The sequence below is a fragment of the Hakea prostrata genome, chromosome 5, assembly GCF_041222555.1.
Source record: "Hakea prostrata isolate BN-2017 chromosome 5, UWA_Hpros_2, whole genome shotgun sequence".
NCBI classification, from domain to species: domain Eukaryota; kingdom Viridiplantae; phylum Streptophyta; class Magnoliopsida; order Proteales; family Proteaceae; genus Hakea; species Hakea prostrata.
Window position 1 is genome coordinate 42,574,116 of NC_142604.1, and position 72,089 is coordinate 42,646,204.

The 72,089-nt window shown below is 37.0% G+C and overlaps 3 protein-coding genes, 1 long non-coding RNA gene and 1 other non-coding gene across 6 annotated transcripts; 2 read left to right on the plus strand and 3 right to left on the minus strand.

The window, feature by feature from the left end:
- The first annotated feature begins 6,680 nt into the window (after positions 1 to 6,680).
- Positions 6,681 to 6,787, plus strand: LOC149016009 (small nucleolar RNA R71). The gene has a single exon (XR_016173761.1). It is a non-coding gene; the product is annotated as a small nucleolar RNA R71 (small nucleolar RNA).
- Positions 6,788 to 13,017: 6,230 nt separating this feature from the next.
- LOC149016010 (uncharacterized) lies at positions 13,018 to 31,917 on the plus strand. 2 transcript variants are annotated; one of them, XR_016173692.1, is made up of 3 exons: positions 13,018 to 13,304; positions 17,838 to 18,030; positions 31,653 to 31,917. It is a non-coding gene; the product is annotated as an uncharacterized LOC149016010 (long non-coding RNA). The 2 variants fall into 2 exon arrangements; XR_016173693.1 differs by lacking the exon at positions 31,653 to 31,917 and adding an exon at positions 31,421 to 31,485.
- Positions 31,918 to 39,157: 7,240 nt separating this feature from the next.
- LOC149016011 (MLP-like protein 43) lies at positions 39,158 to 39,742 on the minus strand. Its single transcript, XM_089156649.1, has 2 exons — positions 39,526 to 39,742; positions 39,158 to 39,441 (listed from the first exon to the last, which is right to left on the minus strand). The coding sequence occupies exons 1-2, from the start codon at positions 39,710 to 39,712 to the stop codon at positions 39,158 to 39,160; spliced, it is 471 nt and encodes a 156-aa protein (XP_089012775.1). The 5' UTR covers positions 39,713 to 39,742.
- A 2,628-nt stretch (positions 39,743 to 42,370) lies between these two features.
- LOC149016012 (uncharacterized) lies at positions 42,371 to 42,754 on the minus strand. The gene has a single exon (XM_089156650.1). The coding sequence runs from the start codon at positions 42,752 to 42,754 to the stop codon at positions 42,371 to 42,373; it is 384 nt and encodes a 127-aa protein (XP_089012776.1).
- A 25,976-nt stretch (positions 42,755 to 68,730) lies between these two features.
- Positions 68,731 to 71,871, minus strand: LOC149016013 (S-locus lectin protein kinase family protein). Its single transcript, XM_089156000.1, has one exon. The coding sequence runs from the start codon at positions 71,704 to 71,706 to the stop codon at positions 69,091 to 69,093; it is 2,616 nt and encodes an 871-aa protein (XP_089012126.1). The 5' UTR covers positions 71,707 to 71,871; the 3' UTR covers positions 68,731 to 69,090.
- Positions 71,872 to 72,089: the final 218 nt, after the last annotated feature.

Consider the following 72,089-nt stretch of genomic DNA (forward strand, 5'->3'; position numbering starts at 1 on the left):
AATGATACTTTCCCTAATTTCCTACCTATCTTTATTATTGTGGGGAAGGTCTCATATTATTACCATGACCTTCCCTTGTGTCCTCATGATTGATGAGTTGATCCTTGTTTTTCTTTGGAACAATTGGCAACCCTTTTTATTTTCTATTAATTCATTGGACCCTCCCCAAAACCTTTCTTGATTGTAAATTCCTTGCCCTAAGGGTGAATCTTTATTCTCCTTAGTCTTTTCGTGGGATACACGGATTCTTGTTAGTAAATCCCTAATTGTATGATTTGAATTTGTTTCCCTTCACTTTAATTGAGAACCTTATTTTCTCTCATTAGTAGACCCTTTCTAATTCCATTCTTTATTTTGAAATACTAATGAGATTTTCCTTTATCTATCTTGGGTTGTTTTTGTGAGAATTAATTATGGGTAACTCTCATGAGAGGTAACCAACTCTTATGAGAGGTAACCATATATGAAACCCTATTGTTCTTTTATTTGTTGGAAACTTCCCAACACTTTTTCAGATTGTGCATTCTTTGTTTCTCTTTCCCATGGGTGAATCTTGATTCGTTGTTTCTCTTTCCCTTGGGTGATATTTGTGTTAACCTAAACTTGATCACTATATTTTCTTCATGATCCATGTTTAACCTAATTAGGATTTCTAATTATTCTTTCTTCGTTCTTGTTCTTTTTGAGATCAGGAAGAAGATGATGCATTCTTGCAACCATCTATTCCATGATCTCATTCTATTCTTTGAGATCTATGATCATCATCATGATCTTAACCCTAGCTAATAGATTCTTGAAACCTTAACCATAACCCTTGAATGATCTTTCTGAAACCTCTTGTAACCTTCAATGTGAGGGAAACCTCATGGGTAATGTTTCTGTTAACATAAACTAGATTTCCTATGATTTCTTGTTATTTTCTTGATAACAATCATTCCCTCTCTTTCCGTGATCATAACCTTTTCATGAGCCATATGTTATGATTAAACCCTAACCTCTTTGTTACAAACCTATTATGATTGATTTTTCGGACTATGATCTCCCCCATGTCTTCATTTGGGTTTGGTTGTACTTGGTCTTCAACCCCATGAGCAAAGCACCCTTGTATGGCAAATTTCATGGGGGCGGTTACTAGTGGCGGTCGCTTAACCTAAGCGACCGGCCCAAGCGACCGCCCGGTCTGCTTTCGGGGATTTTGCCCTATTTTGCCCCCAGACTTCTATAAAAGGCAACCTCCGTCTCATTAACGATTAATTTATTCGTTATTTCTTATTTGGGAGTTAAGACGGCTGCGGGGAAGATCCGAAAGAGTCTCTGGAGTACTGACAGTGGTTTGGAGGATCAGTTCTCTTCTTCTCTGGCTTTCTGGTGTGAGGTATTGAGCTAACCCTTCGTTCTCTACTCTCTTATCTCCGTTAGTTTGATTTTACCCTTTTTCCTCGTCACTGTGATTACCCCTTGGTTATTCTTTACCCTTTTTTTTATCTGCGTGAGATGGAATAACCATAAACAGAACCCTGCTTCTGTGAGATGGAAAATCCAATAAAGGAGAGGGTTAGGGATAATCCACTGATGATAGGGGATTGTTTTCTCTTACCCTTTTGGCTTAGGGAGTGTTTAATTCGAGACTTAGGATGAGATTACTCGAAAACCGGATTGAAATCGAGTAATCGAAGCCCGAGTTTCGAATTGAAGCTCATCTGTTTTGGGCGCGGGGTCACTAGTGGCGGTCGCTTAACCTAAGCGACCGGCACAAGCGACCGGCTGGTAAACAGTGACCAAATAGATTTCGGTTTTGATTCAATTTGGTTTATGTGACTTATATATTCTTGTAACCCTCTATATAGGTGTTCTCTGTTTCAAGTAGAAGTCTTATAATAGTTTCTGGAATTCAAGTTAGAGGAGTTTTACTAAATTACAGGTAAGGACATGTATTCTTATTTATATGCAATTACATATACATGATGATTCTGTTGTTCTATTTACTATTCTTTGATCATGTAACTTGTCAGTAATTGTATAAAGTATGTGAATCTTATTGTACACTTGCTGTTTGTGGTATTCCTTGATGTACTTCATCTTTCATGATATTGCACAACTGTTCATGGTATGATAAAGAGTGTTGTAGTGTGATTGTGATGGAAGGGGTATTCCATTGGGATATCTTGGCTTGGGATATCGAAGGTCGTGGAATGGGACACATGCCCGCTGATGTCTCCAAAGACTATCATGATTACTTGATGACATACTTAGGGAGTCTAGAATTGCATGGCTAGGTACCCCACATGCTATTACCCTTTCGGCAGGGGAATTGAAGCCGGGTGACCCGTGACAATGGTGACGTGACTATGTTTCATCCAACAGCGGTAACCAGTCCGTGCGGAGACTCAGTGGTCCACTATTGGTCATGTAATGGTAGGGTTGCATATGTTAGGGTTGGGCTCATGGACGTCCAAGGAGCGGACCGGGTGTCGCGAGGAGTCATGAGAGCATCCGCCCCAATAATATGTGGATGACCATAGGGTTAAGGAGTGGAGTCCAACAGAGGTAGCCGGTCCCGTGAGGATTCTTACTCCTAGGTTGCGAAGGATACTTGCCGAACCGAGTTGGTTGGTGCCATAGGGGAAGTATCTCGGACTTCATATAGTATGTTACCATTATGACCTTGCATTGGATTAGAAACCCCGACATGCGCCAGTACTCATTGCCAATGGTCGTGGTGAGAGAGTGTTGACTTAACCCCCAGCCACGGTTTTGAGAGCCAGGTGTGGACTTACCCCTTTGCCCAGGATCCCTACAGAGGTAACCAGTCCTTGCCGGATCAGAGTGATGAGACTTACCCAAAGGAGGGCTGGTGTATATCTTAAAGCATGTCATCTTATAGAGACTTGCATAGTTAGATCTTAGTAGCATTCATATTTCTGCATATCATCCATATCATTTCATATGTGCATTCGTGGATTGTGTTGACATATATATGAGAATTGCTTGTTCCTTACTGAGTTCGTTGGAACTCATTCCTTTCATTGTATGTATTATATAAACTGTATGTGATGGTTGCACAACGTCCGAAGTTGGAGATGATTCGTATGAAAGAGCCTTCTCGTTTGAAGCTGATGTGGCACGACATAAGGGTACATGGACTTGCAGAGCATGAGGCCTCCTGGAGATGAAGATTATTTAGTTACTTATTTTGCTTCCGCTGAACTCGATATTACTTTTGATTCTTGATCTTCCTTCTTTCGTTCGTTCTTGGATATTTATTGGAGTATTTGGACTCCTGTAACCTTTTTTTTGATTATTGTACTATTCTTGCTCTTGATTCATGTATTTGTATTTATTATTATTGATAGACTAAAACCATGGATCCTAAAAGGAACCACACCACCCCCCCCGGGGGGGGGGGGCCCCCCCCGCCCGCGGGGGGGGGGGAAAAAAGGAAAGGGAACCAAACAAAAAAAAAAAAAAAAAAAAAAAAAAAAAAAAGAGGGAAAAAATAATATATATAAAAACAAATTAACCAATTTCCCCCCACTTTTACATTTGCCTGCCCCCGAGCAAGCATCCGGATCAGACAAACTCTCATTTTGATTACATATTCAATCTTAGTCAAGTTCAACCATAATTCAAAGGAATGTATTAAATAAGCTAAATAAGAGATGAGTAGATAGATCACAAAATCAAAACTTTGACCCGTGCGTGTGTATACCTTAACCAATCAAGTGCATGCATGTTTGAGATCTCAAATTCAATCAACAACTCCATAGTTTCAAGGTCAATTCTTATATGTCCAGCCTATCATCCTCTCTCCACTAATGAAGAGCAATCACTTATCCAAGGTCAAGAGGACTTGTGAAGGTGGAAGAAATATAGACTAGAGCTGAAATACATATATGGAGATGATAACATTGAAGCACCAATTTTCTTTTCTTTTCTTCCTTTTGCCAAAAATTAGCAATTTCATACTTCTTCTTCTTCTTCTTCTTTTCAAGGTGATAACACATCTCCCAAAAAGCAGTCCAAGACATACCCTACACCCGTAACATGGCTCTCAAATAAGTATCTATCTAAGCGTTGCGGTGGCCTTTGTCCCTAAGCCCCAATTGTGCAATGTTAACCCAGTGAGAATCCAAAAGGCTCACTCAGTGGCATTAACTATGGAGACCCGCAACTACAAAGAAGATCTACTCACAATGCTTTTAACCCTCACCATGCTTTTAACAATCCATATCACCTTCGGTCTATTCAAGGGATCTCACGACTTGGGGGAGTCACCAATGAGATCTAACATATAAATCATATACATCTCCACAAAGTGAAACATGGTATAGTAGAAGTGGAACAGATTATAAGAGAATATATATATTTTCAAAAATTTAAATGAAAGAAGAATGTCCTCTATCATATCCCTAAACAAGTGGCACTCATGAATTTTGCCTCAAGAGGAAATCTTGGTGGATTCTAATATGTTGACTGACCAAGAAAATTACAGTCTCATTTGAAAATCCCTAAATGCAATAACTCAATTGCAGTCTCATTTGTTTTTAGTTCTCAAAGGAACCTTGATTATGCAGCGAAAAAATGAAAATATTAACATGCAATGGGAAAGAAATGTAACAAGATGTGAAGTAAGGTGAAGGAGACTCCCTTGATTCATAGCTTTAAGAGTGATGTAGTCCAAATCCGCCCTTCTTCTTTTCATTCTCCTAAAAAACAAATTATGGAAAAAGAAACAAAAAAAACATCGAATCTAAAAAAGTTAACAGTTGAAATTGAAAAATCAAAGAAGTAGTAAAGAAAAACTTTGGGTTGCCTCCCAAACAGCGCTTGCATCATAGTTCGCAGCCGAACTACACCCAACTTTAGATCAAAGATAAGAGTGACTTCTGGGGGTCGAAGCCATTTCCAAAGTAGTGATTAAGTTACTAGCCATGGTCCTCAGTAGGAAGTTTGTCAATAGATATAGGTGATAAAGCTTCTAACTGCATCTCACATTCGAAAATTCCTTTATTTTCTGCATTTGTCACATCTACCAAACAAGCCTCAACTGGATCAACTGGATAGCTTATTTGAAATACCTCCTTTGTACACCTCTCAATAGAATCAATTCTAAAGCAGTTATCTGATTCATTTGGAAACTTGATGGCCTTGAATACATTGAATGTGATCTTTTCATGTTGTACTCTCATAGTAAGTTCTCCTGTTTGAAGATCAATTAGGGTCCTCGCAGTCGCCAAGAATGGCCTACCAAGAATAATGGGTATGTCCTGATCTTTTTCTATATCCAATACTAAGAAATCTGCTGGAAATATAAACTTATCCACTTTAACCAAGACGTCTTCAATGATTCCCCTTGGATATTTAATCGACCTATCCGCCATTTGAAGTGACATTGTGGTAGGTTTAGCTTCTCCAAGGCCTAGTTTCCTGAAAATAGATAGAGACATTAAATTAACACTAACACCAATATCACATAAAGCCTTATTAAAATGAAAATTTCCTATAGTGCATGGTATTGTGAAACTCCCTGGATCCTTTAGCTTAGGTGGAAGCTTCATTTGCAGAATAGCACTGCATTCCTCTGTCAATGCGACAGTCTCATAATCTTCAAGTTTCCTCTTGTTAGAAAGAATGTCTTTCACAAACTTGACATAATTAGGCATTTGTTCTAAAGCATCTGCAAAAGGAATACTAATATGCAATTTTTTAAATAAATCAAGAAATTTAGAAAATTGCTTATCTAGTTTCTGCTACTTGAACCACTGAGGATATGGAATAGGTGGATTATAAGGTGGTGGATTGTCTGGAAACAATTTGGATTTTGGCTTCCCCTCCTCCTTAATGTATTCATCTACATCTTTTTGCTCATCATGAACCGCCTCAGAAGAGGGTTCAGTTACTACATTTTTCTTGAAAGGTTCCTCTAATACTTTTCCACTTCGAAGCTCAATAGCATTTGCATACTCTCTAGGATTTGTCTCGGTATTACTAGGCAGTAATCATTTTTGCCTTTGATTCATCCCATGGGCGATTTGCCCCATTTGTACTTCCAAGTTTTTAATGGATGCAATAAGATTCTAATTGGAGGTCTCTTGCTTCTGCATAAATTGTGAAGAAACTGTAGCCATTTTCTCAATAGCATCTTCCCATGGAGCTTTCTCCTGAAATGATTGAGCTTGTTGATTTTCAGGTTGTCTTTCAGTATCTTGATTGTTTTTCCATCCAAAATTTTGATGGTTTCTCCACCTTGGATTGTATGTGTTAGAATATGGATTGCTCTGTCGGTTAAAGTTCCCCACATATTGTTTGCTCTAACTGATTTTGCTCAAAAGGATTAGCCATCTGACATTCATTGCTATAATGTGTTCCCTCATAATAGTTGCATATCACAGCTGGAGGTTTGGTGCCTTGAGTTGCTAACAACCCTATTTGCTTTGTTAATGCTTCAAGTTGGATGGCTATGGCTGTCATGGGATCAATTTCATTCCTCTACAAAACTCTTCTTGGGGCAACTCTATCCCTTGGCCTTTGATATGCATTTGAGGCCATAACATCCAAAAGATCAAAAATTTATGTTGAATCCTTGTTCATGATTGATCCTCCTGCTGCAGCATCTACTAATGTTCTTGTAGAATTAGATAGACCATCATAAAAAAAGTTGAACTTGCTTCCATTGCTATATTCTGTGGTGTGGACATTTCCTTAGCAAGTCTTTGAATCTTTCCCATGCCTCAAATAGTGTTTCCGAATCATACTGCAAAAAAATAGAAATATCTGTTAATAAACTAGTAGTCTTAGATGGTGGAAAGAATTTTACCAAAATTTTTTGAGCCATTTGATCCCAAGTAGTGATGGATCCTGGTTGTAGAGAATGCAACCAACTCTTAGCGTTGTCCCTTAATGAGAAAGGGAACATTCTCAATCTTATGGCATCATCAGTAACACCATTGCTCTTGAATGTGTCGCAAATGTCCAAGAACCCATCAATGTGAAGATTTGGGTCTTCACTAGGCAATCCAGAATATTGATTATTTTGCACCATTGTAATGATAGCAGGCTTGATTTCAAAATTGTTAGCTGCTACACGTGGATGCTTTATAGCTGTCCTATTATCTCTCACAGTTGGTGCAACATACTCTCCTAAAGTCTTGCGCCTTGATGCTTCAACTTCAAGAGGTGGTTGATTATTATCAAGATCCATTGCTCCAGAAGTGGAAGATGAATTTGTTCTATCTTTCTTTGCTTTTGAGTTCCTTCGACAAGTTGCTTTAATTTCAGGATCAAAAGGAAGTAAATTATCGTTTCCTCTCCTTCTCAAGCAAAATCAGTAGGACCTAAAAGAACTCCAATTGACAACCAGAAATAAAATAAAATAATATAAAAGAATAAAAAGAAAAATAAAATAATTCAAATTAAAACTAGCAGTAATTGATATTGATATTAATCTAATAGTCCCCGGCAACAACGCCAAAAACTTGTTGTGAAAAATAACAATGCAAGTGTACGCTGTCGTAACAAGTAATATAATGATAAAAGATCGATCCCTCGAAGACTATAGATTAAGTACCAAATTAATTATTCCAATCTTATTTGAACAAATAATAAGGAAGATAATTATTCTAGACTATAATGCAAATTGAAATTTAAATTGAGATTTATTAATAACTAAAAACCTAGGGGTCAGATTTTACCATAACTAAGCATTCCCACCCTTTTATCCCTCTTTATAATTTGAGAAATATTTTCCTGATTGATAGTCGAGATTCCCTTCCCTATCTACTAGTCTCTCTCGAGTACTAATAGAAATTCCCTCAATTGCTAACCCACTATATTTCTATGTGGGTTACAACAACTGAGAAATCATTAAATCCTATGGATTCCCATTTAACAACTACACAAACCATGTAAGTATATCTCTATCCTACATGTAATTCATGGCTTTTACTCCAATGAACTAAACACATAAATCCCCTCTAAGTTCATTATGATTAACAAATTAGTTGATTAGTGGCCAACTAATCAAAAGCATCAAGAATAGAAGTAAAAACTCAATCAAAGGAAACAATATTCAAAATTATATTGATGAGTTCAAGAGTGGGAATTCAAAGATAGGCTACATCTGATCCCTAGAAAAACTAAATTAGTTCATACTCGAAATTAAAAACATTACAGAAGAGTTCAAGAACATTGAAAGAAGATGAAGAACTTATTCCCAAAGTTCAGATCTCCAAAGCCAACCAATGTCTCCTGGTTCGACCTCTCCACTCCTCCAAAGCTCCAAGAAGGTTCTTTATGCTCTTCCAAAGCTCCCAAAAACGTCATCCTTCTCTTCTTGGAGTTTGCTATCCTTTTATAGATTAATTAAACTCCGAGTTTGAATCAAACTCAGAGTTCTTATCTGACTTAACCAAGGAGTGTTTTGACGTATAAATCGAACTAACTTAGAGATCTCCAATGCATAATACCACCGTTGGATTTGAAGACCAAGAAGTCGTGAAGCTCTCCTCCAAAATTTGGCTTGACCGGACACCAGATGACCATCCGATGAAGATCTTGATCAAAACTGGATAGAGACATTCAAAAACGGGATTCTTCTGTCTTTCTTATTTGAATTGGATTCTTCTCCCTCTTTTCCCTTCTTTGATCAAATCCTAAATAGGAAATAAGACATAGAAGCATGCAAGGACTCATTCTCTCTATGTTTTTGACTTGAGGTAGGACTCTTGCTATAATTCCCAGATTTGATTGATAATTTCCTACACGTAAAAGTAATAAATCTTAATTAGAATTTGTTAGGAAATATATAAAATCACCAAAATTATAGAAAAAAGGGTGCAACATATTCATTTTCATATCATATTAGGGTAAATTGATATAAAACAATTGTAAATACATGAAAATATAGTAAATTAATCATATAAAATAATATGCATGAAATCAACTTATCAATGACACTGCATAAACTTTTCCATGTCCTGGATCTAGCCTTTTTCCTTATCCTAGGATCAAAAACACTAGTCTTGGGAAAGTATTTTGCCTTCAAAGTTGATGCCCAGAGTGTTGAAGGTTCAATGATCAATCCCCACCCCTACTTAAGAAGAAGAGATGAATTGATGTCCTCAATTTACACATTCCCAAACCCCCTGCACTCTTAGGTTGGCAGCACTTATCCCAGAAGATAAGGGTTAACTGTCTACTTTTATTAGGATCGCCAAACCAGAATTTCTAACGAAGGGAATCCAAACTCTTGCAGAAGGTACTCGGGAACTTGAAGGTCTGCATATGATAGAGGGATAGTGGTTGTAAAAGTGATTTAATAAGGACTTCTCTCCTTGCAAAGGATAAAGTACTTGCTTTCTAGGATGCAAACCGTGCTTTGAATTTCCTTACCAAGAATGCCAGGTTTTTAGTTTTGACCTCCCGTGCAAGAGGTTGGTGCCCAAGTACATGGCATCCTCATTTAATTCAGAAATGCGCAACATGGACAGGATTTGGGTACAATGTTGTGACCCAACATTTCTACAAAAAATAGCCCATTTTTTTCAAAATTAATTTCTTGCCCCGTGATATCAGAGAAAAGTTCCAAAACATATTTAATAGCAAGGATATCATCATTCTCCGCTCTAGAGAATAAGAAAGTGTCATCTGCAGAAAATAATGAGAAATTTCCAGTGCATTTCTCGCAATTTTGATCGCCTTGAAAAAAAAATTCAAGTTTCTATACTCATTAAGCAATTTGGATAGAATTTCCATGATCAGAAAAAAAAGGTAGGAGCTAAGGGGGTAACCTTGCCTCTAACTATTTTCCATGCCCACAAAATAGTTGTAGACAAAGAGCTTTAGCAAGAAGGAAGGTTGAGGAGTTGTTTTTCATTTTTATTTTTTTAATATTTAAAGAAAGACGTATAAATAATATATATAGCTTCTTTTTTCTTTTTTTGGATTTTTAATAATAAATTAATTGAAGGTGATTTAGGTTTTAACTGAGGGTAATTTAGGATTTAAATTAAAACATGTTTTTAACCAAGGTAGTTTGGGGTTTTAGAAATTATTTAACTGAAAATGTTAAGGGAGGGCGTTGTTTGATATATTTTCCAGGTAAGAGGGGAGGTAAGTGATATTATTCAACTAAGAGGGGATTCAATTGCTATTTGAACAACTAAAAAGGAATGTAAGTGATATTTACCTTTTATATTTTGTGTAAGAGGGGGTTCAAATGCTATTTTGATTACTTACGGCTTAATGATCAAAATCACCATCCAACTTATTGCTATCATGTAGGTTTTCTTATGGTTTAATGATCAAAATCACCATCCAACTTATTGCTATCAGGTAGGTTTTCTTATGGTTTAATGATCAAAATCACCATCCAACTTTTTGCTGCTTCACAACAGGCACATTCATCTTAAGATTCTTCAAACAATCCTTCTATCCCAATAAAGGATCTCACTCTCAACAGGGATATTCATCTCCAGCTTCGCAATCGATCTGCATCTTTTCTAAATCAGCCTTTCTCTCTTGCCATATCTATAATCAAGCTGGTCATCTTGCCTGTCATTGTCTGTGGCATTTCAATCAAGAATTTCATCTTCGTTTTTGGCTTCTTGATTTCAGTTCCAGAAGTCATCTAACAACAGACATCAGTAACCTTACAACCAATTTACTGTACACTGGTAATGACCAGATTATTGTGGGAAATGGTCTAGGCTTATTGATTTTTGGTTATTCTTCATGTTCCATATATTCATCGCAACTCACTTTCAGTTAAGAAATTCACAACAAACCATAATGTTTTTCAAGAATTTTACCCACTTGACAATGCAGTCCTTATACCATAGCGTGAGGCCTTCAGCCTTCAGTGATAATGCATGGGCTCTATGAAATTACCCTTGTCTTTCTGTTCATCGGCCTCACCGTTTTCTCTTGTTTACATACCTATTCTGGATTGACATTGCAGCTGTGGGCATCTCTCCTTAGAAGTTGTTATTCATTAGAACCATTACTGTCGGTCAATATAGTCTTCCTACTTGACAGCTTACACATACATCATGTGGTTCTCGTTAGTGTTCTGTGAATCATGAACTTCCATTTACGATATCCCCTACTTCAGTAAGTTCTGATCCTCCGGAACTGTTACACCACGATGTTTCTGTCGACAAATTTTGATATATATCATGTACTCTTCGTTGATGATTGTAGCAAATACAGTTGGCTCTATTCTAGGATTCATAAGTCTGATGTCTACCCTACTTTGCTTCCTCTCAAAGGAACTTTTTGAGAAATATTTTTCATGTCTAATCAAGCTTTTTTTTTATTGGGTGGAGGGGATGAGTTTCAGAAGTATTGGTTTTATGTGCTTCTTAATTATGGCTGTTTATCTTATAAACTGTCTTCCTCTCTCATTGGTAGTCAAAGTCCATTGGCTCTTCAATGCTGATACAGGGTACCCTTCCTTGTGCATCTTTAGTGTCTGTTATCCATCTCTCTGTCAAACTTGTGTTTTGAGGTAGAAACCCCCAATCTCATCCAATTATCTTCTTGGGTTATTATTTTACACTCAAGATAGAAGTGCTTAGATCCATTTTGCCATTCTCTTCTTCTCCCTATTCTTGGGATTCCTCTACTAGTCCCTAGGTTGATCCATGGCTCCACTACTACTTCATTGCCCTGCTCCAAATACCCCATTTTTCCATTTCTACCTCAATTGGCCAGCCTATATTATATTTTTGAGTAAATTACCGATTCCACTCTTTAGTGAGGCTTAAACTCTAGGTTACACGCTTTAGTCTCCTAAATTATACATTGCACACTCTCAAAATTATAAGTTGCATGCTTATCACTTTCTATCTAAGATTGTATTAAGTTAGGAGTGAAATATTCATATTACCCTCATTATGGTGTAATGATCAATCTACCTCCATTTAAATTCTCTCAAACCAACCCTTAGGTGGATGAGGAGATTCTCCCTTCACCCATCCTCTATCTACACCTTGCCGGAAACAGTCCCCTTCACTGGAAAACCATCCCACCATCCCTTGCCCGAAAATTTCTCCGCCACCGTTCCCTGTTGGAAAACAGCCCACCTTCACTGGAAACCATCCTCTCTCTCTCTCTCTCTCTCTCTCTCTCTCTCTCTCTATATATATATATATATATATATATATATATATATATATATATATATATATATATATATATATATATATATATATATATATATTTTTTTTTTTTTTTGCAAACAATCACAATTTTCAGCCTCTTTACGAACAACATCAAGAACATAATCGTTCAATTTGGCTACGTCAATATAATGGCTCTTGGCCTAATTATTTCCAACACTAGATTGTCATTTTCCATAAGAACAGCTCGAGGCACATATCGTCCTCAAGAAGCCTCATTGTAATAAACATTGATCGAGAAATCCACCACTAAAAGTTCCTGTAGAACCAATGCCATGTCTAGCACAAATTACTTCCCAAAACATGGCTCCGATCTGGTTTCCACATTGTTCACCTTGATCGTGAAGGATTTCTCTCATGGCTTCTTGATTGTTAGCAAATTGTAAGAAGAGAGAGAGAGAACGAGGGATTTTCCGGTAGGGACGGTGAGGCAGTGGTCGCCGGCACGGGAGGGTTGAGGTGGTTTCAAGCAGTGGTGGTCCGCTGAGGTCCGCTGAGGTATCCCTATCACCCACCTAGGGGTTGGGTGTGAGAGAGTTTAAATGAGGGTAGATTGGTCATTATACCATAATGAGGGCAATGTAGACATTTCACTCCTAACTTAACAAGATCTTGGATGGAAAGTGATAAGCATGCAACTTGTAAATTTGAGAGCAATCTATAATTTAGACACTAAAGCATGCAACATAGAGTTTACGCCGCATTAAAGTGTGCAACCTGTAATTTACTCTATATTTTTTCTAAAAATATTTCTTAATACAATCCTACTCCTTCCCAAGGCCCTCTCCAACTAGTCCTACCTTCCAAGTATCATTGGGCCTCCACCTATTATGGAGAAAGAAGCTTGCTCAAAGTCCCAGAATAGGGGTGGCTCCCCTGTTGACTTAGTAAAGTGGATCAGTTGATTTGCTTCTTCTGGTCTGCCCATATTGTGTCCTCAATTATACCTTCAGACCTACCTGTCTTTCATATTTCAAACCATCAGAGCCGCCGTGCTCTCTTCCCCTGTGTCTAGGGTTATCCTTCGATAGGGTTTTTACCTCCACTGTGAGGGATTTTTCCAGAGGTGCTGGATAGACTTTCTCCCCGTCCATCGTTGATCGGAGGTCACCGGATTGCTCGCAGGTATGTGCGGCTGTGGTTTCCTTCCCCCGTAATTGCTTTGTCTTCCCATCTATTTCGAGGTATACCCTCCCGTGAGGGGTTTTTTCTTGTTCTTTTGTCTCCCATCCCCATGGTTTCCGCCTTACATTATCTATGATCTTTTCATCTGTTTGTCTTCTCTAGTGGTTTTACCTTTTTACAGAATATGTTTTCAGCAGTTAATATACCTTAATTTTTGCTTCTCCTTTCCCACCCTTATTATTATAATTTTGTTTCTCCCTCCCCCATTAGCTTCTCCATCATCCTCTATCTTATATGCTTTTTGTTTGTTAAAACCCCATTATCCTCTGTTGCTGGCGGTTACACCGTTGCAGACTTCTTCTTTTATTTTATCTTTTTTCTTCTATCCGCACCCCCAAATCATGAATCGGTATGCGAATGAATTCTTCTCCTTTCCCCATAATCTCATTTCTATTTTATTCTGCAAGTCTTTGAAATATTCCCTGATTTCAGTTTCTAAAATTAAAAAATTAAAAGTTCAAAATTGAAAAAATATTCGCCCTTCTTAGTTGCAGGTGGCTTAACCGTAGAAGGCTTCTTTTAATTTTTTCTTTCATATTAGAATTCTATATGTGAATCATCTGAATCGTTTGAATTGATTGCACTTTTATATTCCTTTGATCGTTGTTCTTCTTTTCCTTTCCTTGAGCCATCATCATAGTTTCATATATGGTTTGTAGATTTCTCCTGTGCATATTTCAGTTCCGTTTCTTCTCTTTGTTTTTTTTCAAATTTTCAATATTAGCCATTATCACCGTATTAGATAGCTTAATTTTGTCTTTGGATGGTGAATCTTCTTGTACATATATATGTTTCTTTATCTTTCATTATCAATCAATGTCACATCCAATTTGAAAAGCATTGTCACTTGGGTATTTCCAAAAAATGGGTCCAAATAACTCCTTAGGGTGAGGCGGACTGCCCTTAATCATCCCCCAAGGGGGTCATGAATGTTTTATCCTGGAACTGCCAGGGGCTCGGTCCACCCTTGACTCAGCAATATTTGCGAAAAGTATGCAAGAAAGGGAGGCCCAGCATGGTGTTTCTTACGGAGATAAAACAAGACAATGCTATGATACATTGTGTGGCAAGAACTTTAAGGTTTAATGGCTTTTTCTCTGTTAATCCCATTGGTTTGTCAGGTGGCATTCGTGTCTTATGGAATGGTATTGTTTCAGTCAATATTGTTTCATCTTCTTCAAATATTGTAGATTTGCAAGTTATCATTTCATCATCTGGTGCAGTGTGTCGAACCACTTTGGTATATGGCCACCCCTAGGTTGAGCATCAATAGCGGATCTGGTATGAATTGTCATAGTTGGGTTCCTTTGTAAGTTCCCCTTGGCTTGTACTTGGTGATTTTAATGAAATATTGTCAAATGATGATAAATTTGGTGGCATCCCTAGACCCCAATCACAATTAGATGCTTTTAGAATGACCATTGATAGTTGCCACCTCTTTGAGGTTAAGTGCACTGGACCTAAGTTTTCTTGGTCTAATAAGCGTCAAGGGAGGGATTTGATAAAGGAATGTCTCAATAGGGCTTTTGTAAATATTGAGTTTCTTGATCTGTATGGGAGTGTTCAAGGCTCATAGACACGCCATGGTGAGTTCTGATCATAACCCCTTGGAAATCTCCCTACACCCTGCAAACAAACGCCCTATGAGATTTCATTATGAGACCCAATGGGAAGATCATCTTGACCTTACTTCTCAAATTTCTATTGGCTGGAATTCACCTAACCTTGGTTCTCCTGCATACAAATTATATCAAAAGATCAAGAATTGCACAAGATCTTTAAGGTTATGGAGTAAAACTACTTTCCGTAATGCCTCAAAGGAAATTTCTAGGTTATCCCAACTGTTGGAAGAGTGTCAGACCAAATCTGTTTCTGAGAGTTATGCTGAATTTGAGCTGAAAGGAGAAATTGAGAAACAATTATTAGTAGAAGAAAATTTTGGTGCCAGAGATCTAGAGTTCAATGGTTACAAGAATGTGATAGAAATACAAAGTTCTTTTATGCTTCCACTGCACAAAGGAGGCAAGAAAATTCTATCACAAAAATTAAAGACCATCTGGGTAACTGGTTATCTGAGGACTCTCAAATCAGTTTTGCAATATGGTCTCATTTCACATCTCTTTTCACCACTTCTCACTCTATCCCTCCTCAGGAGTTTCTCAGTAGCACTCCTGCATGCATTACAGCTTCAGATAACTCTCTTCTTTGCTCACCCTTTTCTTCTGATGAGATTAAAAGAACTTTGTTTCAAATGAAGGGCACCAAGGCTCCTGGATATGATGGGCTCCCTACTAGGTTCTTTCAAAAGCACTGGGATATCATTGGCAATGATTTCACCCTTGCTGTGCAACATTTCTTTAATGGGGGATATATGTTGCACAGTCTTAATAAAACCATTGTTTCCCTAATTCCCAAAAGAACCCACCCTCAGGATGTTTCTCACTTTAGACCCATCAGTCTATGCACTACTCCATATAAAGTCATAGCAAAATGTTTGGCTAATAGATTAAAACCCATCTTGGGGTCCATTATTAGTCAGACTCAAAGTGCCTTTGTTCCAAGTCGTGCCATTTATGATAATATATATCTTGCTCATGAGTACTTACACTTTATGCGCAAATCTAAATCCAAATCTGGATATATGGCTCTTAAACTGGATCTTTGCAAGGCCTATGACAAATTAGAGTGGTCGTATATTGAACATACATTGAGACATCTAGGGTTTGATTCAAAATGGGTTCAATGGGTTATGCAGTGCATCACCACTGTTGAATATCAAATTAAAATCAATGGTGACCTGTCCAAACCTATTGTACCATAGAGGGGGATTAGACAAGGTTGTCCATTAAGTCCTTACATTTTTATCATTTGCCAAAAGACTTTTTCACAAAGGCTTAGTTCCAACTTAAGTATCCCTCAATTACCGGGTTTGAGGCTTTCCCGTTTTGCTTCAGAAATTAAACATCTCTTTTTTGCTGATGATAGCATTATCTTTTCCCTTGCATCTATCTATAATGCATCACAGATAAATGTTCTGTGGCAAGATTATGAACAAGTCTCTGGCCTTCACATCAATCCTAAAAAGTATGCTGTTCTGTTTAGTACCAGAACCCCTCATGATCTCCGGATTGATATAGTCTCTGCTATTGATATTAAAGAGGTCAATTCTCATGGAACCTATCTGGGTCTTCCGTCCTCTATTGGGAAATCTAAAGTGCAGACTTTTTCTTTTATTTTGAAGCGTCTTGATTCTAAATTATCTGGGTGGAAGGGGAAATTACTTTCTCATGCAGGGAAGGAGATTTTAATTAAAGAAGTCACTTTTTCTCTTCTTGTCTATGCTATGTCGTGTTTTCTCATACCCAATGAAATTTGCAAACAAATGAATCAAAGGATCCGACAATTTTGGTGGAAAAATGACCAAGGAAGGGGTATTCATTGGGTCATATGGGAAACCCTGTGCAAGGGCAAAAGAGATGGAGGCTTGGGGTTCAGGGATTACACTGTTTCAACAAAGCTCTTCTTGCCAAACAAAGTTGGAGACTTCTAACAAACCCAAACTCATTATGGGCCCAAGTGATGCATGCAAAATATATAAAAGACATTCCATTTTTTGAATGTCGTGTTCCAAAAAATTTCTCATGGGGTTGGAGAAGCTTGATGTCTGGGAGGGATATTCTTAGACAAGCCATTATTAGGCAAGTGGGAAATGGTACTAATGTGCATATTTTAAAGGATCCATGGCTTCCTTCATTACCTTTCCATGGCATTAGTAGTGCTCCTTTGGGACATAGTCCAATTTGGGTGCAAGAGCTAATTGATTGAGACACTTGCCATTGGAAAGTACCCTTACTCCAGTCTCTATTTTCTCCAGGGGAGATTCAAGCTATTTTAACACTCCCTTTATTGTCTCCGGATACGTTAGACTCTTGGATTTGGGACAAAACAAAGGATGGTAAGTTCACGGTGAAATCTGCTTATTATCAATGTTTAGCTATGGCTGATGATCAAGGTAATGTTGTTTCTTCTTCCTCTTCTTCAATATATTGGAAAATGATTTGGCAGATTCTTACTCTCCCAAAGATTAAACAATCTTTGTGGCGATCCTCATATGAGGCTATTGCAATTGGGACCTCCATCTTCTCGAGAAATGTTTCACTCCCCCTCTTTGTCTAATTTGTGGTCATGGTTCGGAGAATGTATGTCATACTTTGTTTTTTTGTCATTATGCTAAAGAGTGTTGGAGACTATGCCCCCTCCGTATTAATACATCTGATTTTTTAGGGACAAATTTATTTGATTGGATGGATTTTATCAAAATAAAGTTCCATGGTTATGACAACTTAACCCTAGTGAATCAGATGTAGAGTGCATTAGCTTGGTGTATATGGAATACTAGGAATACTGCACTCTTTAGAGGGATTGAAGCCTCCATAATTCATACAATGACTACTTTCTCTTATCTATGTGCAGATATACAATCTCATATGATGAAATCTCAAAGGGCTTATGGGGATTTGTATCCAAGGCCTAGTCATATAATTTCTGAAGAACTTGCTCTTTTTCAAATTTTTGTTGATGGATCATGGGATAGTACTTTACACAAAGGAGGTCGAGGGTGCATCATGTGGGATTATAATGGTGGTTTTGCAGCGGCTCAAAGCAGGTTTGGTCATAGTGCTTCACCAACTTTAATTGAACTTGAAGCAATTAGAGATGGCATTATTCTAGGCTCTTCTTTAGGAGCGGTGGATTTGCATCTTCATTTGGACTGTTTACCCGTTGTTAGGGCTCTTCTGGGTCTCCAATCATCTTTGGATTGGATGTGTCTCAGTTTAGTAGTAGATATTTTGGAGCGTTGTTCTTTTTTCCATAGGGTTTCTTTTAGTTATATTCCTAGAATTGGCAATGGCTATGCGGATTTTCTTGCTAAGGGTGCTTGCAGGTTATCTCTAGATAGATCTTGGTGGGGTATACCACCTTTGTTTATTGTGGATCCCTCCCGTTTGTATAGGTCTTATGACCTTAACTCTTTCATTTAATTTAATCTCTACTTGTTTGTTTTGGCCAAAAAAAAAAGACCTACCTGCGCTGTCTTTTAAATTGGGTCCTTCTTCACCTTTGTTGAACAACCTCCTGTCCCTTCTTCCTCTTTTCATCCCACGATGACTTGTTCATGCACTCATTATCTAAAGCCGACACTGCATCCCCTAAATCTCTCAACTACTAAGCATACTATTCCTACTTATGTTGAACCAACATGCTAGATGCAAAACTATAACTTGGTTTTGTTCTGTTCTGTTCATCCTCAACTGTTCCCCTTTGTATTCTGACGCTGAAATGGCTACACATTTGATTATTTGATTAAAAGTCACCTAAAACGTTTTACTACTTTTCTTGTTTCCATCTTGGTCCTCTTGAAAGAGGAAGACTCAAACCTTGGAAATGAGTGGTAGATCAATTTCATCCCAGACCCACACAATAAGTGAGAAAAAACTGAATATAATGGAAACCTCTTTTTCATCCTGTTTACATAAGAAATAAGAACATCCCCATTTTTTTTTTAACAAAATAAGTAACTACACTTCCGCCTTCATCATTTGTTATTACTTATTAGTTTCTGGAAGTTCACAGTAATTAAAACGTAGGTACTTTCAATCTTCTTGTATTCCGTTTTTTTTTTTTTTTTTTTTTTCTTCTCCAAATTTCTGTTTAATTATCACTAAAATGTGGGCAAGGATCATTCAGGGGTTTGTCTGAAATTATGGAATTAAGAATGGTTATTCTTCATGGTAAGTATGGTATGATTATCTAATTCTAAGGCTACTAGTTAATAATATGCATTGACTTAGTTGATAGCTTTGCTAGAGGACTCTTGTACACTGACCTGACCAAGTTAATGTGCACATTGATGGTTTTGTTCCACACGTAGTATAACAAAATGAGTTCTCAACGTTTAGGTTTAAAGAAATATATAATTATAGTGGTGATGAAACTCTTGTTTGAGCTTTCAGGCATTGGAACTAGGGATGGTGTTTAATATTTTATAAAAAAAAATAGAAGGAACTAGTGGTGATGTTTGACTCGGTAATAATCAGGGGACGGTGTTCTAATATTTTGGCTTTCAGTTGATTAAGAATTTGAGGTCTGTAAGTTGCTTCTTTGATTGTATTATCTGCATTTTCTACATCTTAAATAGGTTTTGATCTCCACCCATGCTGTGCAAACCTCCCATGGGGGATAATGGGGAGCATAACTTTTATGTCTAAGTACCTAAAATTTTCACAGTGAACTTTTACTCGTCTGTGATCTTTGATTGTTACTTATGTAAACTAGCCTTTAACCAGGTTTTTTGCCAAATTAGATTTTCTGTTGCTGCTGCTAAGAACCCTTTAGATTTTGTATAAATCTTAACTGTTTAATTTTGTTGGGAACTTGGGACTGTTTCAGAATTCATCCTTTGGTCCAAACCTCAATAGCTTTGGATGGGCTTCTTTCAACACATCTATTCACTTATCTAGCATGGAGAGATGTCTTCAAACTAGATCCAATTAGGCTTTAGGCCCATCAACCAAGTTCTTCTTCATCAATGTGTAGTTCAACTCCAAATTAAGTAAGGTTTCCATAAGAGAACACCATTATCAATATCCATAGGTTTCGGGTCAAACACCATGTCTTTTACTGATGGCCTACAAAGACTTCTTCCTTCCCTTTGGGTCTTTGGATCTACACTAAGGGTGAGGTTTAACTTGACTTCTTAGGACCTTCCAAGGATAACAACACTGTATTTAAGATCCAACTTCAAGGTCAAACTTCAAACAAGCCCTTCTTCACCCAAAATAGATAGGGTGTCTAGGTTAAGTTTGGGCTAGATTTCACAATAAACAAAGATAGTATACCCCACTAGAATCTCTCTAATGAGAAACAACAAACACCCCTAGCAAAAAAGTCAGCGAATCCATTGCCAACCCTAGGAATATTAACTAAAAGAAACCCTACGAAACAAATAACAAAGTCTCAAAATATCCAACACTAGACTAGAGTTCATCCAATCTAAAGATGATTGGAGCCCTTGAAGAGCCAAAATCACTGGTAAGCAATCCAAATGGATATACAAATCAACTGCTCCTTACGGAGACCCAAGGAGAATACCATCCCTAATAGCTTCAAGTTCAACAAGATTTGCCGATGAACTATGTCCATATTTGCTTTGAGCCACCACAAAATTGCCATTGAAATAGCACATGATGCATCCTCTACCTCCTTTGTGTGACAAACTATCCCATGACCCATCAACAAAGATTTGAAAAAGGACAAGCTCTTGTGAAATGGGATGAGATGGCCTTTGTCACACCCCACCCAGCCGGATCCAATCATACTCGAATACCCATGGGGGTGATACACCGCAAGACCTAGGTTCAGTGACAATTCCATACAACATATGATATAGCATAATTAAAAGGACAAGAATAAATCAAGTTCAAGTATAAAGTTATCAAATCTGAATTATCAATAGATTACAATCATCCATTATCTAAAGTTAATCAAAATGGATATCAGAGTTGAAAGGAAGAATAGTTTGTTGTAGCGAAATTTAAACTAAACTAATTCTCTAATAGAATCCAACCCCATAAGAACAGTCCTGGCACAAGCATGAAGCTTTATGCAAGTCTACATCTTCTTCAGTCACTCCTTCAAGAAAGTTTGCCGGTGACGAATCCTCCATTTGGAATGAGTCCTTATAACCTACATATATTCTAATAGAAACAGACATATAAAAAGAAATGAGTTCAACAGAACTCAGTGAGGTCAACTCAACATCATATCATGCATTCGTTCACAAGATTTTCACACCACACATATACAATAATATCGATAATGTAATTAATGATAATTATATGATATAGGAATGACTATGATATTATGCTCCTAACTCTATCATGAAGTTTCTATAGTAGACACACATTAAGTCGTAGACCAGTCTAAATCACTCTTCCCTCACTGCTTTGATACACGTCTTTTGGGTTCTTGGCGGTTGTTGGGTTAAGTCACATCAATCCGTGGTTGGGGTATAAGTCACCACTCTTTCACATCACCATCTGATATAAGAATTGGCACGTGTCAAGGATTACTCTAGGCCCAATGCATAGTCATATGGTCTTGTACTACATATGGTCAAGATCACCTATGACACCAACCAACTCAGTTCAGTATCTTTTTCTACTAGAGTCATCATATCCTATGGCACCAACCAGCTCGGACTACATTGATTTTTAACCCTATTGATCATCCACATATAATGGACAAGATGCTCTTCATGTCCTCTAACGGGTTGTTTACCGGTCTTAAGCGCCCATGAGCTCTTATCTTTTATATGCAACCCTACCATCTCATGATGACAGTGGACCTACTTGATGCTCATAGGACCCATCCATTGACATCACGAGTTAACCGGTTTCAATACCCCCACCGGAAGGGTAGTAGTACTCATAAGGTATCTAGCCAAACACTTCTAGACACCTAGCATTCATGTACTTAGGTCTAGATGCATACTTATTCACTAGGGTAATGGGCAAACCCACAAGCCTAGTTGGTAAATAGACATAAGAGAATCTAAGTCTCAAAATCAATCTCATACACATTCTCATATCATCATTCAAAGAATATTGAAAAATAGAAGTAAACATACTTTCTTATCTTTCATTATCGCAAAATCACAAACAAAATCACAAAATAATAAACACTAAAGCAAGTTAAGATATCAATAATGAAAATTAATTAACATCATTAAACATGCAATGTAAGGTAGAATATATTCCTCACATTTCAATTCGATTATGTTCTCCAAAGTCCCAAATTTCACTCTCACAAGTTGGTGATTAAATTCAAAATAAACCTAATCATGTAAAAGAATTAATAAATATAAATTAGAAGTCAATTGGGTTTCAAAAGGTATCCAAAATCATCCCACAAAAACCAAATATGTTATATGGGTTCAAACCCACCGCTCTCAACCTAATTTCGGCAAAAAGTTACTATTTCACCACCGATTCAAAATCGAATATAAACGAAACTTTGGAAAAGTCTAATTGGCAGCAATAGGGTCCTAAGGGTACCATCAATTTACCCAATTCGTTCTAAATCAAAAAGGCCCAAATTTGGCTCTCTAAATCGCCCTCGGGCGTCTCAGAGATTCAAAATGCAAAATCTTTTGCAATGATTCACACAAACAACTCACCTAGTAGAGGGAAGCATTAATACAACTATTTAAGAGCATTCAAAATGCCTAACATGCTTCAACTATTGAAATCCCACATTCAAAGTGAAAAAAAAACCCCACAAAACTATGTTTAAAGAAGAGGGTTTAAGGATTCTCACATATTTCAATGTTCTTGCGACTATCCGGGTCACAAAGCACCTTTGGTTGGATGGAATCTACTATTCTCCTTAGTTTCTCCTCTTTCCATAGCTTTAGCCCCACTCTAGCATTAGAAAATGCGTTTAAAGATGAGTTAAAATATAAAATAGGGTTTTAAAACCTAAAATCCCAATTCTATCCCATAATTGGGAAGGGGTGGGGGGTTAGGGCAGTCGACCGATCCAATCAACCGGTCCATGTTTGACCCCCTATCCGAGGTCTGTTTCCGGTGATTCTCGGCTTGAATGAAAGATCTTTTGATGATCTACGTTTGGATATATTTACCACCGTCAATCAGACTCTCCATCGCCAATATACGAACGTGCCAAAATTGTCTTTTAACACCATTGTGATTGACCTTCTCTTTCCTCTTAAACTCTAGAGGATGTCGAGTCATCACTAGGGTCCACTCCGAACTTTCGGGCTCAACTCAAATGGCCCACAATTGCCGCCGACTCGAGGCTCGAGTTTGCAGTCTTGTAACCATGGGTTAAAGGGTTAGAAATCCGGGGGATTTCACAGCCTTTGATAAGGATCCCCATAACCCCTTTGTGATACTGTAACATGGGATTGAATATTTGCACATAAGTAAGAAAATAAAGTCATGGCTTGGATAATCGAAATCTCAATCCCTCTAAATAGAGCTGAATTTCGAGTATTCCAAATACGTACACCAAACTAAAGTACTCCACATCTGATTTACCAAAGTAATATTATCACAACCCATGAATTTTAGGTTGATAAAATCCATCCAATAAAATAAATTTGACCTTGGAAAATCATAAGTCTTTATGCAAAGTGGGGAAGCTCTCCAACACTCTTGAGCATGGGGGCAGAAAAACAAAGTATGACAAACATTCCCCTGATTATGGCCAAAAATTAAATAGATAGGGGTAAGGGAAACATTTTACGAGAATAAAGAATTCCCTAATGTCATAGCCTCATGCGAAGATCTCCAAAGGAATTGTTTAATCTTTGGTAGAGTGGGGATCTTCTAAATTGTTTCCATTAATCAAATGCAGATGAAGAAGAGGCTACATTACCTTGCTCATCCACCATGACTAAACATTGGTGCTAGGCAAATCTCACAAAGAACTTACCATCTTTAGCTTTATCCCAAATCCAGGAGTTCGATGTATCAAGAGCCAAGATAAGAATAGAGAGAATAGCCTAAATCTCACTTGGAGAAAATAATGTTTGAAGCAAGGGTAATTTCCAAAGAAAATTGTCCCAATCAATAAGATCATACAACCAAGTCAAGTCATGTTCCGTAGGGTATTGCCTATACAATGAAAATGTAAACGGGAATCGATGAGTTTGTAAATATATTCACAGTAGCACCATTTCCCACTTGTTGAACAATACCTTGTCTAAGTATTTCCCTCCCAACCAATATACTTCTCCAACTCCATGAACAATTACTCGAGACATGGCATTCAAGGAAAGTCTCCAACTTGCATTACCTAGGCCCATAATGAGTATGGGTTGGTTGAAAGTCTCTACTTTATTTTTCCAATAGAGCCTTGTTAAAACAATAGACTTCCTTCAACCCTAGACCTCCCTCTCTTTTGCCTTTACAAAGTATTTCCCATTTAACCAAATGAATTCCTTTACCTTATTCGTTTTTCCACCAAAATTGACGGACCCTTTGATTCATAAGATTGCACAATTCTTTGGGTGACAGGAAACATGACATAGCATAGACAAGAAGAGCAAAAACCACTACTTTGATTAAAATTTCCTTTCCAACTTGGGAGAATAGTTTCCCCTTCCACCCAAATAATTTAGAATCTAGATGCTCTAGAATGAAAAAAAAAAAGTTTGCATTCTAGATTTCCTAATAGAAGAGGGGAGACCTAAGTAGGTCATGAGAAGCAACCTCTCTAATGTCAAAAGTGGACACTATGTCAGTCCTAAGAGCATGAAGAGTTCTGGTGCTAAATAGAACTGTAGAATTTTCAAGATTAATGTGCTAGCCAGATATTTGTTCATAATCTTGCAAAAAATATTAATTTGTGATGCATTAGCTATCGATGTAGGAGAGAAAATCATACTATCATCTACAAAGAACAAGTGATTAATCTTCGAGGCAAGGTGTGAGAGTTTAAAACCTGGTAGCCTAAGTATCCCTATGTTGGAGCTCAATCTTTGGGAGAGAGTTTCTTGACAGAGGATGAAAATATAAGGACTCAAATGATAGTCTTGTCTAATTCCTCTCTGTGGCACAATATTTCTAAAAAGGGCACCATTGATTTTAATTTGGTATTCAACAGTTGTGATGCATTGCATAACCCATTGGACCCATCTAGAATCAAACCCCAGATGTCTCAAAGTGCTTTTAATATATGATCACTCTAATTTATTATAGGGCTTGCAAAGATCAAGTTTGAGAGCCATATACCCAGATCTTGATTTTGATTTGCACATAAAGTGTAGGTACTCATGAGCAAGATAAATGTTATTTGAAATGGCTTTACCAAGGAACGTGGCAATCTAAGTCTGACTAATAATAGACCTCAAAATGGGTTTTAATCGATTAGCGAGATATTTAGCTATAACTTTATGAATAGTGCATAGACTGATAGGTCTAAAATAAGGGACATTTTGAGGATGGGATCTCTTGGGAATAAGAGAGATAAGAGTTTTGTTAAGACTTTGAAGCATGTGACCCCCTTGAAAGTGTTGAATAGCTAGGGTGAGATCATTACCAATGATATTCCAATTCCTTTGAAAAACTCTAGCAGGAAGCCCATCATGTCCAGGGGCTCTGGCGCCCTTCATTTGGAACAAGGTTCTCTTAATCTCATAAGGTGAAAAGGGGGAGCAAAGGAGAGAGTTTTCTGAAGCTTTAATGCAGACAGGAGTGTTTACGTGTTTACTAGTCTTTCTAATCCTCGTATTTGCACTAGGAAGCAGAAGATTGTGTGCTCCTTCATAACCCATCCATGGTGAGTTGCATGAACACCTTTGCAGATGAAACTCGGTTCTAGTTTAGAATTGCATTCACTTTCATTTATTAAACAGAGATTATGTCTCTTTTCCGTAACAGGTTGATAATCTATGTCTGTTCACTTTCATTTATTAAACAGAGATTATATATCTTCTCCGTAACATGTTGAAATCTGTCTTTTCAAAAACTGTGGTAGAATTCTTCAAAAGGACTGGTAATGGACATGTTTCAATCTGCTTTTGAATACCCATTGTTAACTTGATGCTGTTTCTTTGATGCCTTTGCTATCTTGTAATGAATTTGTTTGGCTGGTTCGGTGTCATCATTAATGCTGTTTAAGTATGGATTAAAGTTTTGGTTCAATTATTCTTGTAGAGCTCTCTTTGTTCTGTTAAACCAAATGAAATGTGAGACGAATTAAATCTTGAACTGATAGGATGTTATGATGCTGTTTCATTGTTCAATTTTACTTGATCAATGTCTCCTGCAATGGATTAGGGTTTTTGTTGGGAGACCTTGAGGCTAGTCAAGGTGCATTCCAATTAACCATGTTCTTTTGTTGGTTTGTTTGTATCAGCTGTTACTGCCCACATATTTAATCCTTTTAACACATTAATTTTTCCATTAGATTGCATGAAAAGTATTTTGGTCTTTAAAGAAGATCATTTATATAGGTAAATTATTTAAGTCGTAAATTATTTAACATATCAATGTTATAACTTAGATATTTATAAAAGAAAAGAAACTTTTATTGTCTCAATTTCTAAACCTCCATTTATCCTCAGTTTCTAATATAGAATCATGACACGTGGCTGTTTTAAATGGAATGGTCTTTGTTTTATTCTTAATTAATTCTCTAAATCTAATCTAAATTAATTTTCTAAATCCAATCTAATACCTATTAAGAAAGGATTAGTGGAGAGAGAAAAGATTTTCTAAATTGATTCTAATGTGCAGAAGGAGTGAGAGTGGCGGGGTGGTGGCGAGATAGGGCAGGAGTCTAGAGATGGGCAAATACTGAGATTTCAAACTAGGAGTATAATTTATAAACTTAGTTGTTGTTTGGGTGTGGGGTTGGGTTGTTATTAAAAAATTATTTTTTGTTGTTTTTGTGTTTGGGGTTTGGGAAGGTTTTGTTTTTTTTTATTTTGTCCCCCCTCACACAAAATAATTATTTTTTTTTCAAAAAAAAAAATGTATTGGTTGGAGAGGAGAGAGATTTTTTTAAAAAAGGGGGGGTGATTTTTTCTGTATGAATCTAGGGATTTGATATTTTTTGTTTTCTTGTACCCAACCGGCCCTTAAGGAGTTTATTAGATTTAGGAAGATAGTGAAAGTGGGAAACTTCCCATTTTATTATCTTTGTTCTTTTTCCTTTTTTAGTTTGTTTCCAATATATTCCCTTTTTCCCGCCACACTTATTGGAAACTAAAACTGCTTTACTGTTTGAACTCAATTTATCCCACAATTTCCCCAAAAATATTAAACGAAAAATTTCCAACAAATAGGTTTTTTTTCCTCCCTTTTAGTACTTTTATGGTATTTTTATAAAAAAGAATGAAATGGTGTACAAAGAGGGAAATGCAAGATAGCCACAAAGAATATATTTTCCTCTTCTTCTCTAGCAAAATTTCAACCCTCTTCTGTTCGCCTTCTACAGTAGTTCATATTTTCTCCATCTCAATAACTTCATTGTGATTTTGATAATCAAATCCATGAGGATCTTCCTTGCCTTCTGCCCATACAATTCCTAAATACTCAATCCAACATTATCTTGTCCCTTTTGTTGAGCAAAATTAAATAGGGGCATCTTTAACAAATAAACGGAGACTGGTGCGACTACCAGGTTGACGTCATATAATACTCTTGCCACTTGTTTTGGCTAGGTAAGATTTGCTTTTGATTTCTACTTCCCAATCTTTAAGAAAAACCTGCAATATTAGTCAGAAAAATAAAGAATTTCTACTTCTTCTTTTTTCCAACTTTAAATTGATGCTGACAATCTTTCAATATTTTATTCTCAGATCTAAAGTCTTTTAGTTGATTACAATATTTTAGAATTTCTAGTTTTATGTTTAGTAGATCTCTCTTTTTTTCTCAAAAAAATACATTGAAAATATAGTTTTTATTTTTCTTGTTAGCATTTATTGAATGGAGGCTAATTTTTATTTTTATTAATATTGATTACAATACCTAAAAAAATTGAATCACATCAAATTGAAGTGTTAGAACCATTGGAAAGTTTGCAATGTTATAAAGCTTGGAAGGCTTGTATGCATAAATTGAATGACACAAATACTCATCCACTAATCCAAATACTTTATCTTTCTTTGGGATGTAGGTGGAAAGTCCAAAATGAATGGAAAATTATACAATATGAATTGTTGTAGTCAAGTTTTCTAGGACAAGATTATTGATGTATTAGATAATATGATTTAGATGAGTTAAATTTAGTTTAAGAATTTATTGTATTTGAATGTTAAGCTATGTATTGTACTCAATGATATTTTATTATTACTTATCAATGGATTTGACTTTAAATATGTCATATATTGAGTGGATTATCTAGATATAATAAATATGTATAATAAAAAAAAAATCTTAAACAAATATTGTAGCTATAAATTTGAGGCTAAAATCTATAATATGATGCACAAAAATTTGTAGTCAACATTTGAGTTATAAGTTTTATTAAAAACATTATAATATATAATTATTGCAGAAAAATTTAAAGCAAATAATCTACTATTATATATTTGCAATAAAAGCACTCGTAATTAAAAATCCATAGCTATAAAGTTTTAAAATTCTTATGAAAATATCCATAGTTATAGCCACAAAAATATCCATAACTAAAATTTCAATAATTACAGATTAGCTACAGAAGCATTTCCAATTATATATTGTATAGCTATAGGATAGCCACAACAATATTCGTGGCTATAACATGTGTAGCTAGACGTTAGTCACAGAAACATTTGTAATTATACTTTCCATTGCTAGAGGATATATAACCATGAAAACATCCGTTACTATAATTTATGTAGCTAGAAGTTAGATATAGAACCATCCACAACTAACAAACTGCATCTATAGATATAACTACAAAAATATCCGTAATTAAAAAACTATAGCTATACATAACCTTGTAGGTGCGTTCTTTTATGTGTAGCTATTGCATTTGTGACGAAGCCTATATCAATGGATAATAAAATGCAAATAATTCGCAGATATAGGCTATTGCTGCTGAATTTGTTACTTTTTATTGCAAAAAATTCCGCAGTTATATGGCGGATTTGTTGTAGTGTAATTCAATTATTTGGTGCATTACATTCTCTAAATGATCACTTCTCTTACATTATAATTACAAGGTGTTGTTTTGATTTAACCCATCCTAAGTGTTTGTGGAGTTTAGTTGTTAATATTATGTTGCATGGAAGTCATTATGATATTCTTATCTCAGTTAATCAATCATATGGAGGATGTGTCCACAAATAGGATAAATGATTTACCAAGATATTTTCACTCAAGAGGAATGTTACAGGCTTATAGCATTTCCTCGAAGCTACTTGTCCAGCAACAGAATCTGTGAGGAGCAGAAAGCAATGCTAAGGGAACCTAGCTAGCAGCATTATGATCAATGGACGTGCATATAGGCAATTTCATGGAGAAATTTAACACCCAATTCCCAATCTTTAACCAAGCTTGCTTGTTTCCTGTCTCCTCCCTATACCTAGTCATTCTCTCTTAACTATCTCTCCTCTCCTTTTGCCTACTCCCTCTTTGGTTCTGGCATCAGCACCACCAACATCTTTTGCTCTTCCACTGGTCCATTTGTTATTCAGTGTTGGGGGGGGGGGACTACTTAAGAAGTGAGACCCTGACCTCTGTTGAATCTCAAAATGATGTTAGTTTCTGTTAAAATAGTAGTGCTTCTTAGCAGCTGGAGTACACTGTCCGATCAAGGTTCCAAATGAAGGATTGATCAATGGTCTGTTCTTCGTGGTGAGACCCAACAGCAAAAACTCAAGGGTGCTAATTCTTTTGTTTTGCAAAACTCAAGGATGAGTTTTCCCTTACACATGATAATTTGATGCAAGTATGCTAGCTTGGGCTGACCCCTACTCATTTGAGTATCCAAATGAAGATCAACATAGAGTCTAAATTGGTGATGATAGTTTTGCATCAGTGTCTAGCTTGGAAGGATGGGAGCGGTGGCTACCATTGTATTTGGTAGAAGATTCTAATCATATTTTGTAAAATGAGTTACCTTCTAATTGTTGTCTTGCATATGATCTATACCCTAATTGCTCATAGGGCAAACAATTCTATCAAGTGATGTCTCATTGTTACTGTTGTTGCATAGTTTCCCATAAAACAATCACCTCATTACTAGATATTTGCTGTTTCCATTCATTATATTCCACTTTAAATCTTTTCTCAATTTACTCACTAAATATTTTCATTCATAGAAGTGATAATGATCTCTTAATCAGTTAATCAATGATAAGGAGTCTATTTGCACAAGTTGGTTCAAAATTTTGCCAAAAGATTATTGACTACGACTATGTTGCTTACATATGATGAAAGGCATTGTTGTTTCCAGTATTATGTCAATATTGTTAGGGTTTAGGGTTTAAGCACAAGGTCGCTTAAAGCATTACACTCTGAGTATCTAATTTTGGAATACCTAGACCGTTGCTTCCAGCTAATATTTATAGAACAACACTAGGTTCCATGACTAATTGGACTCTTCTACAAATGCCATTTACATCATTGGATCATAACTAGCTAATTTGATGGCCTATATTAAAACATATGTTGAATCAAATACCTTAACTATATTTGAGTATGACTCAAATACCTCAACAAATATAACATCTTTCCATTTATTGCCCAAGATTGTGCTGCTTTATAAATTGACTTCCTATGCTTATTCTTGTTACTTTGTTATTAATTTTATGGGCTTAAGACTCCCAAGCTAGAAGACTGACCCCTGAATTGGTATTTCTTCTTAAAAAAAAAAAAGAAGAAAATTGAACCTACTCCTTTGACCAGGAGGAATTCATACCTTCTACCTTAAAAACTTGTGGATCTTGAATTATGAAGCATGAGTCCAGTTTGATATCTTATGGTAGATACTACCATTTAATAGATTAAAAAGCCTAGACTGTTGGGGTTTTCGATGTCTAAAATTTGAGCATAACTTGCTGAAATATTATCTTTTGTTTAACCTAGTTATTTTCAGTAGCTACAAATTCATGGCCATGAGACTTTAAGTTCTTTGTTTTCTTGATTCAGCGCATTTTTTTACATTTTGAACATGTCTGCAAGATAGCAACTTAAAGCCATATGTGAAGCCAGAACTGATTCCTGAAGTTAATGATGAACCTGTGAAGGCAGTGATTGCTGACAGCCTCCAGGATGTTGTTTTCTACTCCAGAAAGAATTGTGTGTACTTCAACTATTTTACTAACAAATAGTTAGAAAGCTTATGGTAATTTAATTGTTGTTGAATGTTTAGATTCCTTTGAAATTTCAATGTTCTTCAAGTTCTCTTACAGAAATTTAGGAGAATAGATGATTATGGGATTCTACATTCTTAGGGGTTTGTGTTATGTTTACCTAAATTCTTGTACTCAATTTGGAAGATGAACCTGCACTGACATATTTGATGGGCGATATTAGGATTATGGTAATGTCATTATTGGTGATGGTTGTGAAATCTCGTTCTATTCTTCTTCTACATAGTGAAAAACTCTTCTTCGCTGTGGACATAGCATACCATATCAATATGTGAACCACGTCAAATCTCTTTGTATTTTAGTTTTTGTTTATTTTTCGATTCATTATTTCATAGTGCTTATTCTAACAATTTGCAATTTTGAATATTGTATCCAACCATGAATAACATTTGAAGATGAAAGATTGAATCAGGACTTCAGAATCCACCCAATAAGTATTGTCTTGATCAGGCTCCAGCATGTTGAGAGAAACAAACAAGATCATGATGTCTTCTTTGTCATTTGGATCCTAGTTCTGAAGCTGGTTTTGCATGTTCAATTTGCTGCTAATCCTGTACTAGTTTTAGCTAATGTCTATTATGTTGTATTTAATCACATAAATGTTGCACTCCGTATAAGTTAATTTATTAATGCTAGACACAGTTGAAATGTTGAATGCTGTTGATTTTGTGCAATAGATGATGCAATGGCTTGTATGCATTTGGGTTTGCCCAAGGCAGGCATACCTAATGCTTCTGGCTTAATTCAAACCATATGGTGGTAATTATAGGTGTTCAAACAATGAACAAAAAATCTGGAAGCAAAATATTTTTTTAATAATATACATCGGAGAAAATTGCGGATATATATCAAATGTAATACCTATATTCCTACAGTTCTAATGACTATGATTACAAGTAATCATTTATTAGTTCTTAAAAAAAAAAAAACTTACAAAACATCATGCTTTCCTGAACTGCGACAAAATGTAAATAATTATAAAAGAAACTAATACATTTAGTACCCCAGTGTACAATGAAGCTAATGGGAAATTATGCATTTGCACTTTGTACAAGGTTGTAGCAAACCGTGGTTCATAAGCTCACTTATTTCTAATCTCTCGACATAGGACATATAAGACATATTTTGTATAAGTTGGTTCTTCAAGAACAAAAGAACAAACTGTTTTAATAAACACTTATCATTTGTTGTTCTGTTTTTTAAGAACAAAAAAATGCCAGAAGGATTCCTTAAGAGCCTGTTTGGTTATGTGAATCTCGGGATTTCAAATCGGTGGATTCATGAATCTGTTGTTTTAAACCGTTTGGTTGAAAGACATGAGCTGGTTCATAAATCCAGCCAATTCAAAATATAGCGTAAAAATGTGAATGACTGGAGTCCATGGTTTTAGGTGAAATGAGTGGAATCAACTCTAGCTATAAAAGCCCTTGAATGAGCGCATTCACCTTTACGGAACGACGGAACGACTCTCTCTCTCGAACTCTCTCTGCAACGCTTTCTCTCGGCTCTCCCTGCAACACTCTCTCTCGAACATCTCTCTCTGCAACACTCTCTCTCTCGAACAGCTCTCTCTGCAACGCTCTCTCTCGAATGGCTCTCTCTGCAACGTTCTCTCTCGAACGGTTACACACTCCCTTCGGATCTAGCTCCTGCAATTAGTTACACACTCCGGTGCTGCTATGGCACCATCTGCTTTTCTGGTGTCTATCCAACTCAGGTACCACTCGTATGCTCTTCTTCCCCTTTGCGCCTGCACCTTCTCCTATGCTCTTCTTGTTTCTCCTCTGTTCTTCGTTGTCTTTTGTTGTTGAAAAAACAGAAAAAGCTGATCAATATGAAAATCCCTCATTCTGCAATTTCTCATGCTCATGGCAATTTTCCCTTTTCCGGTTACTCTTAGTTTTCATTCAAATCGTTTTTATCTGCTTAAAATGGCTGTAGATGAGCCAGGTGAAGAGCAACAGGTGGTTTGAGTCTCCTCTTTCTAACCCAAAACCCCTTCTTTTGATCTCTATTTTCTTTTTCATAGGAGCATTTGTGACTGATGCCCACATTGTAGGATTAAAGAGTTGGTTGGGAAGATTGGATTTAAGATGAAAAGAAGAAGAGTTGGGTTTCTGCTTGCTGTTGGTTTGCTAGAAATCTATATGAACCCAAATGAATTGTTAATTTAAGTCTGATCTCAGGATGCATAGTAATATCATCATCTTCAGCTTCCTTCTCCATCAATACTCTTACTTAAGAACTCCTAATCCAACCATTGGATTTACTTGATAGACATCTCTGTTAGTCTAAGAACTGCTGTGACCAGAATCTTACCTCCATTAGTTCATCATTTTCTCAGATTTCCTGAATTCTGAAACTGAGACATCTCAAGTTACTAATTTTGCGACAGTTCTGGTTCTTGAGATCTAACCATTGAATTGAACCCATCTTTTGAAGAGTTATTCCTTGCAGTGTTTGATAAACTTCATGTCCAGATTTCACAATTATCTGAGTTGTTTACCTACAGCTATAAGTGTTCTTGAATTCTGGTTATTTGTTTACGTTGACTCCCGGTTGTAGCTTGACTCCCTTGTTCTAATTATATCTGATATATCTGATGTATTTTCTCTGGCAGCTTGGTTGTTTGTTGCTAACCAAGCTTAAGATGAACCAACATAGAACCTGATGCAGCCTAGAATAATCTCCCCAAGCCCCTATGGATTCGGCTGGTTGTGGAGATGAAGAGATCAAACCAGGGAATGGGGGTCCAAAACAGAAATATAAGAGAGAATTTAAGGGGGACTAATGTTCTTCTATACTGTTGGTAGTAGCGTAATGTTGGATTTTCTGATCTGAAGTTGGTTTCTCCAGCAGTGTATTCGATGGTTGGCTTCCTTATATTAATCCCAGCATTATTTATCTGCAGAAAAACATGCATTTAAACCTTTAATCATTAGGAGACATGCTTGTTTCGTGTTTTCTTTTGATATTTTTCTGGTTTTAGAGCACCGTAATGTTTTATAGAAGTTGTATCAAAACTTTTTCTTATTGTTGTTATATATCAAAATTGTTTCCCTAAGGTCTTCCTGTTTCTTCTATTCAAACATGCCTTGTTTATTTATTTTCCTGAATCAAACTGCCATGTTGGATGTTGGTCTTTCATTTCACTGCATGCTGTTAAGCTGTACACGATACTCATAAAATGATCATTTTGTTTAATTATGCTTATTTTCTTGGTTCAAATATGTAGAACTGCATTTTGTTAGGATAAGAATAAAAAAGTCAATTTTTATAGTCAATTTTAAGTGTGGCCATGAGTATGTATTTGTTGCAGCTTGTCCTCAGCTTGGTAATCTCCCTGGCATACTGAACATCTACATAAGGTGAAAGGGTGATTTTAAGTGAGAGATGGAAGATACAGATTAGAAGGTCCTAATGGGAGGGGAAAACCAAAACAGAGTGATCTTATATCAGCCTATGTTAGTTATATTGGATTTTTATTTTGATTCATGTAATTCGACCGAATGTAAAAAATTATTCACCTTTTTTTATTAGATGGATGACTTTAATTTAAATAATCAAACAGGAAAGCTGGCACTGGTAAGAGCCACATTGATTAACCCAGTTTCAGATCTTGTTTAAATTGTGTTAATTAGCATAGTTCCTCGATTGAACAACATGCATTGTGGCTCAATTTAAGTCTGCATGTGACTAGCACATGACTATAATTAGTAGTCTTATGCATCCATTATAGTTTCTTAATCAATTTACGTTACCTGATAATTTAAGGATTGCATTAGGCTTTCTCTTTTTAGTATGGAAGTCTACTTTTTAGCATTTTATATAGGCTTTAATAGGGTGCTTCATTAGACACGAATTTGATTATTGAAATTCCTTTGTAAGCTGCTATTGCCTTCTTCTCCAATTTGATTTCCTTGTCTAGTGCTTCAACTCTGGGCTGATTGCCTCCTTGGTGTTTAAAGTCCAAGTTGTTGTTAGTGTTTAGTGTTTAAACTTTAGAGTCAAGTTATTATTGGTGTTTGGCGGGTCCCTGCTACCATAGGGACTGTGGAACCAATAAACTTCTTGCCAAGAGAGAGGCTGAAAGGTTCCATTGAAGCCTCCCTCAACTAGGTCACTTGTAAATTTTAGATTTGTTTTGTTACAACTGATCTATTAATCTACCATAATGATGCTTCTTTTTTTGTTAGTTAGATGGTAGAATCACAATCACAATCCCAATCAACACAACCAAGAAAAAGGGATAGCCAAGTGGTCCAAGCCACACTCGCTCTTGTTTTTGCAGACTTTGGTCACCCACCATAAGTGTGGGAAAGGAGGAGATAATGGTCTTAGGCCAACTCAGTTTGCAGAAATTGCAAACACGATTAATGCAACACTGCAAACCTCATACAAGGCTGATCAAATTAAGAACCATTATTGAGTGTCGAGGGCAAGAATCAAAGCCCTAATGGATTTCATCAAATGCAGCGGCCTCGGGTAGAATGGCGAAGAATCAAGGTTTGATGGACCTGAGCACATGTGGGCTTCCTTTTAGATATGAACCTTATGATTTTTAGTCAATATGTTTCATTGGAAACACTTGTTTTTTTAAATACATTTACATATTAACATGTTTGTATTACATTTTTTGTAGAAAACTGAAGAAAGTTTTGGAAGGACACACAAGTCCTACCCATCCACTATGAGGTGATTTCGTGGTTTGGCAATAAAATTGCCATAGGTCAAGATTCGGCTCACCCAACTACCGTAGGCATTGATGATGTGGACTTGGCTGACATGACACTAGAGACTGATGGAGAGGGAAGTGTTTAACCAACCCTGAGTGGTCAAAGGTTGACACCCCGAGGTGGGCCAACATCAAAGGTTGCTGAGGGATCTTCAAGTAAGAAGAAGAAGGCCAAGACTGCGGCTGATAGGATAGTAAGTCCCTTCAAGCAGTTGGCTAATGCCTTTGACATGTTTGTGGAATCGGATTATCTCCCAACTATGTCAAAAAGGCTTACAAAAGCAATCAAAGTAATTCCTAGCCTCGATGTTCATCAAAGAATGGCAGCCAAGACTTACTTCATCAACAACAAAGCTGAAGCCCAAATTTTCTTAGACTATGATGATGAAGAGAAGTTGATATTTCAGTTTTTCTTGAATCAAATGATGAAGACCGATGCAATTGATCATATTTCAGTTTTTCTTTTTTGGGTCATCAAACACCGCTTTGAATCTAAATTGTCAACTCTCAATCCTTTTATCCTAGGCAAAGGCTTAAAAATTTTCCATCTTTATCTTTGAAATTGCATTCTCAATTCACTGAAATTCTTTTGCTAACAGTTTGGTCTTTCAGCCCACTTCAATGTCTTCAGCTAATTTGACCAATGAATGAACTACAAAAGCTCTGAGTAGTGAGAGAGAGAGAGGTATAGAGAAAAAGAGCACAAAGGAAGAAACATGCACAGTTCTTGCACCCATCAACGCACGCAAATCTATGAACTGGTTAGAGTTGAACCACAGCTAGATGGGTTAAATTCACACCATTAGAAGAAACAAAAACGAAGCAGTACAGATGAAGGAAATGAATCATGATCTTCAATTGTCAAGCCAAGGATGACAAAACTGTAAAGCTAAGGAACATTGACTGCAAGATATTTAAATTGAATAAAGCAAATATATTTTTATGCAAGGAAAGTATCTTATCTGATATGCCACTTCTGCTACATGATGAAGCAATGAGGCTAGTGTTAACAGTTGAAAAAAAATCTCCTGATCAAACAATGGTATATAGAAGTACATTTTCTTATAAGTAAATGATTTTAGAATTCATCGGATATTATTCTTGGCGGAGAAGACTTGAGGCAACATATGTATAGCGAAGGCATTGACAATGACGTGATATGCTGATACGTAGTTATTAGGACTTGGCATTGCAGTTCCAAAGAAGGAATAATATTAGATTACAATTAGTTGATTAGGATCTATATTTGTGCACTTGCATCCGTCTAAGTCAACCAATTTTGATGTCAAGTTCAACAAAAAGCAAGATAACCCCCTTAAAATCGGGGGGAAAAAAAAACAAGGGTATTTTTGTCACAAAAATTATTAAACTAATCGTTTATGTTAAGCTTATCCTTATTTAATAATTTCTTGAAACCACTGGCTAGTGTAAAAGAAAACTTAAAGTGGATTAAAAGTGATTTGGACCAAACCTCATCCAGATGAAAATTATCCATTTTGAAATTCATAGATTCAGATAACCAAACAGTTTTCAAGGTGAATCTATAGATTTCAAATCCACAGATTTAGGATAACCAAACAGTTTTTTAGGATGAATCCATAAATTTCATTCCACAGATTCAAGTAACCAAACAGTTTTCAGGATGAATCCACTGATTTCATTTCACCAAATTCAAGTAACCAAACGGTTAATTTTTTGAACTATGATTCCACAGACTTGAAATCCATAGATTTGATATCTCATTTCATTTCAAATGGCTGGATTCACACAACCAAACAGGCCCTAAGGCTATTATCAAATGCATCCTTAATGTCTATAAGATCTGAGTATATAATCGATGTATTTGGTATAACCAAACTCTAGATAAGGTAGGATCCTCCTTCGAGTTTGAATCAGTTCCCTTAAGGGAGAACAATGTGCTTCATTCACAATATTGAACCACACATTAAGGGGTGGACCCCACATGGGACCGTTGAGATTTTTGCTTTTTATTTTTTTAATATTAATATTTACATATGGATTCTATTTCCTACTGTGTGGTTTAAAACTGTCAAAAAAATACATTATTCCCTGTGATGGAGAGGTGATCCAGACTCTGCTGGTGGACATTAACAAGTATTTGTTATCTCCTTTCTTTTTTCCTTGGTAAACTATGGAACCGATGGTCAAATTTTCAGACTCTGCTGGTGGATATTATAATATTTCTTTTTCCAACTTTCTTTTCTAATTTATGATTTATATAACCAAATTTCCATTTATTTTTAAATAAAAACAAATTATCACAAAAATAATTAAAAATAAAGTTTGGAATATGATTTTCTTCATCTCCTTTTCTAAGTTGTGATTTATAATTTCTTTGATATCGGCTAGAAAATTTTATTTTTCTAATTTGAAAAAACTTTTAAAATGGGAAAGTTCGGAATGATTTTAAATCAATTTTTTTTCATTAGTTGTGATTTATAATTTCTATAAAATCAGTTGGTTTCCTTTACAGATTGGATTTTACAAATTTTACAAAATTAAAATATCATTTATGATGTTTACAAAGAGGAAAGCTTAGACGGACTTTCTTTTCTTGTTTTCCTAATTTCTAACTTGTGATTCGTAGTCTATTGAAAATTTTCTCTTTTCTAAAAAAATTTTCTTTCTTTATTCGAAAAAACTTTTAAAATGAAAAAGTTCAGAATTATTTTATTCAACTTCTTTCCTTAAGTTGTGATTTATAATTTCTATAAAATTCATCGATTTTCTTTTCATATTGGATTTTAACACATTTTATAAAATCAAATATCATTTACGATGTTTACAAAGATGAAAGCTTAAACGGACTTTTTTTTTGCTTTTTAAATTCCTGACTTGTGATCTATAGTTTATTCGAAATTCATTAGAAAAATTATCTTTTTTATTTTGACTTTATAAATTTGAAAAAAAAATAATACAAAGGGTGCCAACAATTCAAGGAAGAGCAAATAATATAAACCAGGATTACTCCAAATATACATAATATAAACCATCTTTTTTATTCAATGAATATTATAAACCAGGATTACTCCGATCTAGATGTGGAAAATAAATATCACCATTGGCTAAAATAATTACCATGACGCACAAACTTGACAACCTAGGGAGGAAGTTTTATTCATAAACAAGCAATGCAATATATAACTACCAGCGAGCTATGATCACTGTGAGATATGCATCTAATCCCTTGCAGAGCTTCGTTACGAACTCCAAATAGTTGATTGGCTCAGAGACCTCTTCACTTGACTTCTGATATTCTATAGTGCAGTTCACAAAATTCTTTCCATCCTTTGTAAGGACTTGTACTTGGGACTTATACTTGCTATAAAGCTCTCCAATATGTCCGTCAAAAAAACCCAGAGTGATTAATTTGTTTTCTTCATCAATGGCTTCCACCTCGCCTTTGGTAGAGACAATTTTATCCTTATCTGTTCATCAAAATACAGCAAAAAATAAAATAAAATTATCAAACTACAAAGGAATAATTATTGCCATCTTTAAGGTCAGCTTACCTAACACATAGACGAAGTGATTGATGGAGCCCAAGCTCTTTCCATCTCCTTCATGTACTTGAGAGTTATGGAGACCATCAGGAAGAGCTTTGGAAAAGAGGGCCCCGTGATCTACAAAACCATGAAAATACTTATCTACAGAGGATTTGATCTCTATTTCCACTGAAAGCTTTCCACTGAGACCCATTGTTTCTTAATGTTTCAGGAGCAAATACTGAAGAACAGATTAAACACTCAGGAGTGAGGAAGAAGGTTGAGAATGCATGTATTTATAATAATAGTCCAGTAGTACTCCAACAGATAAAATATGGTTTCCTCTGGGTAAAATTTGATTATTGTAGTTTCTTTCAATCTTAATTCCAGCTCTCTTCTCATTTGTTTGAAAACACCAAAAATTAATTGGTGAATGGGAAATCTTCCTAAAGAAATTGCGTGACCATGCTTCCAATCCTTAGATAAAGACAAGAAATCAGGTATTTCACATGTATATCCACCCAATGGCTGAAAACACAGCGACATTCCCATTATTATTAAAAGGACCGCCCAAACCACCATCATTTAACTGCTTTGATGTCATAGGGAAATATCAATTCGAAGAAGAGCAAAGTATAAGCTGTGGCCTGTGGTCCTAGCTGAGAAGTGAAGTACGTTGATGTTGAAACGACAATGAAACAAGGTCAAACAGAGAAACGGATAGAAAAATGGAGAATTTTCTTTCTCAAAAAGTCTATTCAGAAATAATAATATTTAACTGTCTACTAAAAGACGCCAAAAAGGTAATTTTTTAGTATCCAAACAATCCTAAAATGCCAAAACCGTCATCAAAACGAAAAGCACTGAGACGGGCCCACGAGCTCATTTTCTGATCAATGTGATGAATTTCAGCCCATTAAAAATCTTCTCATGTACCACCCCATATGCATCAGTAGTAAATGAAATATTAATGACAAGACTACTAGTCTTACAAGAGTGTAGTTGAAAAATAAATAAAGATAGAAATACCATAAATACCATTTCCACACCGTGATAGCTGGTTGTGGCAAATGTGTGCAGAATTATTGCCAACCGATGACATTAATATTATTTGACAAAGAGGTGTTGGAAGGATCTATACACATTGGGCACAAGAGATTTGACAGTTTTGAATTTTGCAAGTGCAACTCAATTTTATAAACTCCTTGCAGTACCACTAGGAGGTGGTGTCTTTATTCTGTGAAGCTAGCATGTCTGAGAATGGCGAGGTGGCGGGTTTTGGGTTTGCCTCAATTTTTAATGCTCGAATGACCTCGGTGTTTAATGTCTTCTTTACGCCATGTTTGCTTCCAATCCCTATATTGTAAGTTTATTATTCACTTTTATAAGGTTTAGTATGACTACATTTTCAGATTAAATAAAAATGTTATTGTTATTCCCAAATTGACACAGAGAGGGGGTGAATCAGTGTTTTCTAAAATTCTCTTTGATGTGACGCTTCTTTAAAATCAAGACAAGGTTGGTCAAGATAATCATGTAATTATCAATTACACAAGGGCACGTCCACCACACACCACAATGTGGCTGGGTCTACCAAACAGTGCACCACCACTCTTCTTCTTCGTCAACGTTTTCACCCAAATACGCATCAAAGCTTGTTCTCCATACCCCTCTTACTTCTTGGCTTCTCCTCCACATTGCTAAAAATCTCAAAAACCCACCTCTGTTTTATTCAAATTCAAACTTTTAAAGAGAATGAACGTTGATGCACAAAAACCATTGGATTTCATCTTCTAGATGAGTCCCAAAGAGAATCTAATCCCACAGCTGTTGGATATCCACTTTATAAAAGGCGGGTGAGATCTAGGCCGTCAGATCCTTTAAGTAATGTAAGATTAGAGTACCCTTCACTAGATTATTTCAAATAGAATCTTTTCTAATCTTACCTTTAAGCTGCGATACACAGGATCATGTTGATCCTTATACTTTGCAGTGCACCATACTATCATGCTCCTGACCTACCAAAAGGCGCGCGATGGAATCTTTTCTGTCCTGGGCACTTGAAAACCAAGCGCATCAATCTCGACCCTCAAAATTGGATCTTCATCCACATCCTTCTAATGACCATTAGATTGTATCATTCAATATTTCAAAATTACACTTTCCTCCTTGAGATGTAAAACTTATTTCACAAAGACCCCCGAATCTTAAAAATTATTTTCGAAGCCTTGAGAGTAGATTACATCACAGTAGCCAAATTTGATATTTCTTCTACAATGCCTAGATTTGCTTACATATCGCACACTCTCACGAAAAACCTCATAACTCCCTTGTTTGATATCGAAAATCACAATCCGAAAATTGCGTTGGAAAGAAAACTGCAATGACCTGTGAAATCCACTATTCTAAGTAATCTTCGCTTCACCCAAAACACTTTCATCTTCTCACAAACACTCAAAACTATTGTAATAGTATTAATCATCCTCTAAAATATATAACAAATGCCCAAAGTCTTCTATGGGAGCTTCACTTCATTCTATGGGAGCTTCACTTCATTCTATGGGAGCTTCACTTCAATACAAGTCATGTACTCTTAGAACACACTGTAGATTAATTGCCAACAATGACAACATATGCAATCTTAGCCAATGGAACAACAATCTCTCCCTTTGGAGTTGTTGGCAACTCAACTTTCTATTCTCTTTTCTCTCCCCCTTTGACAACAAGTCCAAATGGTGTCTTTGCTCCCCCTACATAGACTCAACCATAGGAGTGCCCACCGCATCTTCCTATCCTATGGAGAGATGATGTTCTATGTGCTCTCTCACTTGCTCCCCCTTAGAGCCACCTCTCCAAGCTTTACTCTTGATCTCTAAAAGTTGTCTTTCGATAGTGATTTTCTGAAGATATCAGCCACTAGATCTTCTGTAGAAACAAATTCAGTAGCATTCGATAAGACATATAAGATTTTTGTAGTCCTAGTTCCTTGAGCCACTGTTTTGTCATTCTTTGAATTCTTGATTTCGCATCCTTCTTTAGTGAAAAGAACTTCATACTCACCATCACATATTTGGCTTACACTGAGAAGGTTGTGTTTGAGTCCACTCACATATAAAACATCATTGGATTTCAACTTTCCTTCATCCAGGTTAATCGAACCTCTACCTTCAATCTTGGCCCCAACATTGTTGCCAAATCTCACTGAGCCACCTTTAACTGCGTCTAGGTTTGAGAACTTATTCTTGTCACTTGTCATATGTGTGGAACATCCACTATCAAGAATCCAAGGTGCCTAACTACTATGAGCCTTAAAAACTGTTTGAACTACTAGGGAATTTGTCTTTCTTTCTTTTTGTCCTTTCTCAACCCAAACCGCTTTATCTAATACAATAATAGGTTCTCTAGGTTTCCTTTGAATTCTTTGTGCATGTCTTTGAGCTTGCTTTTGGGGAAGGTTTCTCTTCTTCTGTGAAAGAAGAACAGTCCAGTAATATCTTACAATATGTCCCAACTTGAAACACCTAAAGCACTTTATTTCAACCTCAGCCAATGGTACAAATCTATTAATGTTGTTGAATGCCACATCCCTATTTTGTTTTCTGCAATTTGCCACTCTGTGTCCAAAGTTGTTGCATCCATAACAATATCCAATAAAGCCTTGACCTTTAATTTTTTTATAATAAACTCTAGTATTGCCATCTTTACCCTTTTTTGATTGGTCTTGTCAACATATGGATTCATTTGTTGCTTGTCATCAAGACTCACTAGATTTGTTGTAATTCCACTTCCTTTGGTCGTCACTGCATTTGAACATTCCCCTTGAGAGTACCCAACTCCAATTCTGATATGAGGTGATCTTTGAATGCTCAAAATCTCATCTAACACATTGTCTCTTGCCCTACTAGAGATAGAATGAGTATTCTCAGTCACTTGATCTTTGACTTCCTTGTCTTTGGACTTCAAAGTAACTGGAATAGATGATGTTACAGCTTTAAAGTAATTTCTCTTTTGTTCTCCTTCAAGCTCAAATCTTAACTTTTCGATTTCTTCCTCAAGTTCTTCACACTCTTTACACTTAAGAGGGAGGCAAAATGATGAGTCATTATAGCATGCTCTAATTTAGTTACTGTAACGGTCAATTCTTTGATTGTTGTCTCTAACTTTTCAAGTTGATTTTTTATTTATTTATTTTTCTTCCTTTCCTTTTTGAGATCAAGCAAGACAGAGTACAACTCACCAACATAATCAATTTCACCTTCAGTGTCTTCATCATCATAAGAATTTTCTTGAATTTGAGATGATTCATCATCTCCAATAGCTATAAATAAAACTTCATCAGCTAAGTCATTGTCTTCATCTGATTCTTCTTCAAAAGAGTAGCATTCTTTCTTAGTCAAAGGACTTTTCTTCTTGAAGTGGCTTTTCTTTTTCTTTTCTTTTTTTTTGTAAGAATTTTTTTCTTTCCCTTCCTATCATTGCTCTCTTCCTCTTCATCTTTTGATTCATCTATATTTCTTCTCTTAGGACATTTAGAAGCAAAGTGTCATATTCCACCACAGCTGAAGCACTTAAAATGTGATTTTCATTGTATTTACCAATTCCTTTTTTGAACTTTCTAGCTAAATAAGCTATTAGTTCTTCATCAGAGTCTTCAGATTCTTTTTCTTCTTTAACCTTTAGCTTCTTCATTGCTTTGAATGCTACTTCTTTATCTATGAACTTACCCTTTTCAGTTCTCATCTCATAAGTCTTAAGTGTTCCATGTACTTCATCAAGAGTGATTGTATCCAAGTCTTTGGCTTCTTCAATGGCTAGGACTTTGGAGTCATATTTGGGTAGCATAGATCAGAGTATCTTCTAACATATCATAGAATTCTCAATGTTTTCTCCAACTCCTCTGATGGAGTTACAATTTCATTTACTCTGACCATGTAGCTGTCTATGTCTTCTTCTTCAATCATCTTAAGACTTTCAAATTGTGCTCTGAAGATTTGCAGTTTGGCTTTATTAACTTTGGCGTTTCCTTCATAAATGCTTATCAACCTGTCCCAAACTTCTTTAGTTGTATCATAGTCCATTACTTTAGCCATGACCTCTTCATTCAGCTCAGACATAATAGCATTTAGTGCCCTGAGATTCTGTGCATAAGCCTTTTTTGCCTCATTGTCTATAAGTGGAGCTACTGATTCCTTATAACCATTAATTACAGATTGTCATACATCATACCCAAGTGATCCAATGTATATTTGCATTCTTCTTTTCCAAAACACATATCCTGTACCATCAAACACATGAATTTTTGCAAAGTCTTTGGAGCTACCTTCACTTGTGGCCATTATTACGACCTCTTTGATCAAATCCCGAAGTGGTTAAACTTCTCTCTACGGGAACCTTGCTCTGATATCAATTGTTATTCCTAGGTTGACACTAAGAGGGGGGGGGTGAATCAATGTTAAAATTCTCTTTGATGTGACGCTTCTTTAAATTCAAGACAAGGTTGGTCAAGATAATCCTGTAATTATCAATTACACGAGGGCACATCCACCACACACCACAATGTGGCTGAGTCTACCAGACAGTGCATCACCACTCTTCTTCTTCAACTTTTTCACAAAAATATGCATCCAAGCTTGTTCTCTATACCCATATTGCTTCTTTGCTTCTCCTTCACGTTTTTCTTAGTCTCCACAAGCCAAAAAAACTCAAAAACCCTCTTCTGTTTCGCTCAAATTCGAGCTTTTAAAAAGAATGAACGTTAATGCACAGGAACTGTTAGATTTCATCTTCTAGATGAGTCCCAAAGAGAATCTAATCCCATAGCCGTTGGATATCCACTTTAAAAAGGCAAGTGAGATCTGGGCCGTCAGATCCTTTAAGTGATGTAAGATTAGAGTACCCTTCACCAGATTATTTCAAATGGAATCTTTTCTAATCTTACCTTTAAGCTGCGATACACAGAATCATGTTGATCATTATACTTTGCATTGCACCATATTATTATGCTCCCGACCAACCAAAAGGTATGCGATGGAATCTTTTCTGCTTGGGCACTTGAAAACCAAGTGCATCAATCTCGACCCTCAAAATTGGATCTTCATCCATGTCCTTCTAATGACCATTAGATTGTATCATTCAATCTTTCAAAATTACACTTTCCTCCTTGAGATGTAAAACTTATTTCCCCCAAACTCTTACAAATTATTTTTGAACCCATGAGAGTAGATTACATCACAGTAGCCAAATTTGATATTTCTTCTCCAATGCCCAGATTTGCTTCCATATCACACACTCTCACGAGAAACCTCATAACTCCCTTGTTTGATATCAAAATCACAATCCAAAAAGTGAGTTGGGAGACTTCATGAACTACGTTTCTTCAGTTTAAGTAAAGCCCAGAAAACAACTGGATGACTACTCAAAAATTCATCCAATGTGACCCTTGTGCAGCGACCTGTGAAATCCACTATTCTAAGTAATCTTCGCTTCACCCAAAACACTTTAATCTTCTCACAAACACTCAAAACTGTTGTTATAGTGTTAATCACCTTCTAAAATATATAACAAATCCCAAAGTCTTCTATGGGAGCTTCACTTCAGTACAAGTCATGTACTCTTAGAACACATTGTATTTTAGTTGCCAACGATGACAACATATGCAATCTCAGCCAATGGAACAACAGTTATCATTGGTGATATCATCATTCCCTATACAAATGGTGCATGGCAAGGAAGGGTATCATCAACAGCCTCCAACGAGATTTGGACTCAGTATAATCATTTATTAATGAGATCCTGGTCCTTGTCTACTAATTCAACCCTTTGGGAATTGGAGCTGTTTGGGAATTGGAGTGCCTAGGGCTGCAACCATTGTATTTGGTAGAAGATTCTGATCATATTTTGTAAAATGAGTTACCTTCTAATTGTTGTGTTGCATATGATCTGTACCCTAATTGCTAATAGGACAAACAATTCTATCAAGTGATGCTTCATTGTTATTGCTGCTGCATGGTGTCCCAAAAAACAATCACCTCATTGATATTCATTGTTTCCATTCATTACACTTTAAATTTTTTCTCAATTTATTCGCTAAATATTTTCATTCATAGAAGTGATAATGATCACTTAAGCAGTTAATCAATGATAAGGAGTTTATTTGCACAAGTTGGCTCAAAATTTTGCTAGAAGATTATTGACTACGACTATGTTGCTTACCCATGATGAAAGGCATTGTTGTTTCCGGTATTATGTCAATATTATTAGGGTTTAGGGTTTAAGCACAAGGTTGCTTAAAGCATTACACTCTGAATATCTAATTTTGGAATACCCAGACCGTTGTTTTCAGCTAGTATAGAACAACACTAGGTTCTACGGCTAATTGGACTCTCCCACAAAGGCCCATTACACCGTTGGATCGTAATTAATCTAATGGCCTATATTAAAACATACGTTGGGTATAACTCAAATACCTTAACCATATTTAAGTTTGACTCAAATACCTCAACAAATATAACATCCTTCCATTTATTGCCCAAGATTGTGCTGCTTTATAAATTGACTCCCTGTACTTGTTCTTGCTCCTTTGTTATTAATTTTATGGATTCGGACTCCCAAGCTAGAAGACTGACCCTTTCGTATTTTTTCTTTAAAAAAAAAGAAGAAAATTGAACCAACTCCTTTGCCCAGGAGGAATTCATACCTTCACCTAAAAACTTATGGATCTTGAATTTTGAAGCATGAGTTGTGAAACCTGGCCCTAACCTTAACCTAGATACTCCATTGTTTGTAGGTTCGAAGACCCGAAGTAGAAGTGAAAGTCAACTATGGGCCATATCAATAGAAGACATGGTGTTTGACTCCGAACCTATGGAGATTGACGATGATGCCCCATACTTGAAGAGCTTGATGGATTTGGAAAAGAGACTAGACCTTGATGAAGAGAAGATTGGTTGATGACCTTAGAGCTTGGTTGGACATTATTTGAAGGCATTCCTCCATACTAGGTGAGTTATAGTTCATGTTGTGAGAAGTTCATTTGATTCCGATAAGAGTTAGGCCCTCAATTCTCTGATTCAGGCTTTGCTATCAGCCTGGGTCGACTGGGCCAATCGACCCAGCCAATCGACCAAAGGAGACAGAATCTGTGCAAGATCTTCTGTTTAGGTCTAGATCTTCTGTTTAGGTCTATGTTGCTATATTTATATAGGACTTCGTATTTTTAGTTTCCCTTGCCTCCAAAACACCTAGAGAATGAAGGGAACTCCTCTCCAAGCCTCCAATAGTGTGGAAGAAGATCAAATCTTGCAACTTTCAAGTTTCCTCTCTTATTCTTCAATCAAAGGTTAGTACTAACTCTAATATGGTATTGATCTACTCTTACTATGATTCATTCTCTATACTGAGATTATGAAGAAGATGTTGCATCCTTGCAATCATCTCTTTTACAATCTCCATTCGTTCTTTCATGCTATGATCTTCATAATCAATCCTAACCATGATTCTTATGAAACTATGATCATGCCTTTATTATGATTTCTCTAGCATTATAGATATATCCTCATGATTATTCATACCCTTGATTTACTGTGTTTATCTACTAGAATGAGATCTCATCATCTCTAGTTCTTCTCTTGAATTCATAGCTTGTTTTCATTGAAAACTATGTTTTCTACCAAATTAGAAACTATGACTCTACATTAGTAAGTATTGGCATTTATCGTTGTTTGATGTCTAACCTATGCAAGTTAGTCTTAGATTATTGTGTTAGACATTCTCTCCAAGTTTCATAGCTTTCCGGATCTTGTAGTTAGGTTTTGGATCAAAAATAAGATTTTGGATGCATACTATTCACTGGGTCGACTGCTTGGGTCGACTGTCACATCCACCCAAGGGGTACCCTATATGGATTACCCAGTGGAGATCCACAGCCCAAAAGATCAAGTTTAGGAATGATCACATCCACTTAGCACAATAACTTAACCAAAAGCAAGAACAATTCATATTTTTCAAGTAATTTAATAATAAAAATCAAGAAGGATCTCAGAAGGATCATAAAAGAACATTAGAGTGCGGAAATGATACCAATAGAATAAATAGTCAAAATGTGGACTGAGGCGGAAACCAACTCTACAATAGCAACGGAAGGTAGATCGAATAATAGTAAAGGTTACAACCGGTTCTCAAAAGAAGGGAAAGAAAAAGGTAAGCAACTAAGTTACAGTTTCTTCTAATTTATACAATGTTCCCTCAATAACATAATCATATGAAACTAGACAATGACGAATATCAGTCTCGTACTGATAGTCTTCACCAACGTAGTCACCATGATCAGTAGTGTATGAGTCATCAATTTGGTCTTCATAGTGTTGACCATCATAGTCAATAGTAGTAGTACCTGCAGATAAGTCTAACAAAAGATGTTGCAAAAAAGAGTGAGTTCAAAAGAACTCAGCAAGGCAGTTATTTCATAATAACACAGATACATGATATGAAACATAGCATGATGTAAGATGATATGAGACAAATGATGCAAGTATGAAAACTAACTCTATGTATGCTAGTCTCTATAGGTAGACATGCTTTAAGTCTTCTTTGGGTGGGTCTCAAATCACTCTTCCCTCAACCATCTCGGTATCTTGGGTTCTCCGGTGGGAATTGGGTCCTGAAACCTTCTCGGACAATCCATGGCTGGGGTTTAAGTCACCGCTCTCTCACATCACCATTGATTGGTATAAGTATTGGTGCATGTCACGGTAAAGCCTAGCCCAATGCAAGTCATCTACTTAGTCATATCATGTCAAATCCAAATACATCAATTCCTCGCCCCGGGCGATCCTTTCCGGTATTCTTCACACTAGAGTCACGAATATTACTCACCGGATATTTGCAACCCTACCAATAAATGGCCCCTTTCGGGTATCCGCAATGCGATCTATGTCCTCTCACGGGATGGTTAATGGTCTTGAGCACCCACAAATCCACACTACTACCACGGGTCCTTCAGTCTCAATGCCCTTCCGATTCGGGTCTGATATGACAGGGACATCCTAGCCATACATCTAGACAAGTCCTATGTATGTCATCCAATAATTTGGGAGAGCGTCGATGGGCACCTTCGGAGAACATCCCATACTATTCCCTCCGATGTCCAAGGACAGAAATGTCAGTAGGACATTCCCCAATCCCAAATTATACCTATTCAATCGCATTCCTAATTCCATCACATCATATACAAATGATATTTCATCATATAGAAGATATTGAATAAAACATGATCAATCACATATGTAATTAGCAAGAATGAACATTCAATGATAACAAAGGAATAGATAAACATAGCACTATTGTACTTGAAGTACTTACCGCAATCATATATTGTAAGAAATACGATAAAGAGGGTGAGTATACTAAGTTTCCAATCATAAAAGTAATATTCACATAATCCATGTAATTATGGTAATAACCGTCCTTACCTTAATCGAGTCGAAACTAATCCCAATGATCACTTAAAATAGTCCTCAACTTAGTACTTGAACCCTAGACAACATATATGCAACATTAGAGAAGAAAACACTCAAATCGGAGATCTAACGAAGCAAATCGAGCAAAGACAGAGTTGTTGTTCACCTTTGGTCGACTGACTGGTCCACCTGTCAGTCGACCAGAATGAACAGTAACGGGCTAAATAGAGAATTTGGCCCAAAACCGATCATCCGGGGCTCGGATCAATCCGAAACTTGGACGGAATGATTATAACAATATAAGAACATTACACAACAAGAATTAGCATGATCCAATGGCTGAATTGAAAACCCCTAAATTGAAACCCTAAGTTCTATATGATAAACATCAAGAATTGAAATGGAAATTGTTGCAATGGCAAGGAATGATGGGGAATTAGCTAAGGAAGTGATAAGAACTAGTTTAGAATCATAAACCATCAACAAATTAGACCTAACATACATCTATACATCAATTGAGATCAATAATACAAGTTGGAATGAAAGGAATCATGGAAATGCAATGCTAAGGATTAAGATGAAGCATAGCATAGCAAGAATTGAAAGGAACTAATGTAAACTAAAAGGGAAACACATGACTAGGTGTTTGCAAGGTTGCAGCACCTTAGTCATGGTGTCAAGAAAAGAAGAGGAGAGAGTAGATTAGAGAGAGAATGAGAGAAAACATACCTTGGGGAAGAGATTTGAGAAGAGAGACCATGATTCTTGTAGAAGATCATCACCCAAGCCAAGGAGGATCCTAAGAGGAGCCTTCCCACATCCCAAGAGAGTCCCAACAGTAAATGGGGTGAAAACCACAAAGTTCCACATAAATAGAACCCAAAATGACCAAAAAACTAGATTTTCTCGGGCTTGTATTCCTTTGGTCAACTGTTTGGTTGACTGGCCAATTGACCAAGCAGTCGACCAAACAAGAACAGCAACTTCGGACAGGGATTCGGAGGGCTATACGGGGTCAAATTGAGTGGGGTTTTCTCCTACAAGTCAATCAAAAAGTCTAGTTTAGGGAAATACTTTCGGATCAAGCACGGGAGTTTGTTAGGTCCACCAACTAAGCTCATCTTCTTCACCCAACACAAATAGGGTGCCCCCGGCTAGGTTTGGGCTGGGTTTCACATCGACTGCTTGGGTCGACCGACCAATCAACCCAGCCAGTCTTCCCAGTATGACCGCATGGGATTTCTTCGTTCGTTTCGATCCGTTTGATGTCTATTCTTTTAGGACTGCTTCCTATTGATTCTCTAATGCTTGTTTAGGGTTTGTTTGCTAACTTTGGATCCATTCTCTTGTCCGTCTGGAATATCTTCGAATCTATTTAAGGTAAGGACAGTTGTTACCATATTAACATAGATTGCGTGAATCTCTAGTTTCTAAATTGGGAGACACCTAGATTTGTAACTGATATTGTAGTTTCTAATTATGATATGAAGATGTAAGTACAGTAGGATCTTACTTTTATATTTCCTTTATGTACTTGATCATGTATGGATACTTACTCATGTATGTTGCTTATTCAACTAATCTTGTCTTTATGTATTCTTTTATATGATGTGATATCAGTTGTGCACGCTATGACTAAATTGGGATTGTGATTGATTAGGTATGATTTGGGATTGGGAATGTCCTTTTGACATTTCTGTCCTTGGACATCAGTGGGAATAGTATGGGATATTTCCGATGGTGCCCTTTGACGCTTTCCCGGATTATTGGTTGTCATACCTAGGGTTGTCTAGCGGTATTTGGCTAGGATATCCCTATTATATTAGACCCAATTCGAAAGGGTATTGAGCCGAATGACCCGTGGTAGCAATGAGGATTTGTGGGCGCTCAAGACCGGTAACCAACCCGTGAGAGGACATTAATCACATTGTGGGGGCCATTCACTGGTAGGGTCGCATTTAGTAGACTTGGGCTCGTGGGCACTCAAGATCGGTAGCCAATCCATGAGAGGACATGAGAGCTTCCCGTCTACTATTTGTGGATGACCAATAGGGTTGATGAGTCCGTAGTTCGGGACTATGCTGACTCTAGTGTGAAGGATACCAGAAAGGATCGCCTGGGGTGAGGAATGGACGTATCTGGATCTGAGTTGATATAACCAAGTAGATGACTTGCATTTGGCTAGGCTTTACCCTGACATGCACCAATACTTAGACCAAATGGTGATGTTAGAGAGAGGTGACCTAAACCCCAGTCATGGAATGTCCAAGAGGGATGCAGGACCCAACTACCACCGGCAGAGCCCAAGATACCAAGATGGTTGAGGGAGAGTGAATGATCTTCCCAAAGAAGTATGGTGCTATGACTTAAAGCATGTCTGCCTATAGAGACCAGCATACATAAAGTTAGATTCATACATGCATTGTCTGTCTTATATCATATTGCATCATGTTATGTTTCTGCTATCATATTATTTATGTTATTATGGAATAACTTGTCTTGCTGAGTTCTCTCAAAATCACTCCTTTTGTACAAATATCTTTTGTTAGATTATCCTAAAGGTATAGATGATTATGAGGACCAATACGAGGAAGCGCAAGTTGAAGAAGCGTACTACACGCAAGGTGTTGGCAGTTCTGAAGATCTCGGTGATGATTCCTCGTGCGATCATGCTACGTACCATGATTAGCTCTACCATGGAGTGGGAGCATCCGAGCTTAATTTCCGAAGTCTATGTTTATGAAGACGTTCTTTATAAAATAGAATACACTCTAGCTTAGTTTGATTACTTCTTTTTTTCTTTTCTTTTGGAACCGGTTGTATTCTTCTTTTGACTTACGAGCTACATTCCGTTGTATCCGTGGAGTGAGATTCCACCTCACTCTACATTTTGATTATATATATATATATATTAGTATCATTTCCGGACTCTCATGTTATTTCATTACTTTGCTTTTATCTACTAATTAATATTGATAACCTTGATTTATTCTTGTTCTTGATTATATTATTATGAATGTGGGAGGTTGATTTCCTCGATACTGATCTTCGGGGTTGTGGATCACACACTCGAGTATGCCAAGTAGGGTACCGGCTGGGTGGATGTGACATGAGTCCAGTTTGATATCTTATGGTAGATGCTACCCTTTAACAAATTAAGAAGCCTAGACTGTAGGGGTTTTCCATGTCTAAAATTTGAGCATAACTTACTGAAATATTATCTTTTGTAATTTTATTTTTAACCTAGTTATTTTCAGTAGCTGCAAATTCATGGCCATGAGATTACAGTTCTTTGTTTTCTTGATTCAGCGCATTTTTTTTACATTTTGAACATGTCTGCAGGATAGCAACTTAAAGCCATATGTGAAGTCAGAACTGATTCGTGAAGTTAATGATGAACCTGTGAAGGCAATGATTGTTGATAGCCTCCAGGATGTTATTTTCTATTCTGCAAAGAATTGTGTTTACTTCAACTATTTTACTAACAAATACTTAGAAAGCTTATGGTAATCTAATTGTTGTTGATTGTTTAGATTTCTTTGAAATTTCAATGTTATGTTTTAACCTAAATTCTTGTACCCGATTTGAAAGAGACCCGCACCGACATATTTTGGTAGGCGACTCACATAACCCGTTTGCGGAGATTTGTAATGAAAGCGGAGGGGAATGGTACGACTTGACCCAATGGGTCAATCCGTTTAACCAATTAGAGTCTATATATATGTATCTTATGTTTTCCTACCACGTTATTGAGAGATTTGAGATTTTCGATTAGGGTTATGAGTGAGAGTTTTTGTAACGTCATTCTTGGCGATTGGTTATGAGATCTCCTTCTGTTCTTCTATATAATGAAAATTTTTTATTCTTTGCCCGTGGATGTAACATATCATATCGGTGTGTGAATTACGTTAAATCTCTGTGTGTTTCGTTTTTGTTTCTTTTCGATTCGTTATTTCGTGATGTTTGTTTTAACAGTTTGTAATTTTGAACATTGTGTCCAACCATGAATTACATCTAAAGATGAAAGATTGAATCAGGACTTCAGAATCCACCCAATAAGTATTGTCATCAGGATCCTAGTTCTGAAGCTGATTTTGCAGGCTCAATTTGCTGCTGATCCTCTACTAGTTTTAGCTAATGTCTATTATGTTGTATTTAATCAGATAAATGTTGCACTCCGTGTTAATGCTAGACCTAGTTGAATGTTGTACTTTGTGCAACAGATGATGCAATGGCTTGTATGCATTTGGGTTTGCCCAAGACTGTGGCATACCTGATGCTTATGGCTTAATTCAAACCGTTTGGTGGTAATTATAGGTGTTCAAGAAATGAAAAAAAGTCTGGAAGCAAAATATTTTTTTAATAAAATACATTGGAGAAAATTGCGGATATATATAAAAGGCCATACCTACATTCCTATAGTTCTAATAACTATGATTACAAGTAATTATTTATTATTTTTTTTTTTAAATTACAAAACATCATGATTTCCCGAACTGTGGCGAAATGTAAGTAATTATAAAATAAAATAATATATTTAGTACCTGTTGGTGCTAAATTTGCTGGAGATCTTGAACCGTGGTTTCAGCACCAAACCAACTCAGATCTGGCTCGATCTAGCTTGCTTGCTCCTCAATCAGTCTCTCGTTCCTGAAAAATAGAATACCAGTGAGAAACGGAGCCGATTGTCTTGATCGGTGTCGTGTCTCCGACGGTCTAGTCAAAATAATGAAGACAGTGCTTCAGAGCTCGCCAGAGCTTCTGAGGTATTCTAATGGAGTGAAATCAAAAAGTATCTGTGTTCAAGTTGATCTGAGAGACTTACCTTTGACGAATTCATTGTTCCTTTATATATAGATTTCCCGCCTGTTCTGCTTTTAATTGTGACCGTCGGATCATAGCATAGGATTGGATGGTCATGATTAGATCTTCTTCTTGGCTCCTAGGCGGACCCATAGATTACTTTATTTAATCGACTTAAACCGATCGTATTAGATTTAGACCGGAGTCAATCATCATGAACCGAGATTGGGGTATTTTATTCACAACACGAGCCCCCAAGCCTGCTGATCAGGTCGAATTGGTATGAGACTCTGATCAAGAGGTTTGAATCTTTCTTCCAAGTAATTCCAAAATATTGTGCTCGTCATGATCTTGTAGATTTCATCGAATCGTTCAACCCAAGAATAAAAAAAATCTCCATATTTTTCTCTTTAAATGTTGACTCTTGATATCTCATGTTAATCTTTTCAATATTTCTTCCATGTGGCAGAACTTCACTTGATCAATTTCCTGTAACTTTTTCCAAGAAATTACAATTTTCAAAACTGCAGCCTCAGGTTTCCAAGTCATCATTAACTCGAGCGTTGATCCATGATCCATCTCTTATATAGAACTGTAATTTTATCAAACCATCCCTCGTAATCATAAGGTTACTGTGGTCAACCCCCAAATCATCTTGAAGATTAGCCAAAATCTTCTTCTGTCAGACCTTTTTATTCTTTCATAAATATAACTTTTTGTCTTCCTTGACGTTATCCTCCCTTGCGCCGTTTGATCATAAATTATGCTTTTTCCCAGTGTACAGTTATCACATCTCTCCCAACTCCTTTTATATCATCTTCGTGTTCAACTACAATGCTTCTAAATCCACCGATTGACTCCACGCGTCGATCACGAATAGTTATAACCATTGATCTTGAAACATCGTATATTTCCCTCCACTTTTTCATGAAACCACCTTCGCCTTACTTCGTCCTTTATATTTATTCATCTACTACCATTTGCTCTCGCTCATAATCCATCTGCATCCTTTGAAAACAAGATATATTCGTCCGCCATTTCCGTTGCTCTTTCTGCTTCTACTTACATTCTGGGAATCTTCACTCTTACCTTTCTTTTTGCCATGGATCCTTCGATTAATCCTTCGGCACCCAACACTTCTGAGCAACCCGATATTCTTTCAAGTGCTAATCAAACAGAGAAAACCCTAAGTATTTTCTCCTCTGATCAGGTTCCCTTAGACTGGAAACCCATTCATTATGCTCATGATGAAGTTATCATTCCTTACACACCTGTAGATACGTCTAAGGAGAAGAAAGATCCACGATATGCCGGTCCGGAGTGGTATCCAACTAAGGTGAAAAAATCTCACCTGCTTTCTTACTTGGAAGATTATCATTTTCCCTCTGATGCTAAGGTATGGGTTCTTGAACCTTCTAAACCTTCTGATCGTCCATACATTGTTGAACCTGGGGTTATTACCGTTTATCTTGACCATCTTGAGTTTGGTTTTAGAGTTCCTTTGGTCCCGATAGTTCAGTCCCTGCTTGACTACTACCATGTCTGTCCCTGTCAACTTACTCCAAACAGTTGGAGATTGGTTTACCACTTTTTTGCCTTTATTCAGAAAATGGAGCGTCTTCCTTCTGTAGAACTTTTCAAAAATTATTACACTTTGAAAGTATCACGCGAATACAGTTACATTCACTTTGCCAGAAGAACATGCATTGCGAATGAGTTGGGTCAAGAAACCCAAATTTTTACTGATTCCTCCATCCCTCATGACAACTAACAATGGCGAGAAAAATATTTTTTCTGTGCCATTTCCAGTCCAAACTATCGTTCCGATGGTGTGTTAAGAAATCTCCTCAGAAGAAAGCCAAAAGCTCCAAAAAAGATGTTGCTGAGGAGAAAATTCCATCTGATCAGCAGGAAGCGGATCATGCAGAAAGAAATGAGGATGATGATAATTCTGATATTCGGTTTATTAAAGTTGTCCCTAGTGAAACTCCTATTCAAAGAACGAGGATTTTGAGAAGTAGACTTCGTTTCATGGGTCCTTCTTCTGGTCAGGAATTGTCTACTGCCAAGAAAGGCAAAAGAAAAGATCCTTTGTTTCTCCTCCCGTTGAAGTAAGTTCTGTTGTAAAAACTGTTGAAGAATCTGTTGGAAAAGTTGTTGAAGAAGCCACTGCTCCTAAAAATTCTGCTGGAATTGAGGCTTCTACTGATCCTATGTCACCTTATATTCCCCATGATACTACTGCTGCTCCCTCACAAAGAACAGTTGAAACCGAAAATCAAGGTGAGGAATTTTCTAATTACTTTCTTGATCAGCTGAAGAAAATAGCTGAAGAAATTGTTACACATGCTACAGGTATTATTATTGATCAAATAGCTAATCAATTGTTTGATGAGAATAGTTCAGTTCCCCCTCATGAAGATGAATTTGAAGAGAATATCCCCATAGATGTTCATGACAATGATACAGTACTTGTTGATGATCCACCTGCTCCAGATTTCATTTTACCTGCCCATGTTCTTGAAAATATTATTCCAGACATCAATGTGCCCAATATTGCTGAAGAAAATGTTCCAAATGCTCCTGAAAATGATGTGTTAAATGCTACTCCCCCTGTTTTAGTTATGCCAGCTGATCCTCCCAATGATCCTGAGAATCAGATAAATTTTGCGGCTGAAGTTGTTGACATACAAGTTGTTTCTAATGATGTCGTTGTTGATGTTAACCCCCATGAAGTAATTGAAGCCACCAATCCTCATCTGATTGATCCTGAGCAATTAGATGATGTCCAGAGTGTTGCTAATTTAAGGGATCACTTTAACCATGTTTGGAATTTGAAGGAGAACCACACGGCTAGCCAGAACTAGGAAGTTGCACATGAATGAGGAACAAAAGGCAGAATCACTCATGATAAAAGAGAGACAGCCATATGACTGATCCTGATCTTTACTCACATGCTTGGGGGTAAGGAATGAGTTTCCATTTCTCTTATTAAGATTGATCGATTTTTTCTTTTTTTTGTTTTGTTTTTTTGTTTGGTCTTTATTATTTTGCCTACAAATGTTTTGGTGCTGCCTTCAATGCCTTCTCTGAAGTTTTTGAAAGAGAAAAAGTTCTTTCCCTGGAAAATGATAGTCTGATCAAGCGAAACTTTGAATTGATTGATGAGGTACAAGAACTCAGAAAAAGTTAGAAATCCTCAGAAAGAAAATTAGAGGCTACTCAGTTCACAGAAATGGAACTATGCTCTGAGATAGATGATTTACAGAATGATTTTCAAATCTGTTCTGACCTATGCACTGATTTGCAGGAAGAAGTATCACTTTTAAGGGCTTCTGTTTTAAATCACAAGGATTAACTTCTGCAGATTGAAATGTTGAAGAATGATGCTCTAGAAAGGGCCAAACTTGCAACATCCGAGAGAGATGAACTCAGAGATAAATTAGCAAAGGCCTTTGCTTGGTCTAAAGGCTTTGAGAAAGAAAAAGGTGAGTTTCTGGAGAAATTTCAAAAGATTGAAAATTTGAAATCAGATTTGGAGCAAGAACATGAGTATCTTCAGAAAGCTTTTGATTATGTTTCAAAGGAAAAATCTGATTTAGAATGTCAAAAAAACAATTTGGGATTGAGCCTGCGTGAGACCTCTGCGGAGAAAGACAATCTCAGGATCTCTTTAGATTTGGTTTCTAAAGAGAAAGAAAATTTGAATGTTATTTTGGATGTAACTCTTAAGGATAAAACTTCTATGCTTGAAGATATTCAGTCAAAAAAGAAAAATTTTGAATTAGAAAGGAAAAGAATTCATGATGAACATCAAGTTGTTCTTAGTACAGTTACCTCTGCAATGGAGGAGGCGGGAGATAATCCAGCTTTTCTTGGATTCTGCAAAAATATGGTGAAGGTTTTCTCTGATCAGATCTTCTCTGAAATTCTAAAAATTTGTCCTAATGTTGACTTCAAGTTGCTTCCCCCTGAGTTCCTTCCTTCCATAAAATTTTTTGACCTCAGAAACTTAAAACATCTTGATTCTGAGAGTTCTTCAGAAGATGCTGAAGATGTGAACTCTGAGAAAGAAGAAACTGCCAGCTCTGGTTACAGTTATTCTTCCAATGATGATGAGGAGCTTCTTCCAAAAGATGACAAAATCCTGTTGCTAACAACAATCCTCCAGCTGACCCAGATATTTAGGAAAATGTTTTCCTTTATTTTTGACATACCCTTTTTTTTTTTTTTTTTTAACCTTTTGATGTACTGGAAATTTGCTTTATGAAACATGAAATTCTCATCCAACTTTATAATTTTTTATCTTCGCGAGATAAGGAAAATGGCTGATCAGAAACTTTCTGTCCTTATATAACAGTTGAAGAGAATCTTTAGTAACTTTGATTAGAATCTTCAATATAATTTGTCTTGTAAGAAATCTTCTTGATCAGCTCCTGAAAATATAATTAAACCTCGAAAGGCTGGCTACTTGAGCCTGACTTACGGAAAGTCGAGACCATCCTCGGAAGGAATGATCCTTGATTAGCTAGCATGACCGGGCCTCGAAAGGCTGCCTCCAAAGACTGGCTTCTTAAGCCTGACTTTGGAAAGTCGGGACCACCCTCGGAAGGAATGATCCGTGATCAACTTCGAAAAGCATGACCAGGCCTCGGAAGGCTGGCTACTTGAGCCTGACTTCAGAAAGTCCGGACCACCCTCGGAAGGAATGATCTGTGATCAGCTTCGGAAGCATGATCAGGCCTCGGAAGGTTGGCTACTTGAGCTTGCTTTCGGAAAGTCGGGACCACCCTCAGAAGGAATGATCCGTGATTAGCTTTGGAAAGCATGATCAGGCCTCAGAAGGCTGGCTACTTGAGCCTGACTTCAGAAAGTCGGGACCACCCTCGGAAGGAATGATCTGTGATCAGCTTCAGAAAGCATGATCAGGCCTTGAAAAGCTGGCTACTTGAGCCTGACTTCGAAAATTCGGGACCACCCTCGGAAGGAATGATCTGTGATCAGCTTCGAAAAGCATGATCAAGCGTCGGAAGGCTGGCTACTTGAGCCTGACTTCAGAAAGTCGGGACCACCCTCGAAAGGAATGATTCATGGTCAGCTAGCATGATCAAGCCTCGGAAGGCTGGCTACTGAGCCTGACTTCGGAAAGTCGGAACCACCATCGGAAGGAATGATCCGTGATCAGCTTCAGAAAGCATGATCAGACCTCGAAAGGCTCTTTTGCACAGTTGAAGAATAATCTTTAAGTAATAATGGTTGATAGAAATAATCCTTCAAAAATATCAGGAAATTCTGCTCCCTTTCTACTAATAATACTTCTTGAGGTGAACTACATTCCATGGTCGCCTCAAACAGCTTCCATGAATATCTTTGAGCCAATATGTGTTTTTGCTTACAGCCTTTGTTATCACATATGGTCCCTTCCAATTTGTGGAAAGCTTTCCACAATTTTTCGAGTCTGATACTAATTTTTTCCTCAAGACCAAGTCTCCAACCTTAAAAGATTTAGGCCTGACACGAGCATTATAGTATGATGTTGTTCTCCTTTGGTACTCTATATTCCGATACAGAGCCTTTTCCCTCACCTCGTCCAAAAACTCTAGATTCACTCTCAGTCCTTCTTCATTGGTTGCTGGATCAAACTTATCTGATCTTTCTGACCAAACCATCACCTCTACTAGAGCCAAAGCCTCTGACCCGTAAGCCAACTTAAAAGGTGTCTCCCCTGTTGGTGTTCTGACTGTAGTTCTATATGCCCATAACACATGAGGTAATTCGTCTACCCATAGACTGTTTGCTTCATCCAATCTTCTTTTGATTCCCTGTAAGAGAGTTCTGTTAGTTATCTCAATCTTCCCATTGCATTGAGGATAAGCCACAGAAGAATTTTTGTACTCGATGTGGTAGTCTGCGCAGAATTCTTTGAACCTTTCATTGTCGAACTTAGTGCCGTGATCTGTTAACAAGACCTTAGGCAGACCATATCTAAAAATGATCTTATTTCTAAAAAACTTCTCAATTTGATTTGTCATAGTTGTGGCCAAAGCTTTTGCCTCCACCCATTTTGTAAAACAATCAATTGCAGCTACCACAAATTTTCTTCCTCCAGATGCAACAGGAAATGGACCAAGTAAATCCATCCCCTACATTGCAAATGGAATGGGATTGAGAATTGAAGTCAACTGTTCTGCTGGTTGCTTCTGAATTGGCATGAATTTGGCATTGATAGCATTTTCTTACGTATTCAATTGCTTCAGTTTGCATCCATGGCCAATAGAATCCTTGTCTCAAAATTTTATAGGCTAAGGCTTTTCCACCTAGATGACTCCCACAAATCCCTTCATGGACTTCCGCTAGGGCATATTGTGCGTCGGATGGTCCTAAACACTTCAAAAGTGGCCCAGAAATTGTTCTTTTATACAACAGCTCATTCTTTAGAATAAACTTTGCAGCTCTTCTTTTCAACGTTCTAGCCTTTTCTTTATCTTCAGGGAGAACATCCTCCTTAAGGTATTGTATAATAGGATCCATCCAAGACTCTTCCATATCAATTTCCATTGTCTCTGGCTCCAGATATGCTAGGATATCCAAATCTTCAATATATATAGCATGTGGCAAAGAAGTAATTTTGCCGATGCTAACTTTGCCAGAGAGTCTGCCATTGTGTTCTGATTTCTAGGTATCCTCATAATTGAGAATTGTTGGAACCACCCTTTACAATCCCGCGCCTTCTTAAGATAACTGATCATCCTATCATCTTTTGCCCCATATACTCCTGTTACTTGACTGACCACCAATTCAGAATCATTTTTAACTTTGATGTTTTGCACACATAGGGATTGGCTAACCGCAGCCCCGCAATAAGAGCCTCATATTCTGCCTCATTATTTGAAGCACGAAAATTAAATCGAAGAGCACTCTGAATTACAAATCCGGATGGACTTTGTAAAATCATACCTGCTCTTGATCCCTGAGAATGACTTGATCCATCCACATGAAGAATCTACCCAGCAAATACCTCATGAAAGTTTCCCTGATCTTCCGGCAGTGAAATGCTTTCAGCAATAAAGTCAGCCAGGACTTGTGCTTTTATCGCAGTTCTGGGTTTATAGTCTATATCATGTTCTGTCAATTCTACTACCCATGACACCATTCTCTCGGCTAGGTCAGGTTTATGCAATATTTTCTTTAAATGCCAGTTAGTAAGAACAATAATTGGATGAGCCTAAAAATAGGGCCTGAGTTTTCTGGCCGCTATTATCAAAGCCAAGGCTTGTTTCTCAAATTCTAGATATCTAGATTCTGCATCTAACAATGTATGACTTACAAAGTAGATAGGATTTTGAACAGTACCTTCTTCCCGAATTAATACTGCACTCACTGCTGCCTTCGAAGAAGATAAGTATATCTGCAAGGCTTCTCCTGATATTGGCCAAGATAGAACTAGCGGACTAGTCAGCCTTCTTTTTAATTCTTCAAATGAATTTTGACAGTCCTTTGACCATCTGAATTCATTGAGTGCATTTAAGTTTTTCAATGCCTTGAAAAAAGGTGCACACTTATCTCCAGATCTGGATATAAATCTACTCAATGCTGCAACTTTCCCTGTCAAACTTTGGATCTCCTTCATATTGTTGGGTGGTGACATATCTAGAATGGCCTTAATTTTTTCCAGAGCCTTAATACCCCTCTGTGTGACCATATAGCCCAGGAATTTTCCAGATGAAACTCCAAACGTGCATTTCTCAAGGTTAAGTCTCATTCCATTCCTTCTGAGTACATCAAAGCATTCCTTCAAATCAGTGAGATGATCAGACTTAAATTGACTTTTTACTAAAAGATCATCATCATCAACATAAACTTCCATATTCTTCCTGATCTGATCAGCGAACAACTTATTCATTGCTCTTTGATATGTTGCCCCAGCGTTCTTCAATCCAAAAGGCATAACCTTGTAGCAGTAGCTTTCACAATTTGTCATAAATGTCGTATGAGGTTGGTCCTCCTTCTTCATAAGGATCTGATTATAGCCAGAATAGGCACCCATAAAACTTAAAATTTGCTGACCTGATGTGGCATCGATCAACTGATCAATCCACGGCAAAGGATAACAATCCTTGGGACAAACCTTGTTCAGATCAGTATAATCCACACACATTCTCCACTTGCCATTATGTTTCTTCACCATTACAACATTTGCCAACCATTTGGGACATTCAATCTGCTCAATAAACTTTGACTTCCTGAGCTTTTCCACTTCAACTTTGATTGCATCATGTTTCTTTGATGAGAAATTTCGCCTTCTCTGTTTTACAGGTTTGGCAATATTGTCTATCCAGAGACAATGCTCCGCAACTTCCTTGCTCAAGCCTAGCATGTCTTGTGTTGACCAAGCAAAGACATCCGCATTTATACGAAGAAATTCTTTCAACAAGACTTTATCCTGATTAGTCTGATCAGCCCCAATCATGGTCCCCTTATCTAGGTTTTCGAGATCAAAAGAGAATTTTTCTAATTTCTCCACTGGTTCTCCTCTCTAAATTTTTTTCCTCATCCCTATTATCCATAATTCAACAGTAAGGGCAACAGCCTTACCTTGTGACTTGGAATCTTTCAAAAAAGTTGTATAGCTCTATTTTGAAGTTTTCTGATCAGATCTGCATTCTCCAATGCCTCCTTCAGTTGGAAATTTCACTTTCAAATGCCTTGTTGAAATCACAGCTCCAATAGAATTTAAAGTTGGCCTTCCCAAAATTATATTGTAAGCCGACAGATTATTTATCAACAAAAATTTAGTTACTGTAGTTATCGTTTGTAGATGTGTTCCCAATGCTATTGTCAACTCCATAGTTCCTTCCACCGAAGTAGACTCTCTAGAAAACCCAAATAACCTTGTTCCACAAGGTTTTATCTTCACAGTATCCATCTTCAACCGTTGAAAGGCTTTGTAAGACATAATGTCTACAGAAGACCCCATATCAATTAAAACCCTGTGAATGTCTCTATTTGCCACCTCAATGACAACAACGATGGCATCATCATGTGGTTCTTGAATTCCATCCATCTCCTCCTCCGCGAAGACTATTTCCCTCATCTTCTTAATTCTTTTGGGAATAACATGAGATTCAACAGTATTGACATACCTAGCATGAGCTTTAGATTTTGAAATTGAGTTTAAATCCAAACTCCCCAAAATGATCATGACGGGAGATTGTTTCTGTTGAACCCTTTGATTTTCCTGATGCTTAACATTTTCATCGGGAGAATTAGATTGAAAATCTCTTTTCGCCTAGTCCTCCTTTGTTGGTGCCCAGTTATTCCACCTTCTTGGCTGATCAACAACATCTCTCTGTTGTCCTCCATTCTCCTTTGGACATATCGATCTAGCCGCCCCTGATTGATCAATCACTCAATTTCATTCTCCAAAATTCTGCAATCGTCAGTATCATGACCATGATCTCTATGAAATCTGCAGTATCTGTTCAGATTTCGCTCTTCTGCTTTTGCTATCATTGGTGCTGGCCATTTCACAAATCCCTAATGTTGGATTCGCATCAAAATTTCTGATCTTCTGGTATTAAGAAGAGTATAATTCTCTGGGAATGGTCTTGGAATATCTCTTCTAATTTGTTGATCAGGACCATTCCTCGGGTAATCTCTGCTATTTCTTCGATCTCTCTGATCAGATCGCATAGCTCCATCTTCCTTCTTTCTGCTTCCATCACCATCAGTCTCCTTCCTGGCTTGAAGAATATCTTTCATGTTAGCATACTGATTACATCGTGTTGTTAATTCTGCAATGTTCACCGGCTTGTTCATAATCAGAAATTCCAACAAATGATCATCTGTTAAACCTCTGAACATAGCATCATAAGCCACCACTTCATTCAGGTTCTTTATCTGAATCGATTTTTGATTGAATCTCTTCATATAACTTCGAACTGACTCCCCTGACTTCTGGTGAATTGCAGCCAAGTTATCCATTGTTTTGCTACTTTTCATGCTGCTTCGGAATCTTGATAGAAATATCTTTGTTAGGTCTCTAAAATTTCCAATTGAATCCGGTAGCAAACTGAAAAACCAGGTCGTTGCCAGACCTTTCAATGACGATGGAAAGGATCGACACTTCAAAACATCAGAGTTGCCTGCCAACATCATAACATAATTAAATTGAGCTAGGTGTTCCAACAGATCTGAGCTTCCATCGTACATTGTATACACCGGAAGTTTGAAGTTATGCGGCAATGGTGCTGACATAATGTCTTTGGAAGATGGATTTTGATCATTGCTTCTTCCACCTTTTCTCCATTGTCTTTATTCGTCAATCGCTGAATCTGATCGTTCAGGATACAAAATCTCTTACTGATTTCAGATCCATGAACTTCAGATCTTCCGCTTTCTGATTTCCCTATTCTTTTTTATCTCTCTGATCTTCGAGAGTTTTACTCTTTTTACTCTAAATTTGGCTTAAACGATCATCCTTAGACGATCCTTGATCCTCCAACTCCAGAGGAATGATCCTTCTCTGAGAATTGATCTCCTTTAATTTTCTCTCGACCTTTCCATCCGAGGATTTGGTGCAGAAATCGCCTCAACTCGGGAAAGACTGCGAGATCTTCTAGCAGGCGAGACCAGAACTCTTCCTTCTGGTTGAACTCCAACTTGCTTGATGAACGATCTCATCAGATTTTGCATCTCAAGGATTTGATGCTGCATACTCTCAAATCGAACAGTGATTTGACTTGGATCTAGCTCTAATTGAGAAGCAGCTAGTGTATCTACAAGTTGTTTCTCCTGTCTTTCAAAATTTTCAGCGAGATGAGGCGAACGATCTTCCGTCATTCTCTGCTTCTGCCGAGTCTGCATTGTTGGAGTTTGCAGTGTTGGAACTGTTTCTCTTGTCCTTCTCTTCGGATTGATCCTTTTCGGCTCCCTCGGCTTGCCTCTTGCCATTTCAACCGACAATGTCTCCTCTCGCTCAGGCAATTGAACCATGACCTCTGCTCTGAACTTGTTAAAGCTGGTTCCCACAAACGGCGCCAAATGTTGGTGCTAAATTTGTCGGAGATCTTGAACTGTGGTTTCAGCACCAAACCAACTCAAGATCGGCTCGATCTAGCTTGCTTGTTCCTCAATCAGTCTCTTGTTCCTAAAAAATAGAATACCAGTGAGAAACAGATCGTCTTGATCGGCGTCACGTCTCCGACGATCTAGTTAGAATAATGAAGACAGTGCTTCAGAGCTCGCCAGAGCTTCTGAGGTATTCTAATGGAGTGAAATCAGAAAGTATATGTGTTCAGGTTGATCTGAGAGACTTACCTTTGACGAATTCATTGTTCCTTTATATATAGATTTCCCGCCTGTTTTCCTTTTAATTGTGACCGTCGGATCATAGCATAGGATTGGATGGTCATGATTAGATCTTCTTCTTGGCTCTTGGGCGGACCCATAGATTACTTTATTTAATCGACTTAAACCGATCGTATTAGATTTAGACCGGAGTCAATCATCATGAACCAGGATTGGGGTATTTTATTCACAACAGTACCACAGTTGTATAATGAAACTAATGGGAAATTATTATAATTATTTTTTTGGTTCTGAGGTTCATCTGGGCCAGTTTACGCGTACCTCGATTACATCATCAGGGGGAGCTTTGTCATCTGCAAGGGTGGAACCCATGACCTCTCCACTGAGAAGTATGGACCTTACCACTCTACTACCCTATGGAAAACAGGTTCATTTCTTTATCAAGAATGGACCATCCATTTGTGCTTTGCACAAGGTTGTAGCAAACCGTGGTTCATTTCTATTCTCTCAACATAGGACATATAAGATGTGTTTTGTATAAGTTGGTTCTTCAAGAACAAAAGAGCAAATCGTTTTAATAAGCACTTATCATTTGTTGTTATGTTTTGTGAGAACGAAAAAATGCCAAAAGGATTCTTTAAGGCTATTATCAAATGCATCCTTAATGTCTATAAAATTTGAGTATCTAATGTATTTGATTTAATCGAACTCTGGATAAGTTAAGATCCTCCTTCGAGTCTAAATCAGTTCCCCTAAGGGAGAACAATGTGCTCCCTTGACAATATTGAACCACACATTAAGGGAGGTAGGCCCCACATGAGACTATTGAGATTTTTGTTTTTTATTTTTTAATATTAATATCTACAAATATATTCTATTTCCTACTGTGTGGTTTAAAACTGTCAAGAAAACACATTATTCTTCGCGATGGAGAGGTGATTCAGACTCTGCTGGTGGACATTAACAAGTATTTGTTATCTCCTTTCTGTTTTCCTTGGTAAACTATGGAACCGATGGTCAAATTTCCAAGGATTGGTTGATCCGGATCCAGATCTGATCCCAATGAACCCAACCAATCAAGATCCGGATTCAAACTTTGATATTTTCGAATGGAATGTCAAACCCTCAAGCTCATGTGGACCCCTGTCACTTTATGGCTTCATATCCAAAGTCATGTGGCCCACCTGTTGCAATTAGTAATTTGATTCATGGGCGTCCATGAATGGCTCAATTCTTGATTAAAATATAAATAAAGAAAGGTGACATTTTCAGACCTATAAAAATATTTTGCTATCATTATCTTATATTATTATTTATTAATTATTGGATTATGTATATGATTATTCAATTTCATTTACTTTGCATACAAATCCTTTGAATTTTATAAAATAATATAAAAACTAAGAGAGCAATTTTATAAAATAATATAAAAATTAAGAGAGCATTAGCTACAGGTCAGAATGTCATAAGTCAATAAATGTTACCAATAAGAGTGTGGATTTAACAAAACATCATCTCAAAGGGGACATAATTTCTCTCTCTTTTTTTCCATCATCAAACTTGTCACAAAGACCAGGTTCATAGAACCAAAAAATAGAAAGGGGGAAACGGTGGATAGAAGTTCGAATCTCGGGTCTTTTCAGTCTTACTGCCTATTGAGGCTGCCATTATTATACCAAAAGCACGTCGTCAAGAAAACTAAAATAATCACTCATTTGTGATACACATTATGCCCTTTTTTTTTTCTAAAAGAATTTAAAGCAAATTATATATATATATATATATATATATATATATATATATATATATATATATATATATATATATATATATATTATATATATATATATATATATATATATATATATATATATATATATATATATCCTTGGGTTTATAAATTATTACATTTATATCTCGTGGAACTTATTCTAGTATATGAACCTCTGACATGTGGCTAATATTGTCGACTTTAGATAGAAAAAAATATATATATTTAGGCTGGTTAAATCTTCTTATAAACGAGAAAAGAAATTGAAATACTTCAAGATCAGTCATTGTTGCCCTCTCTCTCTCTATTTTCCTTCTTATTTTTTTACGCTAAAAAGTGATTTTATTAAATTAAGAATGAAGAAAGAATATAAGAAAAATAAAACAAATCAATAAAAAATAACATTTGCAGAGCATGATCCATGCTTTCTATCTTTTCTTCGTATATTCCAAAAAAAATATCATCCTAGAAGATTTTAAAATAGAAAACTCCATTTCCTATCAAAAGAGTCAATGATCTAAGTTTGATTGTTCGTCCTACAACTTTTTCTCTCAACCAAGAGTCAATAAATTCTTACGAATTCTTTAAAAACAATCTCCTTTTGCCTAATTTTTCAGATTCTTTTTCTTTTCTTTTTTTTCTTCTTCTTCTTCTTTATCATTTTTTTAGTCAATTAGATTCTATTCTGATACTTGTTTGGATTGGATTGGTATCAAACCCACAAAGACAGAAGAATAGAAGAACCCTGGCCAGGTGCAACCCTCTCCAACCTAATGGCAAGATTCTCAACTTTTTTTTCCCTGGGGAGAAAGGTTCTCACTGATATGAACAAAAATATTAATGTCTCAATTGAATATATATATATATATATATATATATATATATATATATATATATATATAAAAGGTATGATGATGTGCTTCCAACCAAGAACATGACTGAGAACCTATCCAAGCTTCCAAAAATATAATAATCAAAACAAGTTTCCAATCTACAGCTAAGAAAGGGGAGAAACCCAAAAAGAAAAATCAAAAAGTACAGTTTGATATGATTGGATTAAGATGTTGCTAATAAAGAATTAGGGTTCCTTGTGGATCCTTGACATGATCAACCAGCAGAGGCTTCTCTGAACTCAATCCTTTTTCATCCAAAATCTTGAAAAACAAAAACAAAGGCCGAGTAGATGCATTTGCTACAACAGTTTCCACTCTGAATTGAATTAACACACACAGACAACACTTATTAACTGCATTACCTAGGGCCTGAAACCTCCTGTGATGAAATGTAAGAAAGAGATGGGTATGAAGAACCACTTGAGTCTGAATATCCTCCTTGTGGATATGGCCTTATTGCATTGACTCCATTAGATCCTTCGATCATCGATGCTTCGGTGAATCTCCGGCCATAGAACCTCAAGAAGTTCAGGGACTCAAGCCTTGGAACCCCTACAGGAATTCCTCCTTCTAACATTGCTACCACATTGACCATGCTAGGCCTTAGCATTGGCTCTTCATGGACACAACACAAAGCCACACGCACTAGCTTCTCCACATCTTCACTTGTTACTCTTCCCTCAAGCCTTGAGTCTGCAAGCTCCAGATAGCTCCCTTGTTCATGCATCTCCAATGCAAATAATGGAAAATAAACAGGACCCATCATGGATGATGCAGTTGATGAGCCACCACTACTGCCATTTTCATTGCTGGTGGTTTGAGTTTGCATAGAGGAGTTCTTCCTTCCTCTTATAAGCTCAAGTAGTACCATGCCATAGCTGTACACATCAGTCTTATCCGAAATTGACGAACTTGTGAGCCATTCCGGTGCTAGATAACCGCGAGTCCCCCTCATCGTCGTGAAGTGGCTAGACTGCTCAGGGGTGAGAAGCTTTGATAGTCCAAAATCTGAGATCTTCACTTGGGAATCATCATGTAAGAGAATGTTCTCAGGCTTTACATCACAATGTATGATCTTGTGCTCACACCCACTGTGCAAGTATGCAAGCCCCCTGGCTGTCCCCAGTGCAATGTCAAACCTATCTTGCCATTCTAATACTGACCCATTAGTGAAGAGAGTTCTGTCCAGAGATCCCCTGTTCATGTACTCAAAGACCAGAAGCTGTTCCTGCCTTCGCACACAGAAGCCCTTTAGCCTAACCAAGTTAACATGGTGAATGTTACCAATCACAGCAATCTCTGCAAAGAATTCCTTCCTCCCTTGAGGACCTACATGGTTTATTTTCTTCACTGCAACCACAGATTTATCAGGAAGAACACCTTTATAAACAGACCCAAATCCACCCGAACCGATTTGGTTCTCAAAATAATTGGTTGCAGCTTCAAGAACTTCATAATCGAACCTCACGGGTAAGCCAGGGATGGAGATGATCTCTTCGAGCTCCATCGAAGACCACGAACTCCGACGGTCTAGTTTTGAATGCCTTGAAAGCTTTCGCTTTCTCCACCAGAGTAAGCTTAGGATAACTGTAATCAAAAATAAAAACCCTGTTACAGGTAAGAGCACCAGAGCAACAGTTGGGAAGCCTGCTGAACCAGACTGGTTCCCATTCTCCGAAGATCCTGTAACCATCTCCTTAATGTATCCAGTTAGATCACCAGTGCTAGTTTGGCTAGAGTACAAGGAGGTCAATTGATTTTCAAGTAGATAACATGCACTACTGGAATTGGAATGGTAAAATCCCCAACAACTACAGTTTGAGCAGAGATTTTGGCAGCTGGCAAAACTCGCATACAGATTAGGATCTGATATTCCATCTCCAAAGTAGCTTACTCCGGATGACAATTGTGTGTACTTCATGGTAGGCTTCGAGGATGAATTCGTGCTTTTGGACAAGTTAGAATTACAAGAAGGCAAGAAATGATTTGACTCTGCTGGCAAGCAACCTTGTGAGCTATTTTGACTGATGGATTTAAACCCAGAAGGACATGAACAAATACCTGCTGATCCTGAAGAGCATAACCCAAGAGGGCCACAGAAGTCAGGAATTCTGCAATGATCATTTGGTGTTGTAAATTCCGCATTCCATGATTTAGGGGAAGAGAAGCTTTGGATGGTGAACTGTCCTTCAGGACTGATTTGTGCAACTCGGAATTGGGTAGGAGACAAAGTCACCTGAATCACAACTTCAGATTCATTTTGAAGATAAAGCCCAGAATCATTTAAGAGCATGAATGATACAGGAGCATTTGCATTGTAATAAGCTTCTGGTTCCATCGATAACTTCCAATAGTTCAATCCTTTCCAATTAAGCAACCCATCATATTTGCCCACAGTGAATTGATAATCTCCAGGAGATAAATCAGTAGAAGAAACAGAACTCACCAAGGAAGAACCAACAGGAACTCGTTGACCCATCACAATTGTATCAGTTACATTATCGAAGCTCTGCCAAATAGAGACATTGAACTGATCGAGTAATGCAAGATTGCCGTCCTCTGTGAGACGCATCAATGAAACGGATGAATTTAACGGCGGCGTTGACCATAGTTGGGTGGTGGCGCCGCCGGTGGTGTGGTCGTTTACGGTGAGGCCTTTAGAAGACAGAGAGATTCCGCCATTTCTGGAGATTGGGGAACCACGATTTGCTGACCATATGATCATGTTTGAGGGGGCATGAACGACGGTGAGGTAGTATTTGGGTTGTCCCTTGTCAGGGTTGGAGAAGACAGCACTGAATGTTCCATTTGGGGAGTTCAAGAAGACGCCGCCAGCATCGACGAATTGGTAGTAGAAATTAGTGTAATCTGGGCTGATGAATTCTTGAAAGATTTTCTCGCAAGTTGCGAGGTTTGGGAGCGATAAGAAGAAGAAGACGAAGAAGGTGATGAGGGAGAAGACGATGGAGCCCATACATAGGAGAGAAAAGAGATGCTGAAACCCAGAAACCAGAGAACCAGAGAACCAGAGAAAAGAAGAAGATGAAATGAAAGAGGGAATGAAGAGTTTGTTTAGCGATAGAACTTCACAGATTTCATGGCGTTGACTAATGGAAGCTCATCTCTGCTGCGTTCACGCACATTTACCGCCACTACCATTACAATTTTAAAATAGACTATAACAATAATAACAAGAGAAAATTATATTTACACCCCTGTTTTTGTTAATAATTATATTTACACCCCTGTTTTTGTAAATAATTATATTTAGAGCAAATTATTTTCACATCCCTATTTTTGTAAACCTCAAAATGAAGGCTTTCAAGTACTGATATCCCACTTCATGTTTAAAAAACA

Bases quoted from the DNA above. Each gene is read 5' to 3' on its own strand.
- LOC149016011 (XM_089156649.1), bottom strand. From the start codon at position 39,712: ATGGGTCTCAGTGGAAAGCTTTCAGTGGAAATAGAGATCAAATCCTCT. The intron at 39,442-39,525 runs GTAAGCTGACCT...TTTGATGAACAG, and splicing joins TCACTTCGTCTATGTGTTAG to ATAAGGATAAAATTGTCTCT.
- LOC149016012 (XM_089156650.1), bottom strand. From the start codon at position 42,754: ATGACAAGTGACAAGAATAAGTTCTCAAACCTAGACGCAGTTAAAGGT.
- LOC149016013 (XM_089156000.1), bottom strand. From the start codon at position 71,706: ATGGGCTCCATCGTCTTCTCCCTCATCACCTTCTTCGTCTTCTTCTTC.